General features: G+C 36.5%; 1 pseudogene; it reads right to left on the bottom strand.

Annotated features, from left to right (window-relative positions):
- Window positions 1-5063: 5063 nt before the first annotated feature.
- On the bottom strand, window positions 5064-19974 carry LOC114043818 (annotated as a pseudogene).
- Window positions 19975-72089: the final 52115 nt, after the last annotated feature.

The following is a 72089-nucleotide window of genomic DNA, read 5'->3' on the forward strand; positions in this document are numbered from 1 at the left end:
TTCCATAGCCTGGGAACAATTCACATTTTTTCTTGGAGGCTTTGGATATAGGAGCTCTGACTCTGTTAGCTTCTTCTAAATGTGTGTCTTGATCTGCCTTGTCACCATAATAACTTTCTATAGTTAGATTTTTTTCCTGTTGTTAGCTCATTTTTCCAGACTATTTCTTGACTTTTAACTCTTTGTTAAAGTAGAATTCTGCTTGCAGGGTGGCTTGCAGGGTGGAGTATGTACTGTTCCAGGCTTCAGGGTTTTTATGGAGCTGTTTTAAGAGATACTTCTATAGTCCTATAAGTTTTCAGTTCTTCCAAGTTTTTCCAAGCATATAAGGAAACAAGCTTATTACTCTCCTTGCCTATGCTTTGGTCTGTGAGTGACCACAAGAACTGCCCTGGAACTATGACTTGGGTCCCTGCTCCACTGAGTCTGCAAGTTTTGGTATGCTAGTGCTTCTCTTCACCCTGGAACTGCCACCCTGGAATGTGACCCAGATCTGAGTATAGGCATAGCAACAGAGTCCTGCCCCCAGTGCCAACAAAGAAATCCCTATAATCTCCTTCTGATCAATTTTTTGACACTCCCCCCCACCTTCTGTGAGCTGAGAACTCTGGAAGCAGCCACTATCATTGCGGATTCAGTGACTCCCAAGGCCTGCTCTTGGTTTGAAGACTTGGTCTGTGCTGTCGTGGCCTGCACTGGACTGCATTCCACTCTCACCCCAGTGTGACAGACCTTTCCTGGTGACCTTCTAAGTTGTCATTGGCTAGAAAATTATTTCACCCTGACCTTTTGTGGGTTCTACCACTCCAAGAATTGTTTCATGGCATTATTTAAAGGTGTTCAGAGGAGTACGGGGGAGAGTTCAGGTGACTCACTGCCTTTTCTCTACCATCTTGACTCTGATTCCCTAACATTTATATATTCTTTAAGGTATACAAAGTGTTTTACATATATTATCTCATTTGAAGCTCATGACATATCTTTTTGGGAGGATGGTTTACTACAAATACCATTATCACCATTTGACAACTCAGAGAAACTGAGCAACTTGCTCATAGTCATATAATTTGCCAGAGATGGGACACAGGTCTTCCTTATTCCCAGTCCAGCACTCCATCTCTAACTAAAGGTCACTCATTTTCAATCTTTTTTTATTCCTGTTTATAATCCATCATACTTGATTGTCTGAAAAAAATTAAACAAAACTTAAAATTAACTTAAAACTGAATTATTTAAATTCACCTATTTTCCCTTAAGCGATTTCCAAAAGTTGCTACCTTCCTATCTACTGTTATCTGCTACCAATCATCTACTTTTCCCTCTTTTACTTACCACAACTTGTCTATTTAGAAATACTAATGACTCATCCTTCACATGTTTTTCACTTCTGTACCTTTTCTTCTCAACAGTCAGAACCCTAGTCAGACTTTGAAAACTCATCGATACATCATTACAATATATTTCTTCTGTATATTCTTTAGTCTTTGGGCTTCCCTTCCTTTAGTCATTCTGACCTACACATAACAATGTAGATGATACCCATGAACCTCGTTTTGACCATGTCATCTCATTTCACAGAACCAAATGTTGGCCTCCAATTGCCTTTTGAATTAAAATGAAAAGTCTAAAAGAACTTGTAGATTTTCCTCAGGTGGTTCTCTTTTAGCTAAATGATTCACTACCCCTATTAACCAAGATCATACTTTCTAATATATTCAAATACATTTTGTGTTATCTTTAAACACAACATGCTTGCTTCTAGCGTAGTCTTCACATGCACCATTTCCCGAGCCAATACAAAAACCCTAGCAATCTTCCAATTCTTTTTTTTTAAACCAAATATTATGATTAGCTTGATATAGGATAGAATATGAGTTGGGAGGCTTATGTGGCAAATAGCAGTCAGTCTCCACTTGTCTTTCCTTTTCACATCAAAACCATCTTCATCACCTCTGTCTCCAGCTCTGGCTCCAATTCTGAATAGCATTTAGCATTAGCCTAGAAAAGAGAAGAGAATGAAGGAAGAAGAGAAAGGCTGATGTAATGTGAAGTGAAAAAAAGAAAATGAGAAGAGATAAGAGACATAAAAAATTAATATGAAATTAGTATATAGTACATACATACGATATATATTTGATATAGACAATATATATGTATGTATATGTATAAATACATATGTGCTATATATTTGTATACCTTTTATCCCCACCCTAGGCTCATTCCCTAAACATGTATCCACTAGGGTGTGTAGGTTCTTCTAAAGGGTGACTGCTACTACCCTCAGGGTTCTAGGGTAACCGTGTGGGTAACTCCTACTACTACTTTTATAGATCCTGAGCCCCCATTTAGCAAATCAACTAGCTGACTCCATTAGCTCTTAACAAAGGCATTTACTCAAGAAGACAAATTGAGACCAATAATTACATAATATTCTACCCATTATCCTGGGCATAACGCCCATAGGAATTGTACCTATGGGTACAAACTTAAAGTAGCAAGTGGTGGTTGATAATTGGAAGGCAGACATTCTTGAGAACAAACATAATATGAAATGTCAGGGATTATTTCCTTCTGTTTCTGTATCCCCAATGCCTGTCACTCAATAGGTACTTCATTTAAAAATGTTTATCGAATTAAATTTGTAACTAGACAGCAGTAGATATAAATACCTTTTAGTAAAAACATATTCATTATGTGTGTGTAGGTATCTAAATTGTCTCCAACTCTACGACAAAAGTATATTCCATTGCTAGGGTTTATGTTATACGTGGTAGGGAAGAGGCAAGATAATACTATGCTATGTTTGTGTGTGTGTGTGTGTGTGTGTGTGTGTGTGTGTATAATGTAAATATTCCTCTCTGTCTCTCACTGTATACACACACATACATATAGAGTGTTTAAACAAATGTATGTATGTATGTATATAAGTGTGCCATATAATGCCATAATAATAATAAAAGTGTATATGTATATTTGCATATATATGTGTATCCACACTAAATGTTTATATGCATTAAAATGTTCTGAAGTTATAACTCTGTTAAAAGAATTATATTGTAAATATGTTTATCTGTTACTTTGTGCATTGTAGTTGATACACATTCCCATGTATTACATTTTTATCATATTGTAAGCCTCTGAAGGCAGGAGACATGACTAGGACTTCTACTGAAGTCACAGTGTGTCATGGCATATTAAGTTCCAAATTTGAAGTCAGGAATTCCTAAGTTCAAACCTTGACTTTAACATGTACTAGCTGTTGGCCATGGACAAGTACTTTAACCTCTCTGATCCTCAATTTCCTTATCTGTAAATTGGGGATGATAATAACTAGATTGTTTAACTTAGAGTAGATGTAAGGCTAAGTAATATATGCATACATAATGCAATATGAATATACACACATGTAACATGCAAATGCACATGTGATACATATATGCACACACATATTTGTACTTAACAAATTTAAAGGTACTATGTTAATGTAATTATTGTTGTCTTCCACTTTCATCTCTCCATCCCTTCAAATATGTTTTCATGTTTTACATATAGTGGGTATTTAAGAAATATTCTTAAATACTATCAAATAAAATAATGACTTGTTTAATTCCAAAAACATTTTAAGTGACTTCTCTGTACCAGGCACTAAGATGGGCACTTGGAATAAAAAGGCAAAATTAAATAAGCCTCAGGAATAATAGAAAGGGTTGTTTGTTGACTGTGGAACAGAGGTTTTGGAGATTGTGAAGGAAGAATAGGAAATAATGGAAAAGGTCCATCGAAGGGATGGGATTGTCTGGCGTGAGAGATTAAGGAGTGGTGCTCCTATGAGATCAAAACTCCCTGTATAGAAATAATTCAGTCCTTGAGACCTGTTCAGAAACTACTACCCTGCATTCTTTATTATCCACGTCCATAGTGGTGATGTTATGGTTACAGTTGCATCCTAGTTAAAATTCTTCTTTTTAATCACTTCAAACACGTATCTCAAATTTCAGTTGGGATCGAAATACTATTTACTTATTGTTTAGACCAAAGGTGATTGTTTTTGGAAAATCTGAGCAAAACTGGTTTATCCATTTGAGAACTAGTATCTTTAACATCCCAAAGTCAAAATCCATTTCATTGTTTGAAAACACAATCTTCCCTGGGGAAAGATGGTCTTACTGTATTCACATCAGTAAGTCTGAAGGAATTCTCTTACTGATCCCAAAAGCAACCACAAAACTTTCACTAGGCAAAGAACTGCATACATCATACTCACCAAGAAGATTAGAGTCGTCATTCTTCAAACATGTTTTGGCTTCCACCAAGAGCAGAGGGCACGCATTATGCTCAGGCATACACATACATACACAAGCACATACTGAACACAACTTGAAGGATCACAGTGGAAACAGATACCATGGAAACTGAAATATAAACAAGGATTCCCTCTGTGGGAGTTCTGCTGGTGTGTGTAATGTAATTTAGGTAAGTGTTTGCAGGTTGTGGTTGACAGTTGCCATGGAGACTGACAGCGGTGCAAGGGAAATCCTCATCAATGACGTTGACAACGTCTGTTTACTTTTGGGACCTTGCACGCAAGGAGCTCTTTCACACCCTATGTGGGAGGGTGGTGCAGGTGGGCATTTTGATAAGCCAGTGAAACACAGGAGAAAGTCCATTTCTAAAAATACTCCTAATCATTACATTCCACTTCATTAGAGATAGGGTTTCGTTTGGTCATCGTTTGTTGGCACAGACCTTTTGGCCTAGATGAAATAAATACACATCAAGACATGGGCACAATAGTCATACCCTTCTTTCGCCCTCAGTAGAGAAATGTCTATGAGTATAAAGTTACTTCAACACTTGTTACAATTGCTATTATCCACTTCCCACACTTCTCAGATTTCTTAGCCCCTTTTTATGTTCCTTAATTAAAGCACATTCAAAGCATAGAATATGTGAGCTGGAAATGGCCTTTGAGATTTTACTCCAATCCCCTCACTTTACAGGTGAGAGAATCGAAATGGAAAGAAGGAACTTTCCCCAGGGTGAGTGATATTCTAAGTGCCAGATCAGAAACCAGAGCCCAGATCTTTAATCGCTGGTCCCTTGCTCTGTCCACTCCTGCACCACGCGCTCTTCAAGCCTTTCTGCCAACCAAATTCATATTGCTTCTTATGATTCATTAAATATCTGTACACTGAAAACCATAAAGAAAAGTCATTTATACTGACGGACTTAAAAGAGAGTCCTGTACAAAATTTTGGGCAATTCACACCTTTTCTCAGCCTCAGTTTAATTTCTTATCAGACATTGATGATCACAGGATCATTAACAACTTATCTCTCTGTCTCTCCAAATGTGAAATTAACATACCTGGGAGACACCTCTTTGGAGGTAAGACTTTAAAGCTGAATTTTGTTTTACTGAATCAAATTTTATTTATGATTAACATACAATAAACACCGTGGGGCCTTGTATTCTTTGCACCTTCAGTCAATTGTCTGAAAGATGTCATCTTCAGCAGAATATTGTATGTGAAAGCTTGCTTATTCCCTACTCATATTTTCCTCAAAGATACCCCTGGTACATGATGAGTTTATTCTTTTTTATTTTTAAAGAACAAGACTATTTTAATAAAATGTTAATCTAACTCTGGGTGTGGTTTCTAACCCTGCTTTCCTTCTGAGTGCTAGCAAACAGGGCTTCACATACTCAGACAAAACATCCCTGGGAGGTGGGATCTGGAGTCATAGAATAGAAATTAATTTTTAATCACTGGCCAGTCTTCTTCGGTGTTAGGATTTGGGCTAGGAAAGCCCAAAGAATGGTCATACCATACTGCTTAATCTTTTTCCTTCCTTCATTAATCAATGATTAACACATAACCAGATGTGACAACCTTCAAGGAAGGTGCATATCTAACATGCAGTTTCAATTTATCCACACTGAGCTTCGACTGCCTGTGACGCTGATAATCTAAAACTCTTAATCAGACTTCGGAATATACTTCTGTACCTAGGTTCATAGGGTTCTAGGTTAGTGATGGGTATTCTGGCCGAGAGCATCATTAATGCTAAAGAAATGTCTGACATTCCAGAATTCACATGCAGTGGAAAGAACTCAGAACTAGGAGCCATGAGATCCCAACAAGACAAACCACAGAACCTGAGTCTAAAATTGCTGAAGTAAATACAATTCAAACACAGAGAGAGCTATATCAGAAGGCTGTGTGTGTTGCAGGGCTTTGCTCATGAAGTTTTAAACAAATTATATACCCCAGGAACAATCCACTTTCAATAATTCCCAAGTCAGACTCTGTAAGGAAGAATAAGGGGCTGTTGTTTGCTAATAATTTCAGTGGCTAATTCATTGTTGATGTAAATTCTAGGAATGAAGGTCTTGAAGCCATCCTGGAGAAGTCTGGATTCAATTCCTTAGGATCTAACAATGCTACTTTATGTGAACTCACATATGCCATTATCCTTCATTAATGATGGTAGGAGCTATTTGTGTCAGTGATTTCTGGGTAATGGTGGAAGATGAATTGAAACAGTGGGGTCCAGCTAGGTAGTCACAATGGAACTATATGTTTATGGACATGGGGTATAAGACCTTTTTAGGAAGAGTAAGGACAGCCAGGTTTTCTTGGTGAAGTAAGGACTCAAACAAGAATTCAAGGCCCATGGACAGAAGGGTAAAGAAGGATGAAGACCTGGGCATTATTGTTTCTTGAGATGGTTTGGGAGGACTTGGGGGTACAAATGGATAAAGCATCAGAGTGGATATGACTAGATTGGAATAGACCCTAGTTATTCTCTACCACTTGGGCTTCTCACAGATGGACTGAGTGCTGTAGTAAGATAGTATTTGATCTACTTATTCCATATCATCTTCTCTAATTGAGCACAATCAAAACAAGGAATTAGCTTAGGCTTCATTGGTTTAAACTGTGGACTAATATATATGTGCATACACACTTACTTTTATCCTCCCATAATTTCATTTTCAAAAACCATTTTGTTCATCTTCATAATAAAATGAAATATTATCAATCAAAGCTTCCATGAATTACTGACAGCAGTCCTTGGTTCAATGAAATTTTGCCATCTCCTCTTTCTCCACCAGAATACTCATTGCCTTGTTTAATTTGCTAATATAAAACAGATATCATCAGGCCCAAACAGCATTCAACAAACCATTCCACATAAGAGGATGGTAACTGTCCAAGCACTGGCCAGTTACCTCAACTTAACCTCAAAGGTCAATATCTATGGGCTCATAGACTTGCCTCCTATAAGCCACATGAAAGGTGGGTGTGGCCATTCATATGGCCACACAGGAAAACCTGGGTGGGGGAAAAGGGTAGAATTTGAGCCTGAGTCCCATCAAAACAGTTGTCAGTTCCAAAGGGGTGTGTGTGATATAGTGCTCCTGCTCATTCCTGATGTGTTTGCCAAGGAACAGGTTCATCTGCTTCTGGGTATACTGGATATACAATCAAAGTTCTCTCTTACTTTCATAAAACACTCAAATGCCTCATGAAGGACATTTTTATAGAATAAAGTCTCATGGACTGCTCACTGATCCTTCCAGGAGGCAGGCATTGCTCTTGTCCCTTAGTATATGATGATGACGTCGGTAGGAAGAATTGTTGTGAGGTCTTAGTACTCAAGCTGGCACTAAAAGAACACTCTCTTCTGTGGTCCACGGTGTACTTGAATGACAACAAAGTGCACAGTGGGTTTCTCTGCAAGGGTCTGGCTAGGAAAACTAGCCAGAAAAGTGGATTTGGGGATAGGAGTACTGTACAAAATTCAGTGTGAAAAGTCACACTGAATTTGATCTGCCTGGTATTTCCTTCCAGAATATGCATTTAGGTGTTCATTTAGACTATACATGAAGTTTTGAAAATTAGTCTGCAAGTGCTTTGCAGCTATCTGTTCCAGGAGGATGACGACTGGAACTGAATGGTGATATATTGTAAGTGGTTTCTTGATGATAAGATCCACATAATAGGAATCCAAGATGTTTCCCTTAAAAGCAGTGTTGAAGCAGACTCAGACCGCTTTCGTGATCAGTTTGCCACTGAGCCCTGTTAAATGGAATGCCTGAAAGAAAGCTTTAGCTTTTTCCAACTTCATTTACAGATTTTTTTCACTGTTCAATGATTCACAGGGTTCTAGGTTAGTGATGGGTATTCTGGCCGAACGAATCATTAATGCTAAACAAATGTCAGGCATTCATAAAAGCTGTGTGGGAATGCTTCAGAATTATCAGACACACTGGCTTTATGTAGCCTCACTTTAGTCTTTAGTTCAACCTGAAGATGTCTTAACTTGAGGATATTCACTTCCAAGTCAGTTTCCCTGTTCTGCTGTCCTTGGTGCCCATCTTATCACCAGGCTGATCTCTGATCATGAGTCTCCAGTCTTTCCAGCTGATATAAAACACCATGTTTCTGGGAAGCTGCCATCAGCTCTCTGAACCCCAAAGATTTGTTTGTTTGTTTGTTTTTGAAGATACCTATAGCAGATTACAGTGAATGTTCCCCAAATTCCTTGCTTCAAGTGCCATATGCTACTATAACAGGTGTTGTTAATCCCGTCTTAGAAAGGAAGAGCAACAGGGATTCGCAAAGGTAACAAGACAGTCAGTAAGGGGCAGAAGTAGGTTTTGAAGCTAGATCTTTGTGACTCCACACATCCAAGACTAATCCCTTACATGTCACCTCTCAGGCTGATCTAGAAACACTGACGTTGAATCCATGTGGGTCTGGCTTCTCAGCCCATCGGCTAAGTCCTCCTCTCCTCGGCTCTCAGAACCGAATGAGACAGTATTCCCACCGAGAGAAGCTTCAAAACCATGAGTTCATTCTTATAAAGATTTTGTAGAAATGAGAAAGTTGATATGAGTTAGTATTTATTTATATTAAATGTTTTAAAATAATTACATATGTACATTCCTATACCTACACACATACATATATGTGTATGCATGTGTGTACGTGTATATGTGTGTATATTTGATGTTTGTCTACTCTACAAATTGAGGAGGTTGAAGTACATATCTCCAAGATGCCCTAGTATTATGTCTTTCTGCATTTATTTTTCAGAATTGCCATTAATAAGTACAAAAATGTGAAAGGTTAAGTTCTGAGCCATCAAGGTCTGAAGGGAGATAGTCATCAAAATAGCTTCCACAGGTCTGCAGTTTTCCTCCATTTTGCCCAGTTCTATGGTACCTCTCTTATTTCTTAATAATTCCTTAACGACAATAGGGTCTTGTGAAGTAGAGCTACAAAGGACCACCCTTCCATCCAACTCCCCATATTCAACTACTTTTTGAGCATCATAGAGTTAGTACAAGAGTCTGGAATGAAACTTATGCCCTCCAATTCCACTATACCACATTCTTGACAATGGCTTAGCCATCACATCCTCTAATGACTTTCTAAGGAAAGCCAGCTATGGGTTTCATCTTGCCAACAACATAGGACTTTCTTTTGTTTTTCATTTTCACTGTAAACCTCAGCCCATTCTAGATCTTGGTCTTCTTGACAATCACCTTTATAGGCTTGTGCCACTATAATTATTTTTTCCCCAGTTACCTGAATATGTTTAAATTCCTATACCTGTTAAAATCTGAGCTCTTTCATGAGTACTCCTATCCCCAAAATGTTGTTGTTGTTCAGTCATATCTGACTCTTTATGACCCCATTTGGGGTTTTCTTGGCAAAGATACTAGAGTGGTTTGATATTTTCTTTTCCAGCTTATTTCACAGATGAGGAAACTGAGGCAAACAAGGTTAAGCGATTTGCCCAGAGTCACATAGCTAATAAGTGTCTGGGGTCAGATTAGTACTCAGGTCTTCTTGACTCCAGGTTTGTTGCTCTATCTATTGTACCACTAAACTTCCCTGTAAATATTATTGCTACCACTTTATAGAAAAGGAAAATGAAGCTCAGAGAGAAGGGGATTCTTACCTATGGTTACAGAGGGAGATGTAGTAAGTGTCAAATCCAGGATTCACTACTAGCTTTTTTGACTTCTAATCTCATGTTCTTCTCATGCAGTTATGTTGCTTCTCCTCCACATGTAGTAGAAGACTTTCTTTTAATTTTTTTTACTTCAGTTTAATATGCATACCTACTCATGCTAAGTTATGGAAAAGCAAAGAATAAGTGGTTTCCATAGCTTGGGGATTTCCCCTTGCCAATGCAAAGCTTCTGTGATTTAACAGATAAATAATAGGGAGTTGCCTGGGACACATTAAGGTTAAGTGACTTGCTTAAGCTTACACAGCTAGTATCAGAAGTGGTGTTTGAATCTAAGTCTTACTGACTCCAAGCCCAGAATTCTATCCACTAGGCCTCTCTTCCTCTCCCTCTATGCCTGTAGATAATAATGTCAATATAAAAGATCCAGAGGCAAAGTCCTGTAATAATAATGTTACGATGGGTGGAGAAGCAAATACATACTCTATACAGCTATGGAGGAAAAATTGGCAGTGCATTCATGGACAGTCAGTTTGAACATTTTGACATAAATATTTGACTACTAACTTTGTATCTGACATAGTTGGAACATTAGGACCTACCGGTCTTGCTAATGAGAAATGTTAGTTACTGGTCTGGGTAGCCATTGTCCTTTTTCTGGCATAGTCTAGTCACTCATTCTCTTGGACCTGCTTGCTAAAGAAGTGCCTGAGTAAAGGCCTAAAGCATAGTTGCTCTTTCTACCCTACTCTGTCCATGTCAGGATAAGCTTCAGAAGTCCTAAATATATATTTTCTTTCTGATTTTGTAGTTTATATTACTTACTATATTGCTGCAAGTATTTCTATATACATTGCAGGAAGTTCATCAGGAGAGAAGGCATCTCTTTCCCTGGCACTTTGGGAGTCCTTTTACCTTAACAAAATCATGAATTCAAGAATTCTCAAATTTGCCGTTATACAGGGAATCTCCCCTTATTTATCTAGGAGGTAGAGTTCAAAAACTCGGGATCCAGGAACTCTCCTCTTCGGCCACAGTAATAAAAGCAAATTCATCTACTATGTGCTTCTGTCCCAAGGCAGCCTTTAATGGCTCCCCAGGGTGGAGGAGACTGTGTGAATGAAAAGATTGTACTCTTCTCCTGGAAGGAGTTCTGCTCTTACCTCTACTCTGTTCTTGTCCTCTGAAAAAGAAAAAAAAAAGTAAAAAAAAATCTAACTCTATAACTTATCCCCTTTTATGTATCCAGCAAAAATAGTGGCTTCTAGATAGCTAGATGCCATAGTAGATAGAGCCTAGAGTCAGGAAGACATGAATTCAAATCCAGCCTCAGATCCCTACTATCTATGGGACCTCTTTGGGCAAGTCATTTAATTTCTGTTTGCCTTAGTTTCCTCAAGTATAAAATGGCAATCATAATAGCACAGGGTTGTTATTGAGAATCAAATAAGATAGTATCTCTAAAGTACTTAGCACAGTGCCTGGCAAATAGTAGGCACTTAATAAATGTTTTTTTTTTCCTCCTCCTTCACACACAACACACAACAGTTCTTCTTCCAACACACAACTATTCCAGTTTTTCCCTAATTGATGAGATACAATCAAAGTCTTAAAGACTCACTAACCCCACAGTTTAGCAATTTGATCAGGGAAGTTTCCTCATAAACCCCTTCATGTGTACTTTAAATGAAAAGTTTTCTTTTATTAATCCTTTTCATGGATTTGTCAGAGTAAGTATTTTGTAAATGTACAACTGTGTGTTGTGTGTATGGATAAATAAAGATGTCATTATTTTTAAAAATAGACATTTAATTACTTGAATACTTCACAGATTGGTGATTTTTTAGTATAAAGACCCATTCCACTCCCATAAGTCATCCTCCCTCTACTCCCTCCTCCACTGTGAAAAGAATGGTTTAGTAAACAGTTTTCATGAGTATTTGTGACCTCAGTATTCATCCTCTGGTTGTCAGTCATCTGGTGATGGACCTCTCCAAACTTAGCTTCGCTGATCCTCAGATAATAGACTTCATTCACTTCATTTCTTGAAGTCTTTTGCAATCATATTGTGTCTACCTCCTGGAAATTGCTTTCTATTTATTTTTTTAAAATATTTAGTTTGTATATACTTGCCTTTTTTCATATTATTGGCATTCCTAAGTTATTGAACTCTGAAATTATGCCCACATGACAGGTCCCTTAGTTTAACTCCAGCTGTTCTCTTCTCCCCTATACCCAGAATAATAGGAATTCTCTCAAAGGAAATAATAGGAGAGGGAGAAAACCTAGCTTGAGATGCTAGATTACAGAGTTTTTTCTCTTCTATCTCATGTTTTCCTATCCCAGAGACCTTGCGCTCCAAGGTAGTAGGATTTCCTCTCTCTTCTTGCCCAGACTATCCATTCCCCTGAGACTCAATTAGGAAGAAAAAAATATAATTATTAGCAATACCCTGCCAGTCTCTTTTCTTCTTCAAAATATAGACCTGAGACTCAATTAGGAAGAAAAAAATATAATTATTAGCAATACCCTGCCACTCTCTTTTCTTCTTCAAAATATAGAAAGATAGGTTGATAGAATTCACTATTATCATCTCCAGTCTTCACCTAATAATAAATGCAGAACACATAACAGTACCACGTAATCATGAGTTACGTTGGTATTTTCTGCCCATTATATACATACTGCACATCACTGGGTGATGTTGGGTGTGAGGCACATATAGTAGGGTATGGGGCACCAGTCATAGAGTCAGGAGATCTGGACCCCTTTCTCAGTTCTCCCACTTATCAACTTTAGGATTTAGAGCAAATTGGTAGCCCCAGTTTCCACATAAAGATGTGTGGTTTTAACAGATCTTTACAATTCTATCATTCTATGACTTAATTTAGCGGATCCATAAATTAAGACATAGCACAATACTCTATATCTACATTTTTGAGAGGGTAAAGGGGAAGGAATCACTGAATCAATTTTCCCCTAATTCTGCTTATGTCATTCCCTTTGTAATGAATGTTCCCTGATCATGCCCAGTGTCGATGGTTTTGTGGGACATGGGGAGAGCCTGCTATGGGTTAAGCCAAGGCTTCCAATTCTGAAGTTCTGAAGATCATCTGTGGTTTTTATTTCTCATTTCCTCAGCACACCCGTCTTTCTACATTTAGTTGAAATGTTCTAACTCACAAGTCCTGACACCTAAGGGTATGTTTTCAAAAAATGTGCATGCCATATGCACACCTAACATAGTGCAGAGCACATGAGTAGCTCGATGGGCTACAGATCAGTGCAGGCCAGCTTTTCTTTCTGTTTTTTTTTTCATTCCTTAACATCTTGCATACAAATTACATCCCAAACACTTCACAGAGTTCAATAATCCCCAAATGCCTGTAGCTTATTTCATTATGCTTTATTTAGTGCTTAAAAGGCAGAGGATTCCATATGATGCCAGGAATAGTTTAGAAGCATCAGGCTTTATTAGGCTGAAGAGTTTTTCAAAGAAATAGATTTCTGCATTTACTTTGTTACAGGGTTCACATGTTTTGCTAAGAGCAATCTTAGGAGTGCCTTGCTAATACTTTTCCTCACCCATGATGAGACCTTTAGATATCACTTTGTTGGTATTTATTTAAAAAAAAACTGGTTTGGAATGTAATATGGTGTAAAGGAAAGAACAATACACTAAATGACAAAAGACCTGGGTTCTAGTCCCTTCTCTTATATTTATTAGCTATGTAATTTAGAGAAGAGGCAGCTAGGTGGCACAGTGGTTAGAGTGCTGGACCAGGAGTCACAAAGACTGTGTGACCCTGGGCAAGTCCCTTAACCCTGTTTGCCTCAGTTTACTCATCTGTGAAATGAACTGGAGAAAGAAGTGACAAACCACTCCAGTCTCTTTGCCTAGAAAACCCCAAATGGGATCATGGAAAGTGGGACATGACTGGAACTACTGAATAATCACAATCTAGAGAAAGTCATCTAACTACCCTGGGACTCATTTGGTTAATCTTAAAAATGGGGATTAAAATTCCCTACATAGCTAAGGTTAGAGTTTGGAGGAGATGATCTCTGAGGATTCCTTATGTTTTAAGACATAATTCTACAAATGATACCAGTAATGATCACAGCTATGTGTTATTGCTTCTCATAGTGAAAGGAGTCAAGGGATTACAATTCATGTTTATTTTCAGGATTTGTTGACCTGCCAAGAAGGAACACAGTGCAGTGGATAGGAAGCAAGATTCAGAATCTGGCTCAGTCACTCTTATTATGTGCTGGACACTTTGCTAAATATGGAGGAGGCAAGCAAAAAGCAAAAACAGCCCCCTAGTCTCAAAGAGCATGCATTCTAATGGGGGAGATATCTACACTCAAAGTTATAGACAAAAAGTGTAAAGAGTTGAAGAGCAGCCTAGAGAAGCAAGCACTAGCAGTTGGGTGGACTTTCATGTTCCAGGGGCAAGTAGCCCAGCATGATGGTTCTATAGAGTATGTGTAAGAGAGTAATCTGTGAGAAGACTGGAAAGACAGGAAGGCATCAGGTTCAGAAGAGCTTCAAATGCCAAAGAGAGGATTTTATATTTGATCTAAGATTTAATAAGGAGCAACAGGAATTTATTGTGTGGAGCAAAGGTCTGCACACTACAGTGGCAGGCTAAATTCTGCCCATTACCTGTTTTTGTATAATCTGTGAGCTAAGAAAAGTTTTTCTGTTTTTTATTTTTTTTTTACATTTTTAAATAAAGTAAAATTTTATTTAAAAATGTAAAAATCATTCTGAGCTCCCCACTGCACAAAAACAGGTCATTGGCTGGATTTCTACCTCAGGCCACACTTTGCCAACCCATGGAGTAGAGGTATGACATGGTTGGACCTGTATATTTGGAAAGTCATTACGATGGATGTAGGGAGGATGGATTAGAATTGTGAAAGGCACATGAGGCAGGGAGACTCATTAAGAGGTGGTTTTAGTTGTTGTCGATTTTTTTTAACTAGAATTTATATAGAACTTTAAGTTTTGCAAAGTTCTTTAAAAATATTGTATCATTTGATTCTCACAGCAACTATGGAGATAGTTGCTATTAGTATCCTCATTTTGCAGTTGAGGAAACTGAGGTAAATGGAGGTTAAGTGCCTTGTGTAGGGCCACACAATCTTGTAAATGTCTGAGTCTGGATTTGAACTCCGGGTCCTCCTGACTTCAGGCCCAGCGCTATAACCACTGCACTACCTAGATGCCAAACTAGCACAAACTGATGGGATCTGTGAATGTTTCAAATCCCCATTACACTAGTACCCCATCTTTTAATATTATCTAAGCAGTTTTTAAACAGTTATCAAAGAACTGAACGGCCAGTCTCTGGACATCATAAACAGGGGATCCAACACCAATCTTTATATTGATGGTATGGCCCTATTATCTCTGACTTAGACTGGTTTTAAAATGCAGCTGCAGCTGCTGGTAAGCTACTTCCAGAAGGATCAGGTTAGAGTTAGTTACATCCATACAAAGTCATTGAGTTTGGTGGATACTCACCAGAATTGGAGTGGTCTCTCCTAACTTCTTTCACTGAAGTGAGAGGGGAGAAGGAATAGCTGATAACACCTGACCTAAAATATTTTAGGTCAAAGCAATCTCCATATTGTATGACATAAAGCTTTGGGCTCCCAATCAATCATGAATATTGATGGACATTTAGGAAAATTCAAATCCTTCTCCTCCCACCTCCCAAATATTGGCTCTTCGTAAGGTAGTTCTGTTGCAATATTTATGGTATATTCTTTTATTCTCTGGTCCAGAATACAAAGTCACTTCTTAATGCTCAAAATTGGATCTCCTTTAAATCAAACCTCTAAATCTCATGACTCCTATGTTAATCCACAATATATACTATCTTTGGTACAAGTACATGCTAAAAGAATTTGATTATGAAACAAATAGGATGCAACGCCTCTCTCAGTTGGCTAAAAACTGGAGAAATATGTGGACATATTAGTAATTCATTCATTTGGAAGCTTTAAGTTCTATTCTTGCATTAAAACATCAGAAAACAAAGTACTTGAACCATATTGTCTAAGCCAATTGAAGAAATGTGAGGGTTTTTTTGAGTTATGATTCAGTGCTACGCCCTGTGTCTGTACAGAGAGCTGAGAATAGAAGCACCTATTTATTTTTGTATCTGTCATTGAAATTATTGTCTTCTCTGAAACTCAGCGTCCTTTAGAAAATCCTGCTTGAGTTTAGTGCCAGGAAAAAAAAAGTTTGTCTTTTTAGGATTCCTATTGTCAAAACGAACAACTATGTACCTCAACTTGTTTCCTTTGCTGCTTTAGCTGCCAGAAAATTTAGAATCAAATGTTTTGTCTAAGCATTGTAAACTTCAAAATCAGGAGAGCATCCTGAGAACATCACTTCCCTCTGCTCTTTTTCATGACATTATTACATTTTATCCTGAAATGTTTTATATAGGATTCACTTTTAATACATAAAGTTCCTCTAGACCTTTTAGGTGTAGTTGTATATGAACTTTGTTCAAAAGTACTGAATTGTCTACCTTTCTTTTCAAGTGAATTCAATTTTCTTATGCCTTCTCACTTTCTTAAAAAATAAAATACTTAATTTGTGATTGCCTGAGAGAGAAGCACTATCTTTTGTTCAGATACTTAAGACAGATAAGAAATCAACCTAACACTGCTTAATGCTAGGGGGTAAAGCATCAACCAACAAATTGAGTTATTTCAACCAATTGAGCTATTCATTGTATGCCTACCAATACTAAGCACAATCTCTGAGGAGACAGCTTATTAGCTGAAGTGGAACTCTAAGAACCTGACCTTCAGAATTAGGTTCCTAGACATGATAGTTTTTATTATCATAAATAGTCTTCTCCTTTCTTTTCTTCTCTCCTTCCCTCTCCTTTCCTTCCCTCTCTCTTCCCTTCCTCTCTCCTCTTTTCCCTTTTTCTCCTCTCCCCTGTCCTCTCCTTTTCTCTCAATCCCCATATCCAACCTGTTGCCAAATGCCTGTCAATTTTACCTTCATACTGTTTTCCACATATAACCTTTTCTATCCACTGACACTGCCACTAGCCTAGTGCAGATCCTCATTAGCTTTTAAATGATAATTCTCTAAATGCTTGAAGAATGCTATTCTATCCTCCTCACTTTCTCAGCTGTTTCTTTATTCAAGAGTTTCCTCAATTTCCTAATTCCTTCAATCATTCCTCATAGGCCATAAACTCATGGTTCTTCACCATCATAAATACCTTTCTTTAGATGTCTTCCAGCTTACAGATGTCTTTCCTCAAATGTAGCATTTGGAATTTAAAATGAATGAAATATAGAAGAACCTTCACCTCCCAAAGCCTGGACTCTGTTGTCTCTCATTCAGCCTAAGATTGCATTGATTTTTTTTTTCTTGGCTACCCTATCACACTCTTTACTCAATGAATTTATAATATATTAAAAACCCATGTCAGATGATCTTTCCTCTAGCCATGTCTCCCCCATCTTCTACTTATGAAAATGATTTTTTGAACATGAGCAGACTTTAGAATGATCCCTATCAAATTTCTTCCTATTTAATTTGATCCAATGTTCTAGCTTGTTAAGATTTTTTTTGGATCCTGACTATCATCCAAGCCAGTATATTAGTGATTTCTTACAGTTTGTGCAATTTAAATTTCGATAAGCATTGCATCAAATGCTTTTAGCTAAGTCATCGATTAAAAAAAGTACAGAGTTAAGCATAGCTCACTGTGACATTCTACTAGAGACTTCCTTCCAAGCTGATATCACACCAGTAATAAAAATAATGTCAATTTTAATAGCTTCTCTTGTAGAAGCTATAATGCTGCTACTATGTCTTTAAAACACTTTGAACCTTGAACAGTGAATGCTTAACTGCCATTCAGTAAAGAGACAGTGAGGGAGAATATGATTTCTAACTTCATTCTATGGAGAGTCTCGGGGATGGAGAGCACTAACTGGTCTTTATAGACAGATTGAGTTGTAACTGTCATCTGTGAAAAGACTATTTTACTCTTATAGTATGAGACCAAGAGGTTATGTTATGGTTAGAGGACAGAGAACCAGAAAATAAGCAGAATTTTTTTCTGAGAATTTATAATGTTTCAAAACATTATAAGAGAATTCTTGAGAGATAGACAACTGCACATGGGGAATAAATCCAATTTGTTAAATAAGTAATATTTAACTGAGAGGAGACTCAGAACTAATTGATTCATTGATGAGAGGTTATAACTTTAAAAATTAATAAGTACCTAAACAGACCCCCTTGATTACTCTAGAACTCAGCATGATGAGAACAAATATGGTAATGAGTCAAGTAATAAGCTGAGAAGCAACCACCCCATGTAGACTTCTGGTGAGTATGGTTAAGTTTCATCTCTAAGGAAAAAAAATACACTGCCATTCAAATGGTCTTAAATTCATTTACTTATAATGGACTAGCCACCATCTCCTCATCTTTTTCACAAATAGATGAAAGATTTTGTAAAATGTGTTCCTAAAATCTAGATAAACTATATTTATGGCATTCCCCCGATCAACCAGTTAGTAACACTGTCAAAAAAAAAGGTTACTCTGGCACGACCTGTTCTTGATTAAGCCATTCTGGCACCATGTCACACCTGTTTCCTTTACCAGGTGTTCTCTAACCAATTCTTCAATAATTCTGCAATTTTCCCAGGATTAGGAGTTAAGCATACTTGCCAATAATTCGCAGACTCTATTTTCTTCCCTTTGTGGAAAATAGGTATATTTGTCTGACTCTAGTCCTAAAATACATTCCTCATTCTCATAACATTTCAAAAAACACTAACAGTTACTCTATAATCACATCTGACAGTTCTTTCAGTATCCAAGGATACTATTTGTCTGACTTTAGTAACTTCAACTCATCAAGAGAAACAAGGGACTGTTTTACAATCTCCTAACTTATTTTGAGTATCAACTCTCTATTAGACATTAGGTACCATATTTTGCAATCCAACGATCACTCTCTTTGAGGGAAAAAAATTGAAGAAATGAAGAGTTCAGGAGGTCAACCCTTTCTCTGTCCTCAGATATAATTGCCTCATTCTCCACCCCCCCCCAAAGTGACTTTATGTTGTTTCCTCTGATTCTTCTTTTACACAATATGATAGAAGTCTTTGGGTTAGTCTTAGTTATCTTCTCCGGTTGTATCCCCTTCTTATTTTGACACCATTCTTAATTGTACAATGTCACATCATCTTATGACTTGTCTTTCTTTTATCTTCTGTCTATAGATGCCTTTATAAAAGTTGCTTGGTTAATTCTGAAATACTCTCATTTTGCCCATCAAGTAAAGTTTAAATTCCTTTTTCTTGTCATTCACAGACATCCAAAGGTTGGCGTTACTTTATCTTTTCTCACCACACTGATATCAAGCTCCTCTATTTATCTTAAGCTCTGAACAACAAGGTTACTCTTAACCCTTGACCAAGCTCTTCATTCTTCCACCCTTTTGTTCTGCCTCAGTTATAGCAGGTGTTTAATAAATGCTTAGTGATTGATTGAGGCTATTCTTGCAAGGTCCCCACTCCCTCTGTTTGCCTATGGAGCCCCTATTCATCTTTTAAACTTAGTTCAAATTCTTCCTCCTTTAACTTTCCTTGCCTTTTTTTAGTGACCTTTCTCTTCAGACCTCACACAAAGTTTTGTTTTGTAACTCTCTAACATATTTAACATGTGTATATTATAGATATCTGTGGTACTATCTCCTTCTACTAGCTTGTAAAATGAGAACAGGGAATGAATCAACTAAATTTTGCATTTTGCTAACCACTAAGAGTATCGTGTACCCAGTAGATGTTTAATATTTCTTCTAATGAAAATACCAGTGGCTATGGGTACAAAACATGTTTAGTTCTTGGTTCATTTCAAACTTCAAGTAACTTTGCTTGGGCTCTAATTCTTTCTTACTCACCAGCCCACAGAAGGACATGGTAGCCTGAAACATGGCAATCAGACAATCATTCGGCCTGTCCTGAAATACTGAAATGAAATGTCACCATTTCATAAAACATTTGGTCTTTGGATGACTTTCTCAGTACCTCTCTGTTTGTGTAGGTACTGCCAAAACTTATAACAAAAGAAAGTAATTGTCTATCATTTCTTATGTCATTGGTTTTGCTGAGAATATTCTGCCAACTAGGTTGAAAAGTAGCATACTACAGTATAAAGAATATTAGATCAGAAGCCAGAAAACCTGGGGTTTTGTTCCCATTCTGTTACTGACAATCTCTATGACTTATGGGTAAGTCACTCAACCTCTCTGATATTCAGCTTCCTCATCCATAAAAGGGGAATAATAATTCTAACACAATCTACTCCACAAAATAGTTGCATAAGCCATTGTATAAACATGAACTAATTCATTTAGAGAAGAATGTTTTCTTTGACTTATGTGTTTTCTTTTTCTTTTCTTTTCTTTTTTTCAGCCTGAACAATTCTATGGGATATCTTAGCTATCTGTTTCTTTGTCATGGATCCCTAGCTACCAATGGGTAAAATAGACATACACTGAGTCATATCAGGAAGGTAATACTCTAGAAAACAGTATAAGCCTGGGTTCTGTAAGGTGTGCGTGTGTGTGTGTGTGTAGGAGGGAGGGAAGGAAGGAGTGAGAGGAGGGAGAAAGAGAGAGAGGGAGAGACAGAGAGAGACAGAGAGACAGAGAGAGACAGAGAGACAGAGAGAGACAGATACAGAAAGAGACAGAGACAGAGACAGAGTTTTAGCAAGGACTTTAAGTGGAACTAGAACTTCAACTCATCAGAAAAAAAAAAACTTTCTTTAACTGGTTTATGACTTAATTGTTTCCTAGTTAATGATTTAATAATCATAGGTCACTTTGAGATCATAAATCACATACATTGTAAAACAAATAACAGCCAGTTCTGGCACTCTTCACAGTTGAGGAATATGAATTAAGAATGCCCTAGCTAGCTGGGCATCTGAATTGTAAAAGCCACAATCTTTCCTTTTTAAAAATGTGAAGCAAGTTGAGTTGGTAAATTATCATTTCTAGACTTCTAAGGAAAAGATACTATTGTCAAATATTTGTTATCTATATTGATAAAGAGCATTAGCCTTGGTGTCTGAAACCTGGATCATTCTACATTTATACATTGATATTGTCACCTGTGTGATGTGATTGGAAGGACCCTAGAATCATTCCTTTCTTTCAATTATCTCTTCAACTGATGACTGAAGTTTCATGATAATAAACACATTAATTTATGTTAAGCATTGTCCTAAGTGATAATATCCCATAGAGCACGTTGTCATTTACATTTTAGTTTACTTAAGTCATGGGAGCAATTTTATAACTGAAAAGGAGGAACGCTATGAATTTCCAAGTATCCCTGTTATTGTTTTCCACCCACCCACCCCTTCTCCTACCTAAGGAAGAAAAATAAATAAATTTAATTTAATTTAAAAAAGACCAGAAAGGAGGAGGGTGATAGGTGTGAGCCAAGACTCTTTGCAGTCTTCATAATTTTATTTTATAGAATCATATAATTACAGAGTTGGAAGGGTCCTGAGAAGTATTGAAGTTCAGTTCATATTTGAAAAACAACCTGCCTACAAATACCTGACAAGTAGTGATGCAAACTTTCCTTAAAGACCTAAAATTTGTGTGTGTGTGTGTGTGTGTGTGTGTGTGTGTTAGTAGAAGTGATGATAGTGGTTCTGGTACTACTTCTACTTCCAGAGGAAGCCCGTTCACTTTTTTTGGTAACTCTAATTTTTAGGAAGATTTTGCTTGTGTCAAACATCACTTTGACCCCTTAAAACATCTACCCACTGTTTCTAGTTCTATCCTTTGAGATCAAGCAGAATAGATCAAATCCTTTTTCTATCCACCCATGTCCCTCTCCCACTCAATAAACTCATATCTCCTTATTGCCTCTAGGATAAAATAAAAACTCCTCTGTTTAGTTTTTATGCCCTTTACAACCTGACCCCAACCTATTTTCCAGAATCATTATATCATTATTCTTCTTCCTGCTCTCTGCAATACAACCAAACTCATCTTTTCATTACAAACACCAGATACTTGATATCTCCTTTCTGTACCTTTGAACTGGCTGTTCTCATGCCTGAAATACACTCGCTCCTTGCATTTGTTTCAAAGAATACTTCTTTTCCTCCAAGATGCAATTCCAGCCCTACCTTCTATATAAGATATCTAAGTGTTCTAGGTAATGGGGTGTTGGACTTAGAATCAATAGGATCTCAGTTCATATCCTACCTCATATACCAAACTGTGTGACTATGGTCAAACCATTTACTGTCCTCAACAGTAAGATAATAAAAATCTACATCAAAGGATTTCTACAAGGATGAGGTTACACAACATATGTAAAATGCTTTGTGTAAGTCTGACCATGTCACCCCAAACACACACATACACATACACTCAATAGATTTCACTGGCTCCTCATTGCCTCCAGGATCAAATGTAAAATCCTATTTGCTCTTCAAAACCCTTCATACCCTCACACCCTTCTAACTTTCCCAGTCTTTTTATACCTTATGCCCTACTATGTACACTCTTTCAATCCAGTGACATTCAACTCCTCGATGTTCCACAAACAAGATACTCAATCTTGTGGCTCTGGGAATCTGAGTGACCCCATGCCTACAATGCTCTCCCTGCTCATCTCTACTTACTGGTTTCCCGGCTTCCTTAAGTCCCAACTAAAATCCCATCTTCACCAAAAAGCCTCTCCCAACACCTCTTGATTCTAGTGCCTCCCCCTTCTTGTTTATTTCCTATTTATCCTATACATAGCTCATCTGTACATATTTACCTGCTTGTTTCCTCCCCCATTTGATTGTGAACTTCTTGAGAGCAGGGATGGATTGTCTTTTACTTTTTTTGTATCCCCTGTGTCTGGCACATGGTGGGTAATTAATAAATGTTTATTAACTGACTTTGTAGATTATATATATGCATGTATATCACATATATTATATGCACGCATATATATGCATATGTATGTCTTTTATGCATATAGTTGTATGTACACATGTGTGTGCATATATATATATGTGTGTGTAGTGTTTTATAGATACTAGCTGCTATTATTATGAGGCCTTTCATGATCCTCTCAACTTCTAGTGCCTTCTATAACTATTTAATATTTAACTTCTTTACATTTATTCACTTTCTATTTATTCTATATATGCCTATTTATGTACTTGCCTCCCCCATTAGAAACTAAGCTCTTATGGGCAAGAAATATTTCATTCTCTGTATTTATAGTGTTTGTGTCTTTTAGTTTCTGGCACATAGTAGGCACTTAGTAGGTACTTGTTTGATTGATTCCTTTTTTTGCTTTTCAAATACTGTTTTAAAATGCTAGACTTTATCTTCTCCAGATTAAAAATCTTCAGCTCCTTCAACCCATCAGGCTAACCTTTACAAGTCTCATCCACTCAACAGATTAGTGAAATTAGGTAGCGACATGATCATTGAGTACAAATTTCCTCACATCTCCAAAGGGGAGGGGCAATAAAAGGTCATGGTAAGACAGAAAAGTTTGAAAAATGGGGAAATTACTACAAAGAAAAAAATAAAATATTTAATGGAATCCTTGTCATGTCCTACTCTTTGTGACACTGTTTGCAGTTTTCCTGGCAAAGATATTGGAATGTTTTGCCATTTGCTTCATCAGCTCATTTTACAGATAAAGAACTGAGATAAACAAGGTTAGTGACTTGCCAAGGGTCACACAGATAGTAAGTGTCAGAGGCTGGAATTGAGCTCAGGAAGATGAATCTTTCTGACTCTAGATCTGACACTCTACATACAGTGACACCTAGCTTAGATATTCAGTAAATATAACACAATTGGAGATAAAACAATTGCCAGTATGCCCCCCATGTCCCCTACCCCCTCGTAAGTCATTTTCATTTTTGACCACCTATTTTATATTCCCATCTATTGAGATACTCATTTTCTGTGCTTCTTGATCTTTTATAAGTGAAGTAAAGCAATATTTAACTTCACAGAAATTTCCTCATTCCATGAAAAAAAGGCTACTTCTGCAGAATGTAGAGAATATCTGGCTTTATAATTAATTCCTATGGAATAACAGCCAGAAAGATCCAATCTCCAGACTTCTCTCCTCATATACATTAAGGTAGAGTCATTTTTATTGATGTTCAGAATGTGGTGGAACATCTCTGTCAAATCAAACATCGACCTAAGACAGATGGAGCAACCCAATGAATTTCAGCAATACTTATTGCACCAGGAGACACCTTAGGGAGCTCAGAAGGGAGCTTCAATGGTACTTCCAAGTGAAAAAAAGTTATTCATTCATGAATTTAAATGGTCCACAAAGGCCAAGGAAAGTGAGAAACAGGAAATGAAGGGAATAGCTCTAAGCATAATACCAGGATTGCAAGAGATAGAATACAGATCCCAAGAACAGGTAAAAGGCTGATATTTTCCAGATATTTGGGTTTTTTTAGATTTTCAGGATATTAAAAACATCTTCATGTTCTAGCATGAAATCATACCTCTGTTTCATACAGCTGTCCTATTTTCATATGGGGTTTTGCAATAGTAATATGCTTAACATTCTTTATTATTCCACACTTGTAGATGTGCAGGGATTTATTCTGAAAGCATTGCACAAGGTAATTCCCTGCTTTTGGGTTGTCTTGATGCCTCTCATAATGGAAATGCAAATGTTTAATTGCACAGCGAGTTGATCATAAGCATGACTTATTAATGCAGGTATTAGGGCTAGAGTGGCATAAAGGTGCTCATTTGATTTGAATCAAAATGAGAGGGATTAAATTAGGAGGCAGCTCAGAAAACCTGGTATATGCTTTGGTTTGACAGCTGGGAGTTAGAGATAGGTCTGCTTGCTTTTTTATGGGGAGTACAAGCATGTGTCTGCTACTCAAATGATTCCCAGAGGGCTTAGCAGCCTCACCGAAGGAGGAAGGGTCAAAGCAATTGAAGGTGGCTGGCTGTTGAAGGGAATAGCTTCAAGGTCTGATATTCCATCTCCATTCTTGGGGCAGCAATACGTTTTATAGAAGCAGACCCCCTATCTTTGTAGATACACTAGCTCAGCCCAGAGAAGAGTTTTAGGACACAATCTCAGAGCAAAGCAGAAGTCTGAGTAACTTAAAGCTGACCTTACTCCCCTTTCCAGCTCAAAAATAGGAACTTGTGTCACTTTACATATCCAAGTGTCACTTCTCTTTGTCCTTGCTTTAAAAATAAAGAAACTACTATACTGGGTAAGAAGAGGCTATTCTTCAAGTAACTAGGAGTTCACCTAAAGAGAAGCTGTGAAGCACTGTTCAAGGAGTCAGGAGAACTGGGCTGTGGTCCTGGCTCTCCTATAAACTAATGAACTTGGGCAAATGACTTCACTTCCCTAGGGACTCAGCTTCCTCCCTGATAAAATGTGGCGGCTGATCACTGAATATCCTTCAGTTTCTAGCACCTATTGTCCAATAATCACCCAGGTCACTTTCAACTCTAGCATTCTATGATTTCACTTGTAAAGGAATTGATCAACATTGGCCATCTTACTGTTGATAAAATAAGGTACTTGAATCTCTTGACTTCATGCCTTTTCACTGCCTGTTCTCCATGCCTGGAATACTCTTCCACACCCCCTCTCCCTCTTGTGCTCCCTGGCTTTCTTCAAAACTCAGTTCAAATTCCACTTCCTAAAATAAGACTTTTCTAGTTGTCACCCTGTCTCCCCAACCACACACATATATGCACACTGCTAGTACTTTTACTCTGAGATTTCTTATTCTCCCCACCTCTCTCTGTCTCTCTCTGTCTTTCTGTCTCTCTCTCTCTCTCTCTCTCTCACTTAATGCCTGTCTCTCTATCTATATATGTATATTACATACATATGTGTGTATATATGTACATATATAACATCCATATATGCATACACGCATGTATATGGATATGTACACACATACATGTGTATGTATGCATATATGGATGTATGTATATATAATATATATAATATATGTGTGTATATATATGTGTGTGTATATATATATATAAAATCAATAGTTATTTGCATGTTTTCTCCCTCATTCATTGTGAGCTCTTTGAGGGCAGGAACTGTGTCTTTGCCTTTTTTGTGATATCCCCAGTAATTAACACAGTGCTTGGAGCACAGGGGATGCTTAATATTATGCTTGACTGACTGACTTGGTTGTCAGAAAATTCTTTTATAAAAAGGGGGGCACCCATAATTCTGATTAAGACTTTTTGTTTCTGGGAATGATGGACTAGAAGGGCTTCCCATTGAATGACTTTTTTGAGTATCTAGAATTTAACACAATTCCACTTTAAGGACACATTTTGGCAGTGCATATAACATGGTAGCAGAACACTTGCAATGCCATAAATGACATAGATACTTTTCTACTTCCCTATCTCTATCTTCTAAGAGTCTATAGGCCTAACCTTTGACAGCTAAAGGGCATAAACATGGATAAACAATTATTTCTTCTATGGATTTTTCAATTAGTTTTATTAGATTTTTGTTTTCCGTTTGATTCTGGTGAAAAGTTCCTGTAGGTACCCCACAACTTACAGAAAAACTAGATAGTATAGTAAAGACCATTGAATTTAGAGTCAGGAAAACCTGAGTATAAATCTGACCTCTGACATTAGCTGTTTTCTGGGCAAGCTACTTAACTACTCTATACCTCAGTTTCCTCACCTGTAAAATGGAGGTATTACTAGGACATACTTCCTAGGATTGTTGTGAGGTCAAAATGAGATATTATTTATAAAGTGTTTTGCATCCTTTAAAAAGCTACCTAAATGCTAGTTATTATTATTATTATTATTGTTATTATTATATGGAATTTCAGAAGAGTTTTGATGATGACCTAGAGAATTTAGGGATAATTATGAATACTTTTAGTGTTTCAGCCTATTATGAAGAATGGAACCTGCATGTTACTTGAATTATTTCTTGGGAATTCAACTATTTCAGTAGAAATAGTCATAGTATCACACATAATTTCTGAGGTGGTAAGGACTCAAGGAGCCATTTAGTACAATTTGTACCTGAAAAAGGATCCTTACTATGCCTTCCCTGCTAATGCATCATTCACCTTTTTCTTGAAAATCTGTTATGAGGAGGAACCCACTACTTCTAGAGCATTCTATTCCACATCTGCATAGCTATAATTTTTAGGAAGTTTTCTCTATTTGGACGTTAAGTCTATATTTTTACCTCTTAGAGGCATTCACGCATCGTTTCCAGTTCTGCCCAATAGACCCAAGCAGAGCAATTCTTCTTTCTCTTCCATCTAAAAGCTCAAAATGCTTGAAGGCATTTATCATGCCATTCTTCTTTCCACCCCCTAGTCTTTTCTAATCTAACCTAGTCCCTTCAAGTGGCATAATGTGGCAGTATGGTACAGCAAAAAGAGAGTTGGATGTGTAGTCAAAGGAAATGGGTTTGAAATCTGCCTCTGACAGTTACTTACATGACCCTGGACAAGTCACTTCATATGTCTGTGCCTCAGTTTCCTCACGTGAAAAGTGAAAGAGTTGTATTAGGTTACCTCTAAGATTCCTTCTAGCTCTAAAGCTAAGATCTGTGAACTTGAGGTTTTTCACCATCCTGGTTGACTTCCTCTGGACACTCTCTAGATTATCAATGTCCTTTATCAAATGAGATGACCATAACTAAAAATAATAAGCATGTTTTCTTTTAAGGAATAATCTAATGGACATTTAGGTCTTTAGAACTAGTTCTAGGCCTGTCTGATCTTGAACAGATTACTTAATTTATCTTTGCCTCAATATTCCCTTCTATAAAAACAACAACAACAACAACAACAACAAAAACCCAGAGATGACGAGACCCACTCCTTTATACCATATGGGAATGTTTCAAAGTAAAATGAAGGAGTGAAAGACAGTTTGATTTCTTTAGGAGGAACAGTGCTAAGAACCAAAATTTCAACCTTCCTTGACTCATAAATACCCAATTCATAGCTGTTCTGTGTTTGTAAGGGGAAAGAGGTGGTAGCACATCCCACAGAGCCCCAGAGAGGGAAAAGTGTACATTGAGTCCCTGAATTATTGTACTTCTTTCTCACTGAACTCCTGGCTAGGCCATGGAAGAGGTGCGTCTAGGGCTGTGAGGGCACTCTGTTCTCTGACAGCCACACCATGTACCCGTCTTTCTTCATACCATGAATTGAATTTTCCTTTTTTTGTTTCCATAGAAAACAATGCTACAAATAGTGGTTAGGGCTTATTTACAAAAAAAAAAAAAAACCAAAAACCTGTTTAACTCCTAATATAGTTGAGATATCATAAGTAGCAGAACAAGGAAGACAAGAACAAAACAAAACAAACAAACAAAAAACTTCTTAGGCCTGGGATCAGACAAGAGTCAACTCAACAGGAAGTCTAAATAAACATAAATTTATGGCTTAAGCCTGTTTTTGTGACCTGGCCTAAAAACCTAACCACTATTTAAAACATTATATTTTGTTGTTGTTGTTGTTGTTGTTTATGGGAAAATGTGTTCTGAGCTCCAAATTACCAATTTTTTTAAACTGGATTAGTGATTTCATTTTTATAAAGAAATTGAAGAGGGAAATCCCTCTGTCAATATCCACTTTGCAGTTTTAGAGGTTAAACAATTTGCCTAGAGTCACAGAGCTTGATTGGGTCTTAGGTCTTGCTGACTCCCTACCATTCTACCATGCTGTCTCTCCAAATCTCCATCAACAGTTTTGCCCTTTCTCTGAGCTCCAGAGATACTTGCTCAGTTGGACCCATGCCATCTCCACAGAGATGTCTCACCAGCACCTCAAATTCAATATGTCAAGAACACAGCCCATCATCTCTCATCCAAAAATTGCTTGTCCTTCTGATTTTTTAAATTATTCTTGATGGGGAAACAATCATCTCTGATTTTCAGAAACTTGGGACAATCTTTTAATCTTTCTTCTCTCCTACTTCTTACAGTCAATTAGTTACTATATTTTATCAGTTGTACCTAATATCTTCTTCCTCCTCTGCTATAGTTCTAACATCAACCCTGATTTCCACCTGCTGGACCATTGCAATAGATTCCTAACAGGTCTATCCACTGACATCTCCTCACCCTTTATTACTGCCACCAAACTAATGTTCACTGAACATGACTCTGTTCCTTATATTTCTCTATTAAAAAGTGGATCTCTATTCTCTGTTTGGTTAACTTCAAATTTATTCGCTTACTATTCAAGATGCTGTTATCAACTTAATATCCCATTCCCTTGTTTACTTAATATTAGAGCCAAACTAGATTATTCTCTATCTCCCCAAAATATCTTGTGCTTTCCCGCTTCAGGGCCTTTGCTCATGCTGTTTCTAAGTATCATAGAAATAATAATAGCCACTAGCATTTATATACTGCCTTATACTTCATAAAAGCCTTAACTTACAACAAACTTGACCTGTGATTTGATTGCATAAGTTCTATTATCCCCATTTTACAGGTGAGTGGACTGAGGCTCAGCAAGGTTAAATGATTTTTCCACATTCACACAGCTAATAAGGGTCAGAACCAGTCTTTGAATTTACTTATCATGGCTGAACTCTGTTCAATATACTTCCTGGTTTCCCTATTTTTGCCTTTTGAAATCCTGACTTTGCTTTAAAATTCATCCCAAATACTACCTCTCCCATGAAGCCTTCCCTGATTTCCTTTCTTAAAAACCTATCCCCTTGGACCCTGCAATGTACTTTGTTTTGCAACTCACTAATTACTCATCACGCGACATTGCAAAATATAGTCATGTGCTTTTTACATTTACTCTCTCTGCTAGATGTTGAGCTCCATAAGGGTAGGGTCTATGACTTTTCTAAATTCTCCAGCCCTCTTAATCACAGAACTCACTATTCAGTGAGGGTATAATAAATGCTTTTGGAATTTAGTTGAATTTACAGATTAACTTTTAGCATAGAGTGTTCTAACATAGAGCAAATTTAAATTCTGTGAAGTCAGGGTTAATTTCAAGCCTCTGTGTGGTTTTGGAGGATAACTAGAATGGAGGCCAAATGGTTATGTTTTAATAGCTATTAAAAAACACATATTTATTGACATAATTGGGAGAATTTTTCCATCTCATGAATAAATTTCTCTTTCACAGTGAAAAAGCAGAGAAGTGCAAATAAAATATAAATTAATCCCAATTTTATTTTTTCCTCTGAAATTTAGTTGGATATCAAATAGAATATGATTTCAACAAGATGTAGCAACAAAGATTAAAAAAAATAGCTCCCTGAAACCAAGATCAATTTTTACATGACAGTCATTCAAATGAAGTTTGCCAAATAAATTATAGGAATGATGTAGTATTCTAGTTTTTTTGGCATTACATTGTTTAAACAAAATATCATTAGATACATTAGAATCCTGTAAAGGAGTAATTGTAACAGCTTCTAATTAAGTGTGCCACTAATTTGAAAGAACAATTTTCCTTGACAAATGGTTCCAAGATGAAGTACCTGATGATTTAATTTTGAAATTAAAAAATATTCTTACTACAGATATTTATCATCTTTTTTTAAATACAAGAAGAGTTAATAAAGTTTATTTAAGTGATTTGACCTCAGGAATTTTGTTTTCCCTCCCTAGACCTCAGTATCCTCATTTGTAAACTGATGGTTCTGAATTGAACAATCTAGTTTCCTTTCTGTTCTACAGCTAATAAGAAGTAAGGGAAAAGCACAAGGATATTAGGAGAAATGGAGGAGTCAAATAATTTGCCCAGAGAATACTGTACTTAGACAGCAGAGTTATATCTAGCAATTTTTGCACCTGGGACAAGTAGCATAAAATTCATTCTTTTTTTTTTTTGGCAATTGGGGTTAAGTGGTTTGCCCAGGGTCACACAGCTAGTAAGTGTTGAGTGTTTGGTCGGAGGCCGAATTTGAAGAAGGTCCTCCTGACTTCAGGGCCAGTGCTTTATCCACTGCACCACCTAGCTGCCCCCATAAAATTAATTCTTAAACATTGTCAAGAAAGGCATGCAAAGAGGGGGATTGGACTAGTACATTGGGGGAGAAGTTTACCTTGGGTATGGTTCATTTTCTGGTAGCTTTCCATTTCCATTAATAATTCTTATTAACTAGGTGCTAAACTCAGTTGTTTCCAGCTGCTGAAGAAATACAAGTGCTGTCAGGGCTTTTTAAATTCTTGCATCTTGGGGCAAAACTCTGGTCAACCTTCTCAAGTTTGACCAGCATTGAAAAGCTGGACCCAGACGATGATGCATATTTGCATCTGTTAGGAGAAAAGTAGCACTAAATTGTTATTTAGACATCCTTGATTAGCACACATCCATTTCTTTTAAAACTAGGAAATTCATTTGCTTACAACCCCTGTATTTTTAACTGACTTTTAGGCCTGAGGATGACAGGGTAAACTGTTGGTCTTTTGCACTCTGTACAGCAAATAACTGTGCTTTGTGGTTGTGTGGTACCAAGCATGACTGAAAATTAGAACTGCTCCTGAGCTTTATCATTTGCCTTGATGGGTAACACTATGAAAATGCTAATTGTTACCAGATGAGGGTTAATGTGAGCTTTTGAAATTCCCACTTGAACAACATGATGTAAATACAAAGCATTTCTCTTAATGACAATCCTTTTTATATGAAAAAGCTCTTTGAGTTTGAATGCAGAGATCCTTACCAGTACCATACAAAACCAGCAAAAGACAGGGGAAGTGGAAAAATATCCCATTCTCTCTAGAAATACTGTATGGAGTTAAATATGCATGTCTCTCAAAACTCATAATGGAAGAACAGGTTCTTGACACGCATCCAGTAAATATGACAAAGTCTAGCCGCTCTCCTTAAGAAGATTAATGAATAGTGACTTAAAGGAAGGGATGGGTGAACTGTGTACTAACAAGTAAGAACCAGCTAAAAACTCAGCCCTATTTCAGAAACAAATCAGAATCTTGAAAGTTTAGCTTGGCTTGGCTCAATTAATCCTCCCCCTCTTCCTCCCTTCCCCACTCCCACACCCACTCTTGCCTCTCACTCATTTCTTTTAACCATGAGTCATGATCCCAGCACACCTTCATTCTCTCTACTGGGTCTCAAGCACCTTTCTCTTTCCAATCTTTTAAGTACAGTGGGGAGTGGAGGTGGAGGGTGAGTCTTAAAAAAATAAACCATTTTTAGGCTTTCAGAGAGAATGCAGTTCTAAGTGGGTCCCATGATTCATCATTGATGGAAAATGTGTAGCAGGAAGGAGGAACAGACTTATTGGAGATGAGAGGAAGAATGAAAGGAGATAGGCCTTATTATGAGTAAAAAGGAGAAAGGATAATTGGACAGAAATAAAAATTGTAAAGTTTGGGGTCAGTAAGGTAAAGTACTTGAGAGAGAATGGAAATTAGCAAGTTCAGTTTTGTGAACAAGAAGACACGTATACACACACAGACACACACACACATATTCAGAATAAGTTTTTGTGAATAGATTTTTGCCTGTATGGTACCAGGTCTTTTGCCTTCATAAACACCTATTGTTTTTGCTTTCTTTTGTATCCATTTATATTTTGTTAAAGTGATTCATTTTTGCAAAATTCCTCAACAGGTCAAATAAGAAAAGGCATGAATTTTGTGACCGAAACAGAAACAAAGGAGTCAAGAGTCTTGAGTTCTAATTCCATCGTAGTTTATCACCTCAGCAAGTTTGGCTTTTCACATTCAATGCAGGGATTAATGAGCTAGGTTGGATGTTTCCCATTCATCTACTTCAGTAACACGTGGAAGTTCATACTAGAACAAATAATCAAGAATATATATATATATACATATACATATGTCTTGCAAGGCTCTGTGTCTGGAGACAGAAGGACAAGAGGGTTCCCTTTACAGAGCCCCAAGGTGCAGGCCTTGGAACCCCAGAGAGCAATAGCTATCAGTGACAAGTGACTGGCAACGAGAATGACATGGTATGGTCCTGCAGTACTGAGACCTGGGCAGCCAAAAGTCCAAGAGTTCAGAGGCCTCTAATAAATATCCCGAGATGACAGAGATGATGCTGAATATCCATTCAGTGCTTTGAAATTTGCCGATGCAGGAATACTGAGCTCTGGGAGGTAGAGCTCAGCATAAGATCCCAGGCTACCCAGCGCCAAACCAATCAGGGCCCACTATTTCACCTGAAAGCACAGCAGGGAGTAGAGAGTGACCTTGGCACAAAGTCCTATTTCAATCTGGAAAATGGATAAACCAAAGAAAATACTATTTAGTGTTAAATTATTGCAGATCTCACTTGATAACAACTAAAAGCAATGTCTCAAAGAAAACAGTGGATTTTCCAGGAATACTAGAGGAAATGAAGCAAAGAAGAAAAATGAAATAAAATCTCATTTTAATTGTCAGACTAAGTGACACCCCCACCATGAGTAGATCAGTGTGCCTCTCTTCCTTCCCATGGCCTCTTCATGATTATGTTTTTAAGACTAAGTTCTATCCCTTAAGAAGACAGCAATCTCTTGAGACCAATAAGTTTTGATAGGAGAAGGAAAAGAGATTCCCAGAACTTGGGGCATTGTCTAGGAGAGAAGGCCCATACTATTGGGGTAGGAAGGTCCCTAGGAAAACAGAAGTCACCATGAAAGCAAAGTATCAGATGCCAGAGGGGCAGAGTTACTGAAAAGAGGGAGAAGGGAGCCAAAAACGGAAAAGGAATTGCATCCAACAGAAATTCCCTTACTTTGCAATTTTACCTAGATTTGGCCCTTTTACTTGCCAGCTGTCAGCAAGATATTAGCAAGAAGCTATTGTTTTAAACATTGGTAATAATTTGTAGAAGAACCTACACTGTTACCGGATCATAACACAGATTTGTAAGCTAGATGTTTGTGGTCAAGGTTACAGTCTGTGTTTAAAGAATAGGACTAAACATTGAGAAATGAGGGATTTGAACCCCTTACCTCAGAATCATTAACACCACACTCTAAATTATTATCTAACACCTTCTTATTACATATCTTGTTCTATACTTTTTTAGACCCCCTCCCACCTTTTTACCTCTCTTTGAATGTCATCTTCCCCCATTAAAATGGAAGCTCCTGGAAGGCAGGAACTATTTTTCTTTTTCCTTGCATTGGCATCCCTAGCACTTAACACAGTATCTGACACATAGTAAGTGCTTAATAAAAGTTTCTTGTCTTAATTTGCCACCATAATATACTGAGACACATAAGCAAACACATGGGGGGAAGGGAGAGAAGAAAAGATTCTTTACTCCACACCTCTTTTCCAGGCCAGTCTATCATAATTCTTACCTCAACCACATATACTATCCCCTCAGTAATTCACTTAACCATTCTGAGACTTCCATTCCCTGTCTGTGAAATGAAAGCATTGGACTAGATGACTTGTAATTCTCCATTCATCTTGAAATACTGTGATTCTATGATGATCTGACCCCGCGCACACATTCTATCCTCCTTATCCTTCTACTTTCCACCACCTGATAAAAGAGCAGTGATGAGAGTAAGGTTGCTGGTCATGATGTATCAGTGTATCATGATGCTTTGATTAGGAAATTGTACCTTACTAACCAAATTAATTAGTTACCTAGAGGATACAGTAAATCTATGGGGTCAGATTCACTCTATGATAGAAATCCCATAGGGATTCATTTTAACCCTGTACTCTACTAGAAGAGAGAAAACTGGAAGTCCAACTGACTGTGTGACATTTTGCAAGTAACTGCTCCTCAGTCCCCATCTGTAAAATGAGAATGCTGCATTCTCTTGATGACTTAAATTTCTTTGGTTCTAGTCTTACTCAGGACTTTAAATATAGAGAACATAAGAAGTTGCTTAATCAGTCTATCAAAGCAAACCAGCTGAGCACACTTGGAATTAAGTATAAGAAGAGGAGGTGGCATAGTTTGATTTAAAGGCATTTGGAAGGGCCCTTTTGCTAAAAATGACCCTTCTGTCTTCTCAAAGATCAATCTGCTTCCTTTTCTTCATGTGCAATGTGAAAGGTGTGTACTAGGTGACTACATGGATCTCCCTCCTTCAAAGGATTGTTAGGAGAAGGACTATGAGCTGAAAGCTGGTTCTGATCAGGTAGAATGAAGAGAATTTGAAGACACTAGGGAAAGATATAGCCAACATAATATAATCAATATGTATTACACATCTACTACATATAAATAGCTATGCTAGACAATAAGGAGATATTTTGATAGGTTGATCTGGGCTCTCATCACTGTGATTCCCTGACCAGGGCAGAGCACTATCCTTACATACCTTTTTATTCTCTATAATTCTTTTAATGTATTTCCCTAAATTATATATAAAGAATCTGTCCCAAACACTAGATATCTAATATGTATATACTTTGTATTTATTGGTGTATATGCTATACCGCTCCAATAAAACATAAGCTCTTTGAAGGCAAAGACTGCTTTATTTCTGCCTTTGTATCTCTAGCACCTACCTCACTGCTCACTACATAATAGGTACTTAAAAATGTTGCTTGGTTTGAAATTAAAGGGATGGAATTCTTCGGAAATCTTTTGATATTATTATTGCAACACTCAAGTTGTCCACTCTTGATCCTTCCCTCTTGATACATGACCAGTTTAACTACTTTTCTGATCATGGATGCCCCTGTTGATGACCTTTATACTATTTCTTCTGCATATGTTACAGATGATAATATGTGACTGCCTACTTGTATCCACTATACATCTCCTCCAGTCATTGCCCTTTGGGTCACATGTAATTTTGATTTTTTTTTTGAGGCCATGAGGTTTCATGATTCACACCTATGTAGAATCTCTAGGAGAATATTATTTTTTAAAATGAGTTTTGGCAACTGGGACTGGCCTAAGATCAATGAAAGCATTGTTTCCCAAATGTGATTCAACCCACTCTCATCCTCCTATTAAGTTATGAAACTTAGCTGATTGTCCAGCTGCAGGGCCTGTCAAAAATATGTTCATTCTTTTCTTGGTTCTATGCCATTTAACATTTTTAAAAGACATAAGTGACATGCTTGTTATATTTGAAGGTGACACAAACCTAGGAGAGGGATAAGTGGATGACAGAATTCAAAATTACATGGATGGACTGAAGTTTGGACAAACTCTAATAAGTTGAATTTTGATAGGGATAAAACAAAGTATTATACTTGGGTTCAAAAAATCAACTTCACACATACAATAGGAGAGGGATGGCAACACAGCGGTAAATAGGTCATAGCTGGCATCAAACTATATATGAGTAATATGACAGCCAAGTAAAATGATGCAATCATGGACAATTTTTTCAATCATTTTTCAGTTGTGTCTAACTCTTTGTGACCTAATTTGGGGTTTTCTTGGCAAGGGTTTGGAGTGGTTTGTCATTTTTTCTCTAGCTCATTTTATAGATGAGGAAACTGAGGCAAACAGGGTTAAGGGACTTGCCCAGGGTCATATAGCTAGTAAGTGTCTGAAGCCAAATTTGATCTCAGGAAGATCAGTCTTTCTGACTCCAGACCTAGTGCTCTTTTCACTGTGCCACATAGCTGCCCCAATTATTGGCTACATAGAGACATACAAGAGAAATATGGAATCCAAGAGTAGGGAGGTAATGTTGTGTGCTGTCCTGTTTAGACTACATCTGGAATATGGGTTCAATTGTGATTGCCACATTTAAAAAGATATATTGGTACCTTGAAAATATCCAAAGAAGGGAAACCAAGTCAGGAAAGGGCCTTGAAATCATGTCATATGAAGACTGGTTGAAGGAACTTTGGGATGGTGAGTCTGAAGAAGGATCATAACAGTCTCTTCTAATATTTAAATAGATGTCACCACAAAAGATGATTAAATTTATTTTTACAGAACCAGAAGCAGAATTCAGAAGCTACAGAAGGAAAAATAGGCCTGCTATCAGGACATTCAACAAAGATAAATGTAAAGTCTCATGCTTGATTTAAAACAAATCAACTTCATGTGTACAAGATGGCAAACAAATAGACACACTGAACTTTGTAAAAATTGAATGAGGTGATTTTAGAAGTAGTGGGGTCTCCCTTCCTGAAAGTCTTCAAGCACAGCCTGAATGACTAATTCTTAAGTATTTTGTAGAGGGAATTTCTATTCATATGTAGATTTGAACTAGATGGTCACTAAGGTCCATTCCGCCTATGAGATCCTTTGATTCTGCTCAATACCAGCTAATCTTCCCATCTTCATTTTATTCATTCCCCTTTATATCACCATATTTATCATATCAGATACTGAAGTCCTCAAGTCTACAGGTGGTTCCATTGTCAGCACTGAAAAGACTAAATCATTCTATAAATGTTGGGCAAGTAGACACATTAAATAAAACATTTTTCCTTCCTTCATAATCTAGTACCCAAAAAAGGTGAGTTTAGAATAATTGAGGACGCACTTCATCTACTTAACAATTTTTGGATTGTCAACATAGCTAAGGATATTTTTCTTAAAGATTTCTTCTCTTTACTCCTAAAGGGATGGAGAAGAACCTGTGGCAACCTGTACTGATCCTCTGGAGGCAGGGAAAAGAGATCACCCCTCTTCCTTTAATATGACAACTGACTTCTGACCAGTCTACACAGATTTTTGAGAGCAGGCTGACATGTTTCAGTAGCATCAAATGGTCATTTAATCCAGCTTAAGAGGTCAAAGGATTTCTTCAAAGATATTTGTTTTTTTTTTTGTTGTTGTTGTTGTTTGTTTCGTTTTTGTTTTTGTTTTGGCTAGGCAATGGGGTTAAGTGACTTGCCCAGGGTCACACAGCTAGTAAGTGTTATGTGTCTGAGGCCGGATTTGATCTCAGGTCCTCCTGAATCCAGGGCCAGTGCGCTATCCACTGTACCACCTAGCTGTCCCCAATATTTGGTTTTTAAGGGCCCAAATCATGACCTAGTTTTTAGTCTTTGGCCATGCTTCAGGATGTACACCGCCTTAAAATAACATGTGGTGAAAAGTCTCCTGTTCCAGCTACTACTCACTGTTGAATATGAAATCAGCAGAAAGAGACACTTGGAAGGCTCTTTCTCTTACCCAGGGGCTTGTAATCTGAGATTGAATCTTGGATGACATCAATTCCTTTTGAAGTCTGGTATCTTTAGAGGGTGAACTTGCCTTATCATTGATTTAAATATCCATTTCACAACCTGAAGAATGGATTTGTTGTTGCCAAATTAAAACCATAGGCATTATGTGATTATGAAATCAGATAACAACATGCTAGAAACTCCCTTGCTCTATCCACAAATCTTTAGTAGGAAAACAAAACAATTGTTGGTAAGAAGGTCATAACTCTAATCTATGAAAGACCTAGGTTTTGTTTTGTTTGGTTTTTTTTTGCTCATTGAAGAAGTGTATACTGTATTAAACTAATCATACCTGGGATCACTATAACCTTCTGTTGTAATATGTGAGTTCTTCTAAGATATTCTTTATGAATGATTAAGATAGAGGCAAAAATGGCCCAATTATCAGATCTGCAAGTAGTATCTAACAGGAAAGGAAAGATACTGTATTAGATGTTAGAATTGGGAGCTATAAGAAGCTCAGTAGGCTAAAAATATGGGTGAAATCTAATAAGACGAAATTTAATAGGCATAAATAACAAGTCCTACACTTGAGTTGAAAAAAAATATCAACTGAAGGACTGGAGAGGCATGGCTAGACAAAGTATGCATGAAATATATCTGGGAGTTTTAGTGAACAGCAAGTTAAATATGAGTTGAGTGTGATATAGTTGCCAGAAAAGCTAATCTGATATTAGGACCTGATAACAGAAACATAATGTTCAGAATGAAGGAAAGAATAGTTGTCCTGTGTCCTGCCCTGGTCAGATCACATTTAGAGCATTACCTTTGAGATAAAACATTTTTTTTAAGGATATCAATAAGCTGGAACATGTCCAAAGTAGGACATGTCTCCTTCGTTAGAATTGGACCTCTCTGAGGGCTTAAACCGTTTTTGTTTTTTTTTTTTTTGCTTTATTTGTGTGTGTGTGTGTACATATATGTATTTTCACACAGACACACAAATATACATATATACATATATTCATACATACCTACATATATACACATACGCACACACATAAGACACACACATATAGGGAGTGGCCAGCTAGGTTGCTCAATGGATAGAGTGCTGGGTCAGATCTGAGTTCAAATCCAGCCTCAGACACTTACTAGCTGTGTGACACTGAACAAGTCACTTAACTTTTCTTTGCCTCAATTCACTGGAAAAGGAAATAGCAAACCACTCCAGTATCTTTGCCAAGAAAACCCACAGGGTCACAAAAAGTTGGATATGATTGAATGACTGAACAGCAACAACTGAGAGAGAGAGAGAGAGAGAGAGAGAGTAAGAGAGAGAAATGAATGGATGGATAGATAGATAGGTAGATAGATAGATAGATAGATAGACAGATAGATAGATTGCTATTGGGTACATTGGAGGTAATCTCAGAGGAAAACCATTAGCATTGGGGAGGATTCAAAAAGGTGTCTTGTACAAAGTGCTGAGACTTGAAGGAAGCCAGGAAAGCCAGGAGATGGAGACAAAGAGGCAAAATATTCCAGACATCAAAGACAAATAGACAGTGAAAATTCATAGTCAGGAGATGGAGTGTTTTGGTTTTTTTTTTTTTTTCTTTTTGTGAGGAATAAGAAGGAGGGCAATACCATTGGATCATGGACTATGTTGGGGGGAGAAAAATGCAAGAAGACTAGAAAGGCAGGAAGGGGCTGGGTTATGAAGGACATTAAAAGCCAAATGGAAGATTTTATATGTGACTCAGGAGGCTTCACTCCTGACTCTGGAATTTCTCTATAATGCTCCCCCCCTTACCTAAAGGATATCTTCATCTCCCAATTCCCACTTTTCAGTTTCATTTTATATGTTATCTTCCCCCATTAGAATGTAAGCTCCCTAAGGACAAAAACTATCTTTTTCCTTGTATTTATATTTACAGAACTTAGCAGCATCTGGGCCGTGGTTAGCACTTAATAAATGTTTGTTGCCTTTATTTCATCTTAGATTCAGTTCAGTGTTCAAGCATTTCAGTTTTCTTTTGGATCCCAGGTGTCTCATTCATTGTGTTAACTATCCTCGTACTTTTGTATCATCTGATGAATGTACCATCTATGCCTTTATCTAAGTTGCCGATAAAAAAAAATGCTAAACAGCACAAGGCCACGCATAGATCACCATAGTACTCAACTAGAAGCCATCCTGTGATGTAGAAATCCCTATTTGCTCTGGCAGCCTAAGACATTTTTAGATAGCTGTAAGAATTATTGTTGCTGTTGTTGTTGTTAATTCCTTTATTTTGAGCCAAAATCATCCGTCTTTTTTAGATAGAAATTTAACTGCACATCCTGGGGTTGCAGTGGACTGCTAGTTCTATATGAGTCAAAAATGTAATATGGAAGCTAAGGAAATTGAACTGATTTTAGGCTCTATTGAGAGGTATAATAACTAAGAATAATTAGGTGACAGTCCCACTGTACTCTACTTTCATCAGAACACAACTAGGTAATATGCCCAGACCTAGGTGCCATATAGATAGATAGATATAGATATAGATACAGAGATCTTATTTTTTACAAACTCTGGAAAATGTGCAGAGAAAGGAAATTAGGATACATTGAAGGCATTTGGGATGTTTAACCTAGAGAAGAAAGGTGTGGAGGGAAATGGAGGTTGATAGCTATTTTCAAATATTCAAAGAGCTTCAATGGGGAAGATAGATTATACATTTTCTTGGCTATAGAGGGCATAACTAGAAATAATGGATAAAAATTACAGAGAAGTAAGTTTAGTCTTAATGCAAGGATAAACTTCCTAACAATTAGAATTATCCAAACATGGAATGAGCTGCCATGGGAGGGAGTGTGTTTTCCCTCAATTGAGAGCTTCAACCAAAGAATGGATAACTTTCTGCATTATGTGTTGCAAAAGAAATTCATTTTTAGGTACTACTTGGACTAGGTGATCACTGAAGTATCTCTCACCTCTTAAATTCAGGGATTCTGTGATCTTGTTTTCAACTTTAGCTCACTCCTACTTTTGTCTTTTGTGGCCAAACACAACAAATGCAATAACTCTTCCATAAACCAGGACTTCAAATTCTCTTCTTCAAGTTAGACACCTTCACTTCCTTATACTAAACTTCATGTGATGTGGTTTTCATACCTCTCAACATCCTGGTTACCTTTTTCTGCTCACTTAACCTGTGGTTTCCAAAATGGTGCACACTATTCTATACGTATTTGGAGCAATCAGGTCAACATATAGTGGGACTTTTACTTCCTTCATTCTGATCACCATCTCTCAATGCAAACCAAGATTACATTGGCTTTGTTGATTATTATGCCACACTGTTGACTAATGTTGAATTCAAAATTTCTGAAAAGAAAAAAAAAAGACTATTGGAGGACATTGCATGGAATCACATCAATCCCAACCAAATCTGTTTAAATAAGTTGTTGATTCTGAAAATTGGGAAATGGATAAAGGTAAACACATTAACTATCACTATAGCTTAGGTAATTTTAACAGATGAGAAATAGTCACCACAGTGAAAAGATGGAAAAATACCAGCAACTGTCTCAGCTAACAAATACTTAGTCTCCTTGCCAAACACAAAGAAATGGCAGCCAAGGGCAACAGCAGTTTAGAGTACCAGTTGATTTGCAAAACATTATGAAGGAGGATGACAGAAGATCACAGTGTTACCTAGCACAACAATGAAAAGCATTTGGAAAGAAAATGAATTTCAGAAAGCTTGGCATGATACCCAGATAAACCATATTACTCTAATACAATTTGGAGGGAAAGCCAAAAGGAGGAAGACAAAAAGGAATGAAACAGACTAGGTCAGCTTTTTTTTTCTAATATTAATCTATTCTTACTGTCATCACTAATAGAACCACCACATTTATGTAGTCATCTCAGTATCTATTTGTGATAAAGTGCTAATGACTCTTAGTGATGATGACAAGAAAAATAGCTCAGCTAAGTACTTACAGGAGAAATCTTTATGCATGGCAATATCATTTTAAAAGCAATTAGAGATTTTTCCTAGAAATACATCAAAGGCTGAAGACTCTAAAAAATGGGGAAAAAACAAACAGAAATGGTTTTACCAAAAACAAAAATGAAGGATTGAAGAAACATAAACACCTACTGATTTACTTGCTTTCTTTCCCATCTCTATTAAATCTTCATGAGACCTGTCTGTTCAAATACTGCATCTCAAATGAAAACATGATAAGGAAATAGGTAGGCCTTTGTCATTTCACAGCAAATGACATCTTCACAGCCAAAGAAGTGAATGAGAGTTATGTGAAATACAAGATCTTACTGTTAATTGTTTGTTAAGTTATGAAACATTTGACTCCATAATTCAAAATGCAACCTTGAAGGCTGTACTCAAACAAAGTGGCTCTCACTTAGACACTGAAATTATACAAGGCTTTATGAAGATGGGATTACAAGAGTTGCTTTGTTCCACTTTCTGCTAAGTGTTGACATGAAATAATGTGTAAAGAGAGCTAAATATTTTTTCACAGATATCCTTCAGTCTGAAGACATGAGATATTTCTTCTTTTAAGTTTTAACAAAAGAAGGATTACTTATTAGGAATGAGTTTCTCCAAACTTCTTATTTCCAGATGACATTGTATTGGGGCTCAGAATATTATTAAGACCTCATAAGTTAAATCCAGAGGAATTAAAATTTAATTCAGTCTGAACATCCATCCACACTGGAAAAATAAAGTGGATAATCAATGCTTATTTCTCAGACTATTAAATGCAATTGGATAGACAGTTATTGACATTCACCCATCGATTTGTATTTTTTGTGCAAGTACGATAAATCGATAATGGGTTTGGAATTGAGTAAAAAAGCAGATCAGATTGGAATGTATTTGGGGGAATTTGGTAGTGTTATTGACAATTCCAATTTCGACAGTGTTTGTTGCTGAACAAACTCTCTTCTTCAATGACAATATTCTTTCAGGTGGTGCTATAAGGCCATGTAACACAGAACATAGTGTGAAGAAAAAGAAGAAGAAGAAGAGGAAGAAGAAGAGGAAGAAGAGGAAGAAGAAGAAGAAGAAGAAGAAGAGGAAGAAGAAACATTAATATAGCACCTACTATGTGCCAGGGCTTTTTTTTTTTTAGAAATAATATTTCATTTGTTCTTCACAACAACTTAGGAAGGTAGGTGCCATTATTATTTCCATTTTACAGTTGGTGAAACTGAGGCAAACAGAGGTTAAGTGATCTACCCAGGGTTAAATAGCTCATAAGTGTCTGAGGCAAAGTTTGAATTCAGATCTTCCTGATTCCAGTCCCATAGCAATTATATATAAACAAGAGAGTAGAAAGAAGACACTTTGTGAGCATAAGCAGTTTGGAATATGTTGCCAACAACAACTTGTACATACAAAAGAGTAAAAAAGACTTTATATGTCTACTTTATCCTGATAACCATTAAAACAATTCACTTCAATTCTATTCTGCTCACTTTATTTCAACAATTATTAAATGCCTACTACAAGTAAGCCAACATACTAAGCACAAAGACAAAAATGAAACAGTTTCTAACATCAAGGAGCTTATATTCTACCAAGGAGATAAACATATATACCCATGAGTGAATGCAAAATACATTCAAGTATGCAAAATAATTATAATAATTAATTGGTGGATCAAAAAAGATATCCTAGAAAAGTCAGTTCCTGAGTTTGAAGAAAGCTAGGGATCATACCAGGAAAAATTGAGGAGGAATTGCATTCTATGCATAAGTAGCAATTTATTCTGAGGTGTATTCTAAGGTGAGAAGTCGGAAATCATTTGTGGAGAAGAGCTAGTAGGTTAGATTGGCTAGAATAAAAAAATGTGAACAGGGAAGTAGTAAGAAATCAGAGTTGAAACATAAGTGGAAGACAGAATGGGTAGGGTAGAATGGGGAAGACAGAATGGAAATGCCAGGCTGAGAAACGAATATTTTCTCCATACTTAATGGAGAAAGATAAGTCTAGTAAAGGGGACTGAAAAGGACTGATCAGAAAAAATAGGATGAGAATGAATAAAGAACAATGACATGGAAATGAAAAGAGCAAATAGTACCCAGGAGAAGAAGGTTGGGGGTGGGGATTCCATATTATTAAAAGGTGCAGAGAAGCTAAATGGAATTAAGACTCAGAAAAGACCATAAGATGTAATAGTTAAGAGGTTGTCAGTAACCTTGCAGAAAGAAATTTGAGTAAAGAAGAGAGTGCAAGGATCCAGATTGCAACTATTTGACTGATATTAAAAAAAAATTTGGTATGTTCACAAGCTGCATGAAGATTTACCTTAGTGCTTGAATTTTGATTTTAATCTGCTATTTTAAGTAATAAGCTGAGTTTAAATGAATATTACTGTAACTTTAATGTATTAAGACTTGGTTCCCAGTTAGAGTTTAAAGAGATTTGTTTTATGTCACGGTGAGTGAAATCTACAATTTCTCAGATCCACTAAGTTATCAATCTGTTTTAAAAAGTACATAGAAAAGTGCTTATGGATATTTGGAAGACATTCTAAAACTCCCATTTGTAATAGCCTGATTTATTATAAGTTATTTATATAAATTATTTCTACATATGCATAGAGTAGTCTCTGAGTGTGTTTAAGGAGACTTGAGAATTTTGTTTTATTAATGTTTATAATCTAGTCATGTGTACATTTTGAATCCTGGCAATTTAAAAATAATTTTGTTTTCTTTTTCAAATCTTTTATTAGTTCCTTTCCAAAATTAGCTATAAATTCTGAAAGTTATTATTTTTTCTTTTTTGCATTGATATGTGGCATTGGGTGGCCATAGATTATTTATTTGGTTTTCTTCCCCTGGTGAGAGTCCTGTGGAGCAAAACTTCACTGGAGATGATATGGCATTGGAGAATTGGAACTAGTAAAGGATACCTGGATTCAAATCTTGCTCAGGAGCTCACTAGCTGTGACACAACTTCTCTCACTCATTTTCTTTACCTATAAAATTAGAATATTAACACATATAATACTTGTCTCAAGGGATTACAGTAAGGCTGAAATGAGATAATGTATATAGAAAGAATTAGTAAAATATCTTTATTATATTTAGATGGTATAGAATGGTTTTCTAAAAAGTCTATGTAGGAACCTTATACTTGAAGACTTCCTTTGAATTAGATGGTCTTTTTGAAGGTATACAGAGCTGTCATCACTGACAGGTATGTTTGTTGTTATGTTGTTAAGTTGTGTCTGACTCTTTGTGACCCCATTTGGGGTTTTCTTGGCAAAGATACTGGAAGGGTTTGCCATTTCTTTCTCCAGCTCATTTTACAGAGGAGGAAACTGAAGCAAACCGGGTTAAGGGGCTTGCCCAGAGTCACACAGCTGATAAGTGGCTAAGACCAGGTTTAAACTCAGGAAGATGAGTCTTCGTAACACAAGGCATGCCACTCTGTCCACTATGCCACCTAGAGATACATACGTTAAAAGTGATTAATCCTGTGCTCAGGTACATAGTACTGTACATTCTTGGTACAGGTATCTACTAAAATAAAAAAAAAAAAGAAATTGGAATGTGTGACTTCAGCAGAGTTTAAGATAATTTACTTGGCTATTTGTTCTTTTTAAAGAGTAGGCTTCTTTTTTATTTTAAAATTTTATTATTTTTTCCAATTACATGTAAAAACAAATTTTAATGTTCATTTTGAGTTCTCAATACTTTTCCTCCCCTCCCCCCTCCTTAAGATGGCAAACCATTTGATGTGGATTAGATGTGTGGTCATACATATTAGCCGTGTTGCAAAGAAACCACACTGTACATAGATATATATATATGTATATATACATACACACACACACACACACACATACCCAATCTGCATTTAGCTTCATTAGTTCTTTGTCTGGGGATGTATAGCATTTTTCATCATAAATCCTTTGAATTGTCTTAGGTTGTTGTATTGTTGAGAATAGCTAAATCATTCACAGTTGATCATTGTACAGCATTGGTGTTACTGTGTAAAATGTTCTGGTTCTGCTCATTTCACTTTGCATCAGTTTATACAATTGTTCCCAGGTTTTTTTCTGAAAGCATCCTGCTCATTTCTTATATCACAATAGCATTTCATCACAATCACATACCATAACATACACAATTGATAAGTATCCCCTCAATTTCCAATTCTTTGCCACCACAAAGAAAGGTGCTATAAACATTTTTGTACATATAGGTCCTTTTCTTTTTACTCTGGTCTCTTTGGGATACAAACCTAGTCATGTTTATGCTGGATTAAATAGTATATATAGTTTTATAACCCTTTGGGCAGTTTCAAATTGCCCTCCAGAAAGACTAGATCAGTTCACAACTCCACCAACAGGGCATTAGTATTCCAATTTTTCCACATTCCCTCCAACATTTGTCATTTTTCCTTTCTGTCATGTTAGCCAATTTGATAGGTGTGAAGTAGTACCTCAGAGTTATTTTAATTTGCATTTAAATAGTGACTTAGAACATTTGTTTTCATAAGACCATAGATAGTTTTGATTGCTTCTTTTGAAAACTGCCTGCTCATATTCTTTGACTAGTTATCATTTGAGGAAAGGCTCATATTCTAATAAATTTGACCCAATTCTCAATATATTTGATAAATGTGGTTTTTATCAGAGAAATTTCCTGTAAATTCCACCATCCTCTTCAGTTTTCTGCTTTCTTTTTAACCTTGGCTGCATTGATTTTATTATACAATTTTTTTTAGTTTAATGTATTCAAAATTATCCATTTTACATCCTGTAATGTTCTCTATCTCTCGTTTGATCATAAATTCTTCTCTTATCCATATATATGACAGCTAAAATAATTCATGCTTCCCTAATTTGCTTATAATGCCAACCTTTATGTCTAAATCATGTACTCACTTTGATCTTATCTTGGTAGTCAGTGTGAGATATTAGTCTATACCTAGTTTCTGCCAAGCTGCTTTCCAGTAATTTTTGTCAAATAGTGAGTTTTTTTTTTAAAAGCTTGGATCTTTGGGTTTATCAAACACTAGATTACTATGATCATTCATTATGGTTGTGTACCAAAACTATTCTGCTAAGCCACCATTCTATTTCTCACCCAGTATTAGATTGTTTTGATGATTACCACTTTGCAATACAGTTTGACACCTGGTAGACCTGAATCTGGTAAACTACTACACCACCTTCTTTCATCTTTTTTTTTTCCCATTGATTCCATTGATATTCTTGACTTTTTGTTCTTCAGGATGAATTTTGTTATTTTTTTCTATCTCTATAAATATTTTTGGTAGTTTGGTTAATATTAGGCTTCTTCTAAACCCAGGACAGGATCATTTGCTCATTTACATTTGACTCAGTTAATGAGTCATCTTGATGCGGAAGTGTTAATTGTCTTTAAAAGTGAGCAAAGGGCCCACTGCCTGCTGTGGCTTGGATATGGTGGAAATCTCAAAAATATGCTGAATAATGAACTGACTTGAAATAAATGGACATTATCTAAATTATCAGATATTGTTGCCTGCAAAATTCTGAGTCAGTTCTAGTGACACATCAGGGTTTTCCCTTTCCACAAATATTTGAAGGTTGGTGTCAGAGCCCAACCTAAGCTCACACTATTTGTCAGAGGGGAGTGTGCAGAAGCATTGCTGAAAGCTTTCCATCTTATCAAGTGGATCATTTATTTGACCCAACATTACAGTGTCAGAGGTATTAAAGTTTCCCCAGTGCCCAGTTTTATTCAGCATCCGTGCTTTTACTATTATTACTTCCGGGATTCTTAAGATATTTTTTTTTTTGGTAACACTTGCTGACAATGATTGAGAATCAGGCAAATCTCTTCTTGGTCTAAATCCAAACCTACCAGGATTTGGCAAGTCCAAGCAATCCACACAGAACTGTATCCTTCTATCAAAGTGTCCTGATCTATTACCTCTAGCTATGCACAATCCCAGGGACTAGCTATTTTAGGGTTGTTTTTTTTTTGTTTGTTTGTTTTTTTGTCTTGTTTGTAACCGGTTTGTGCTTTCAGTGGAATTTGCTTCTCACTATTTGCACAGTCTTATAGAGTACATTTCAGCCTAGACAAAAGTGCTTCATTTCTTCAAGCAAGTTTCTAGACCTTGCAAGTAAGTGTAATGGAAATGGCATAGTTCTTGTCAACGTTTTAATGTCAGCCACACCTCATGTAACTGAACGTTCAACAGGGAATTTTGAGGTTTGGACTTTGCCACTGACTAACCAAGTGAACTTGGGCAAGTCCCTATGCCTCAATTCTCTCATTAACAAAATGAGAAAATAATACTTGACCCCAACACTGAGCTGATATAAAATGAATGGAATGTTTGTCTTCCTTAATTCTGCTTGTCGAAATCCTTTTCTTCCTTCAAGACCACCTAGATCAAGTGTCACATCTCCATGAAGTCTTCCCAGGTTCCCCAAATTGAAAATTATCTCTCCCTCCTGTTTTTCTTTCCTAGAAAATTGTGTATCTCTTCTCTATTCCTATGATATTCTACTTTGTCTTATAGTCATTTGTATAAATGACACAATATACTACCATCCCACTCCACCCAGGAAATGGAAGTTCCATGACATGAGGAACTGTGATATACCCATACAGGTGTATTTATATGATGGCTCCAAACCTACCAAAGCTTGGAGTTGACCCAGAGAAGATACATACACACACACACATATATATACTATATATACACATATATACATGTATGTGTAAGTATGGAAGTATGGAAGTATGCATATATGTATATGTGTATATTTATATATATATATATATGTGTGTGTGTGTGTGTGTGTGTGTGTGTGTGTATGAAAGCCTCTATAACACCCCATTGAAAATACAACAGATTCATCAGATTCTAAGGAGCCCATAAACAGATAAAGAAATAAAGACAATAAATAGTTCATCTGAATGTGAGGATGCCATCAAGACAATCTGTGATATTCTGATGAGTTCTTCTTTTCCATAGAGTTCTTCACAATATCCATATACACACACTCATCATACCTCTCCATGGTTTTGATTCCTCCCCCCACCCCTGCGAAGTTTGGTGACCCCTCAATAAGGGAACAATAGGCATGTCAAACTTTTGTATGGGGAAGAATCCTAGGCAAATATTGATTAGATGTAAAGAAAAATTTTCCAACAATTAGATCTATGCCAAAGTAGAATGGGATGCTTCAATGGGCAGTGAGTCCCCCTTGATTTCACTGGAAGCTAGATGATCACAGATTGGGATGCTCTAGATAGTGGTTTATTCAGAAGGAGATTAGAGTAGATCACTCTAAGATCCTTTACAATTATAAGACTGTCATTTTGCAATGATTAGCACAATTAGTGCTAATCAGAGCTTGTTGATTGACTGTGATTCTATACTTCAGGTATCTGTGATTTCATCAGCAGAAGCACTGACCCCACTGAGACACATTCATTATCACAGTCCTTCTATGTCTCAGAACATGGTTTTCACTAGTTGCCTAGACTTCAAAGAATGAAACTTCTGGTGGATGCCCCACATCTTTGTATATGTCCAGTGCAAGACTAATAAGTGTCTGAGGCAGGATTTTCACTCAGCACTTCTCAACTGCAACTCTAGTACTCTGTCCAAAATGTTCTTTGAGTTTGGAAGAACCTGTCTAATCACATTTTCCATTGACATAGCCTTTAGTCGATGAATGACGTATTTGTTAAGCATTTACTACAAAACAACTAGGTGGCACAGAGGATAGTGTCAGGCCTGGATTTAGGAAGACTCATCTTTGTGTTTTTGATTCCAGCCTCACACATGAACCTTTTGTGTGACCCTGGACAAGTCACTTAGCCTTGTTTGCCTCAGTTTCCTCATCTGTAAAATGAACTAGAGAAGGAAATGGCAAACTAGTCTAGAGTCTTTGCAAAGAAAACCCCAAATGGGATCAGGAAGAGTTGGACAGGACTGAAAAATGTCTGAACAACAAAATCGTGTGGAAGATACTATAAAAAACACATGGTTTCTGCTGTTAAGGAGCTTACATTCTATCAAGAATTCAGGGTCATTTCCAGAAAGCAATGAGGCTAATGTCAAAAGATATCATTTTCAACTGAATACACTCTTAATAAACCTTTCCATCTCAAGGCCATAATTACTATCTACATTCATATTCTTGAAGACATATTTACAATATTTATATAGCACTTTGTCAAGAGGGATAGAATGTTTTCTTCTTTGTCCTTATAGGTACATTGGATTCAGAGAATTTTCTTCTCTGAGTCAATCTTAAGAGAAACAGAATGTTCTCAGGACGATGCAGTAGGTTAAAACAAAGTGGGTGTTAATACCCATGGGTAAGTTAAAAAGCACAAAACCTGGCACAAAGTCGCTATTTAATAAATGTTTGTTGATTGACCAAAGAAAGTAAAGAGATAGAAATCACCTCTGAGTTATCTCCTTCTGAATCATTGTTAATAAATATGAATAAAAGTGTATTTTGAACATAGTAGGTGTTCAATCCATGTCTGTTAACCTGAATTTAGTTTTTACAATGAAATGTTTTCAATAGTTAATTAGTTTGATGGGTTGTAGTAATTCAGATGTAATGACTCAGCTTAAGTGTGTGGGGAGGGTAGCAGAGGTAAGACTAATTTAAATTTTGAAAATCCTGATCAAGAGTTGGCAAATTACAGCCTGCAGGCCAAATCTGGTCCACTTCCTATTTTTGTACAGCCCCTGAGCTAAGAAGGTTTTTTTTTTTACATTTGTATATAGTTTTATTGCTTTCATCTTGACTCTACATAATAGAAATTTTAAAGGAATTAAGTTTGTTTTCTTTTAAGTTATGCCAGTATTCACATGTGGCACATGAGCTGAAGGTGATAAAAGATATAAAAAGATAAAAGAGATGGATTTTGTTGGCACAGCAGAGAATTTTTGAATTAGACAGGACTTGGGAGGACTATAAGTCCAACCCAAACCTGACCAAAAATGCCTTCAACAGTATCAGCAACAAATGGTTTCTCAACTTTGCCTGGAGAATTCCATTTAGAGTGATGCTCCCTGACTTCTGAGAAAGTTTTCCTCTATTTGGTTAGCTTTAAATGTTAGGGCATTTGTCCATACATTGAGCCTAAATTTGCCTTTAACCATCATTGCTAATAGAACAAGGTCATATGCATTGATATGGTTGGGGAGGAGAACCTGTTTTTTTCTCCTTATTTGTAATTACTTATACAAAGGAATGGTCCACGTCCTCCCAAGGTAACCATCATGTCCAATTCAAAAATCAGTTCCCCCTTGTGGCTAAGAACTAGATATAGGCCAGTTGTTTTCCTTGATCTTTTCTTCATATTTTGTCAAATGAAGTCACATATTCACAGAATCATAGAACCACAAAATCTTAGAGTTAGAAGGCTCAGAGGCCATCAAAACTTAAACAAGAATATTTACATATAATTTTATATTAAATATAGCAATAAATATAAATAATTAAATTTTACACACATATACACGCACACACATATTATATGGGTGACTAGGTGGTCAGAGTTCAAGGCCTAGAGTCAGTAAGACCTGTGTTCAAATCCGGCCTCAGACATTTACTAGAAGTGTTATCCTGGGCAAGTCATTTAACTCTGTTTGCCTTAGTTTCCTCATCTATAAAATGAGCTGGCAAAGGAAATGGCAGACTATTCCAGTATCTGTGCCAAGAAAATCTCAAATTGGGTCACAAAGAGTTGGACAAGACTTAATAACTGAATATATATGTGTATGAAGATATACATATAATATTTAAATATATATATATGAACTTTTTCTCTCTGCAACTTTACTTATCAATACTTTAATTAACTTTTAGAAAAAATTCATTATATGTCCAAAAAACAGGTTTATCATCTATTTCCTTGACTATTCATCTCTTTACACTTTCTCTCCAGATAATGAGTTTTCATGATAGTTTTCCATCAGTTTCTTCATCCATTGATCTTTGGCCAGATGTGATCTACTTTGCTCATTTACTCTCTGTTGATATCTTCACTCTTTTTAATATCACCATCTTATTCCATTCATGCTTCCATGTATTCTATTCTTTTTGAATAAAGCTTCATTTTCCATAGCCATATCCCAATAATAAGTAACTGTTCAACCAAGGTACCTCTGACCAGATCACATTTGGTATACAGTATTCAGCTGGGTTTGTTTCTGTACTAAGCTTCCTTCATTACTCATACTTTGTGCATGTGTTTATAGATCATACACATTGTTATCTGTGCTTCATTTTGAAGATGACCAATGACATCATAGGGTGATGTCTTGACTTGCACGTGATTTGGATTTAAGTGAGGCAGAGTTGTGCAAACTCATCAGCCTCACTCTCTTCCAGAGTCATGTGAAGTATAGGGGCAAGACAAAAGTCAGGACAGCTGACAATGGCTTGGGATACAGAGGATAACCTTGGTATCTTCACCATCTGACCAAGCTCTAAGTACTCCACAATTCCTGTTTCAGCCCCCTTCATGGCTGTTGGAACAAATTGTTCTCATCCACCCATTCTACCTGGGGAAGTCTTCATGTACTTGGAGTAGACATCCCTCTAACTCACCAATGGGTTTGAGGCCTGTCGGTTACTCTCAATCTGGTTTAGTCCATCTGCTGAGGTAGTTTTACCAGGGTGTGTCCACTGTGGATGCTGCAGCTTCTTACAGCCACAGGTGAGAGTTGGTTGAAAAGTGGACCCCAAAAGTGGATGAACAGCATTGAAAAGGGCTTGACAAGCCCTCACACCAGAGGTGCTAGTCCTTCCTGAACATCCCAAAGTCGAGAAGGAAAGCTCCTTGTTCAAATTTAAACGCAACCTGTAAATAACCCATAGAGTTGGTCCACCCATCCAGATAACTTGAACAGAGATTATGGATGAATAATGAACTAAACCTAGAATTTAATAGGATAAGAACAAGCAGATTTTCACTGGGAAGTTATGTGAGTTCTTAATGTTCCCAAGATTCTCCCTGAAAAAAAAAATGAAGTAAACCAGTCTAATTTTTTTTAGTGAGATGGAATCCAGTTCATCTGGTTTGCTACTCATACTCTTTACATTTGTGTACAAGCCATTTGTAATGGCAAAAACTTATCTATAACTCACAACAAAACTAAATTAAAGATACAGGTGGGAGCTGGGGAATTAAAAAAGATCCATTTGAGGATTAAACATGAATTCAATTCTTCCTTAATTTATCAAACTTTTTCACCTTATCTACCTTATCTAGCGGAGACGTGATCACCAAGGGCAGCATAACCTGTAATTTTCTTATCAAATGGCATCTTTAAAACTGATCCCTATCTCTGATTTCTTTGCCTATGTTTTAAGAATTCCCTGATGCAAATCACATATAGGCCAGAAGCCAGATCAAATAATTAGTCATTGTTACCAGGGCTCCCAAAATCATGTCATTGGTTTGCTGATAGCAACTTCACATTTCACATGAAAGAGAAGATTGTGTAGTATGAACTGACAATGCCTGTATATAACCAAAATGGCTCCCTAGTAGGATGTTAGATCTCTGCAGTTATTTCAAGAAAGAGCTAAGAACTCCTCAATGAGGATTAATTCGTGTCATTGATATGGTGGCTGAGTGTGGAGATATGCCATGAGGAGGACCAGGAGCTAAAGGAAAAAAATATTTATAGTGGAGTAAGCTTTAAGGATGGAGACATGGAGAAAACTTAGGTGGAGGTAACTAACTTTTCAATAAATGTTTTATTAATAAATATATTACTGTTTTATTGTTGTTATTGTTGTTGTTGTTACGATAAATCATTGGAAAAAAATCCTATAATATTATTAGAACCATCCTCTCCTTGCCGTACCCTGCACCTCTTATAGAATACATCTGAGCTCCTAGAGGAATGATATGAAATATACCAGCTAAAGAAATGTCTGAACTTTGAATGCATTATTACTAGTATATGGTCATACTTCAAAAGGTCTGCTGCCTAAGACCCTCATCTTTTTCTTCTCCTTCTCCTCTTGCTTTCTCCTCTTCCTCCTCCTCCTTTTCCTCCTTCTCCTTTCCCCTTCATCCTTCTTCTCTTCACCTGACCATTTGTCAGAGTTGATGTAGAGGGGATTATTGGCCAGGTATTATTTAGACCAGGTAACTTCTTAGGTAGGCCCCTTTGAACTCTGAAATTTTAATAATCTAAGAAAAAAAATCTTTCCAAGCAGCCAGGGCTATCAGAATCTATTATCATTAAAGTTATGCAAATAAATTGCCTATAGATTTGATCTTTCCTTAATTTATGTAAATATATAGGCATGTTTATTTGTGACTTGTACTTACTCACTTGCTTTACATCAGAGATTTATGCTTTTGATAAAGCTGTGGGTTTTATATGATAAGAAAATCAAAGAAAACTGAGATAAGAGCTAAGACAGTAGCTATCTGGTCAGGGTGTAGTCTCGCTATTATCTGATATTCATTATCCTGTGAATATCATCAGTCAGGATGTAAGATTTCTATTTTAATTATGTATCTAAGTAATAAAATAGATATGTATGTATGTATATGTGTGTACACATATATGTATACACAAAATGCAACTATAAGAGAATCATAATGAAATAATTTTTAAAGATAAATAGAATTTTATAGGTCACATTGTACAACATCTCACCTAATATAAGACCTCTTCTAGAGCATCCCTGACAGATAAATATCTATGAGATCCCAGTGAGTATTTATTGGAACACTTTGAATGATGGGAGGCTCATTGGCTCACAAGACAATGCATCACATTAAAAAAAAATAAAAAAACCCTCTAATTATTAGCAAGAAATTGCTTCTCTTATGCCAAAAAAAAAATACTGTTTGATATGGCAAGCTTTGTTTTTCAGAAAGCCAGAATAATGTATGTGTGTGTGTGTGTGTGTGTGTGTGTGTGTGTGTGTGTGTGTGTACAGATACATTTAGGAAGTATTCTAAGTCAGAGAAGAAATGAAGATCTAAGTTTAGTGGAAATTCTATCTGAATCATTTAATCCTGCTAGTAAATTATTTGAATATTGATAGGAATGGGATATATTAGATGGGAAATCCTCATCCCCTGTTTCTTCAAAATAAGGAATAACTCTCCAGAGTTGGGAAATCTATAGGGATACGTCAATTCAACAACCATGTATTAATCACCTAAAAGATTATAATAAGTTTATATTAAAACCAGTTTTTTTGACATCTCTTAAATAACCACTCAAATGCAATCATTTATAATAACTTTTATTTACTTATGTCACCTTTCTCCTAAAGGAGGTTAAAGCTCTTAATCATTTCATTATACTAATACCTCTTAATCCTCACTGGGAAACGAGACTTAAAAACCTTTGTATTTTCATTTTAGTGATGAAGACATTGGATCAGGCAGAAGTAAAATTTTTTTTAACCTAGTAATGCAAAAAAAAAGTAAGGCATAGTTGTGGTTAGGTATTATTTGTACCAGGTAACCAGCTGGTTTTTAATATAAACTTATTATAATTCGTCAACAGTATTTATTAAGTACTTACTATGTGCCAGGCACTGTGCTAAGCACTAGAGATACAAAGAAAGGTAAAAGTCCCTGTTCTCAAGAAGCTTACAATGTAATGGGGAAAACAACATGTTAATTGTCAACCCCATATAGGTCTCTGAGTCAGAGAAAGAGAGAGAGCTATCAATATCTATTTATTTATATCTATATAGATATAGATGGATAGATAGAGATACACAGATGTAAACACAGTTTCCATTTGTATTTGCTAGAAATTAGGTTTTAGGAGACATTTGCAGACTAATAATTATATTTTGAATTAAGGAGAAGGTTTAGAATACACTAAAAATAATAGAGGAATTTAAATTTTGCCATGTGTTATGTACTTAGATACTGAACAATATTGTTCTTGAATGTGTTAACATTATGAAACAGTATTTAATTCAACTGAAGAAACCTTTATTAAATGCCTACTATGTATAAGATGCTGTTAAACAATAAACATAACCTTATGATAACTACTAAGAATACAAGGACAAAAACAAGAGAGTCTCTCCTTCAAGAGCTTACATGGGGGGAGAGGGGAGATATAAAAAAGTACTTAGATAACTAAATGGAAAATATATATGCAGTAATACAAAGTAATCTTCAGAACAAGAAAGCCCTAACAATGAGGTATATGAGGGGAACAGGAGGGAGAGAGGCCTTGTCTAGGAGCTGGCCCTGGGCTCTCCTTTGGAGTTCGGTATTCAGTGAGAAGGAGGTGAAGAAGGAACATACTTCAGATGCCCAACATAGATGGCCCCCTGAGCCAAGGTACTGAGGTAGAAGGTGGAATGTTGCTATGGAGAATGGCCATTTTGACTACAAGGGAGAAAGCAAGAAGAAAAATGACATGAAACAAATTGAAAAGGTGGGCAGGAACCAGGTTGTGGAAATCATCAAATACTAAAATGAGAATTTGAAGATATTCTTTAGTTGGAGGGTTACATGATCTAGTCTGTGCTTTCAGAATATCATTTTGGCAGCTATGCAGTTGTTGATGAATGAGAGGAGGAATTGTGTGGAAACAGCAAGATAATTTAGGAAGCTATTGTGGTCGTCTGATTGAGAAATAACAAGACTCTGAAGAGTAGGGGGCCTCTCTGAATGCCAATGAGAAGTGATAGTCACTCAAAGTAAGACATATTTGAAAGTTGATAAGGTTGAATTCCCACTTTGACTCATATTGCTTTTAGAAACATTCCTTTGATCTTTCAATTTCTCCATGTATAAGTTGAAGATGATAGCTCCTTCTTGGAGACCTAGTGCAATTAATATTTATAGCAACCTTGAAGATAAATAGGTGCAAATTATTATGTAAATTAGTTATAATATTTAATCCAAATAACCCTGCCCAGACCTGTGAGTCTCTTACTTTAATCTAACCACTGTTTTTTGATAAAATGGTTTCCTTCCAATTAAGCTTTCCATATATGTTAGTTTTGGAAGTACAAAGCAGTTCAGTCATGAGATGAGCCATTCCTGTTTTTAAATACCTGAAAGAAAATCCTCACTTTTGCTCTTCCTGTAAAATCCTGGTAACCTTAATTCTATTGGCATATCAAAAGTGTACTTGTTAATTTAGGGTAGTCTTACATTGTAACTTAGGGTCATTTTAACCAATAGGGCCTTTGCTTGGGGCATAAAACAAACAAACAAACAAAACAACCATAAAAGAAGAGGGGGAGGATGGGACAAGTGTGGGATCAGGGAATTAGGGGAGGAAAAGAATTAACACTTCTATTTTTAAATTCATATACTATATACTATAAACTGCGATACAAACTTCTTGAATATACATATACAAATACACACATTTGTACATATATGTATATTATACAGAGATAATAATAGAGTTATTTCATTAGCATGGGACCTTTTAGTGTGGAAACTCCCTCTATCAATTTAGGGAGGCACCTTGAAACTTGCCTACCTTAGAAAATTGCCAAGAGCATTCACTGTGAGGTTAAGGGACTTTCTCAGAGTCATAAAACTAGCATAAATATGGGAGGTAGGGGCTTGAATCTAGGTCTTCCTGGCTTTAAGGCTGGTTCTCTATCTTCGATGCTATACATGTATATGTGTATGTATATTGCGCATGCAATATATTACATGTACATGTGTCTATGTATATGTGTCTGGGTGTCTGTACATGTATGTGTATATGCATTGTATTTGTGTGTATTTATACACATATCCTCCTTGAAGCCATGAAGACCTGGGTTTGAGTAATAGAAATTTAGACTGAAAATGGGTATGCATAATCACATATTGATTGAGACAAACAGAGAGACAGAGACACACAGAAAGACAGAAACAGATACAGAGACAGATACACACACACACAGAAGACAGACAAGCTGGCAAAGATGGCTTTCAATCAAGGCACAAGAGCAAGTACAACTTTTGGAATTTTTTTCACTGCAAAATCAGAATACCCTGGAAACAAACAAGCCTAAAGTTTAAGAGAATTTTATGGTTTCATGGTTCCTTCACTGAATCTTGTCTTTTGAAAAAGTCACTTCTTCCTTTAAAAATGTTAATGTGTTCCTTTTTAATTAAAAAAACATAAAATTGAGGGTGACAGGTCAAAGATTTTTGAAACTCATTTCTCAAACAGAAATTCAGTTATGCCAGAAAACTAGATTAGTATTGGTAGAATTTGGTTCACAAAATTATGTAGAGTAGTGAAAAAAGCTAAGTAGTACTTGGAAACTGAAAATTTCTATTTTTAAAGAGTTGCTTAGACACTTACACTTCTCTAGAGTACAAATGTTATGTCTCTAGTGATTTCAGACTAGGTGTCTCATAGGAATCTTTAACTTAACATAGCCAAAAATGTTTTGGAACTCATCTTTATTTAATAAACTTATCCTTCATCCTAACCTCTCTATTTCTATTAAAAGAATCATCATTCTTCCAGTTACCCAGGTTCACAACTTTGGGATCATCCTCAACCCTTCACTTTCCTTTACTCCTTTACATATAAAATCAGTTGCCAAGTTTTGTCTCTTCTACCTGTACAACATCTCTTATTTCCATTTAATTCTCTCATTTCATACTCCCAGATCTACCATCTAAGTCAGGCCTTCATCATCTTTTTGATTGTCTGATCTCCTATGTTAACCTCCTAATGGCCTTAGTATTCTTGTTCTCTCTCTCTCTGTCTCTCTGTCTCAGTCTCTCTGTCTCTCTGTCTGTCTCTCTCTCTCCTCTTCATCCATCATCCCCAAAGTTGCTAAATGTGATCATGTCCATTCCGTTAAAGAAGTTTTAGTTGCTGCCTATAGTTTCTAGGATAAAATATAAATCCTTCCCTTTGACATTAAAGTCTTTCCCAATCTGCCTGTCCTTTTTCTTTCCAAAATGGTTTCACATGCTTCCTCTTCTTCCACTCCCTCAGCTTACCTGAAGGAAGCTAAGGACTCTAGGAGGTATAGATGAGAAAGAAGAGCACAGGCAATCCCCCATAATTGGAATTTTCTATCACCTCATCTACATTTCCTAGAATCCTTCACTTCCTATAAGACTCAATCTAAGTTCCACCTCCTACAAAAGATCTTTCCTGATTTCCTCTTTTTTTAATATCTAACTCCTTCAGAAATGACTTTGTTTGTATTTTGTGTTAACTTACTTATGTTCATGTTGTTTTCTAAAGGTAGCTACTTGAAGGCAGGGGATCTTTTGTTAGTGACTTTGTGTCAATAACAGTACAGTGTTTAGCACATAGTAAGCACTGAGGATCTTAGATTCATATCTAGAAGGCACCACAGAGGCAATCTATCCTACCTTCTCATTTTTCAGATGAAGAAACTGACAACAAGAGAGATTAAGTGACTTGCCCAAGGTAACCCAAGAAGAAAGTGACAGATGGTTGATTTAAATCCATGACTTCTGACTCTAAATCCATTTTTCTTTCTACATCACCATATTCCCTCCCAAGAAATTTTATCAATGTTTGTTGGGTTAATGAGCCTCACAATATTAATACCTCACTGAGTGTAACGACCGAGTCTTTTGAAACACAGAATGGATAGTTATTATGGTGCCACAATACTTGTCTGACACATTAAGGATGGAGTCTCATAGCTACTAGGAAAGAAGGGGAAGTTGAGAGAAGAAAAGATGCAAGATAATAGAAGGATCAAAATAAGTATTTCTAAGTTGATTATTATTCTTTGGTCAACAGTTGACCTTTAATTGTTTGAACTAATGATGGAGTTTTCCGTAACTAAAAACTCTTTCTACTGCTATATTATACTATCTGCCGCATATTTCCCCTGAAGACGTGAAGTTGTCCAATGACAAGTAAAATATGATGTAGTGGCAAGAACTTAAGTATGAACCAAGAAATTTGGGTTCAAGTTTTGTTCTGTGATGGATGAAAATCATTTCTCATGATGAACAGGCTGACTTCAGAAAAACCTGGAAAGACTTGTATGGTCTTATGCTGAGTGAAGTGAGCAGAACCAAGAGAACATTTACACAGTAACAGCCACGTTGTGTGATGACTAATATTGATAAAGTTAACCCTTCCTGGTAATACAAGGATCTAAGACATCTCCAGAGGCCTTGTGATAGAAAATGCTATCCACATCTAAAGAAAGAACTATGGAAGTTGAATTGCTATTTTTTTCTCTTCTGTTGAGTTTCGTTTCTTCTTTCTGATGGTTCCTCCTATTGGTTTTAATTTTTACTTACAACATCACTAATGTGAAAATATGTTTAATATGAATGTAAATGTATAGCCTATATCAGATTGTGCACCATCTTGGGGAGGGTGGTGGGGAGGAAGGGAGAGAAAAATTTTAAACTCAAAAGCACATGGAAGTGATTATTGATAAAAATTTAAAAAACACCTTAACTTGACTAGTAACATACATACCAAACATCCATTTAAAAATTCTTGATATTATCATCTATGGATATATATACATATACATATACATGCACTTACACAATTTAAAAATATTTTTTTCTAATTACATGTAAAATTTTTTAACTTTTTTTTTTTAATTTTGAGTTTCATTTTCTCTCCCTCCCTTCTTTTTCCCCTTATTGAGAAGATAAGAAATTTTATATAGGTTATACATATGCAATCATGCAAAACTTATATCCATATTAGTCATGTTGTAAAAGAAAACACAAAGCAAAAAAAAAAGAAAAAGATTTTAAAAAGTATGTTTTAATCTTCATTCAGTCTCTTTCTCTGAATTCTTTCTCTGAAAGTAGATAATAAGGTAGACTTGGATCATTGTATTCCTGAGAATAGCTAAGTCATTCACGGTTGATAATCATACAATATTACTGTTTCTCTTGGTTCTGCTCACTTCACTTTGCATTGGTTTATATGTCTTTCTAGGCTTTGCTGAAAGCATCCTGCTCATCATTTCTTACAGCACAATTGTATTTCATCAAAATCATATACTACAATTTGATTAATACAATTTTAATGGAAACCTGGCAGTAATATCTTTAGAAAAGAACTTCTATTATCAGGGAAAAAAACATACAAAGTAAAAGAATCACAGAATTAGAATGGACCTTTGAAGTCATACAACACCATCTTCTACCCAATTTAGAAATCCCCTCCATGAAGATTCTGAAAGATGACCATTAAGACTCTTCTTGGTAACTACTATTAACTAGAATAAACTAACTCCTGTCTCTGTTTCCTCCTCCTCCTCCTCCTCCTGCTTTCTCTCTCTCTCACATGCACAACCATTTTTCAACTTTGAATAACTCTAATCATTGTCAAGTTCTTTCTTCTATTGAACTTAAACCTGTCTGCTTGTAACATTTATCACTTGTTCTTCTACATCTTCACAGACTAAGTATACTCATGCTTCCACAACATAGACCTTCTTGAAGGCAGTGACCATCTCCCCTAAAAGCCTTTGTTTGTGCCAATTAAGTATTGTCCAGTGCATTTAACTGTTCAACTGTATGATATTTAGAAAACTTCTAACCTTTTTTATTTATCTGACATAGTTCACCACTAGTGCCACCCTCTCCACCCTGACAGTTACTAAGTCCAAAGGTCAAACCCTATTTCCCCTTGGCAAGAATCTTGTGTTCCATATCCAAAATAAACACACCCTTGGCTGGAGAATGCATGTTAACAGAATTGGGTGGCACCTTCATTTTATGCCTTATTTCACATAATGTTCTGTATGTGAAAGCTTTAAAGTTCAAGCTCTCACTCTACTTGAAAACTCAAAAGGGATCTGGACACTTCACTTCCCTAACACCCTTTACACTCTAAACCTGGACTCTGCTCATGTCCGTCTTACCTCCTCAAATACTTTCAATTAACATTGACAAGTAGTCACCAGATACCTACTATGTACTGGGTTAGGTGTGGTGACAGATACCAATGAATGAATGGGACAACTTTACAATCTATTATATTGATAGAGATTTAAGTCTTACATTCATCAGCCAGTAAAACAATACAGGAAAAGGATATGATTCAGTGCTATATCATATAGAGCTACAAAATCTAACAATATACTGTAGAGTTTAAGAATTATAGGAGGTGAGAAATAAACACGTGCTGCATTTATCATGGAAACCTTCATGAGGGTAGAGACCATTGAGGAATGAAAGGAGAGAATTTGGATTGGAGAAGAGGAATCATGAGGATATTTCAGGAAAGTGAAAATAACATAAAGAAACATCTGATCAAAGGTGTTGCAATGCTTGAGAACCTTTCAGTGACTCAACTCCTTAGTCCAGCAGTGAAGACACTACAAAATGTAGCTCAAATTTATCTTTCTAGACCTATCTCACAGTCACACATGCTTCACCCCAGTCAAATTCCACTATTTGCTGTATTCCAAGCATGCCTTTGCTTGTCCATTCCAATGCACTAACTCAAGCTGTTTCTGAATCCTAAAATCTCCCCTACAAACACATATACACTTGTGACCTTATTTTATTCTTTGCATTATATTTATCTGTGTGCATACCTCATCAACCCAATCTTATTCTGAGCTCATCAAGGACAAAGATTATGTTTTATTCATCTTTGTATTCCTCCAGAACCACCATAGTAGGTATATGGTCTGCCTTTCTCAAGGCTCTTTTCACTTCAATACGGTATAGTTTGACATGCCTACTGTTCATATAACTGAGAAGATGAGTTGTCCATTTTCAAGAGGTCAGACAGTCAGCAACTATCCTGCTATGACTGACATTGGTAAAATGAGGGTGACACCTCCTGCCCTGTCATTTTTTTATTAAGTCATATTTGTATTTATGCTAATTTATTTTTATTTTTTATTTATTTTGATTTATCAACAATCACTTCCATAAGCCATTGAGTTATAAATTTTTCTCTCCCTCCTTCTCCACTTCCTTTCCCAAGATGACACACAATCTGATACAGGCTATACATATACATTCCTATTAAACATATTTTCACATTAGTCATATTGTAAAGAAGAATTAGAACCAATAGAGGGAACCACAAGAAAGAGGAAACAAAACAGAACAGAAGGAAAAACAAAGGGGACACAGAGCCAAGATGGCAGAGTGAAAGCAGTGACCTGCTTGATCTCTTCCCCAAACCCCTCCAAATACCTGTTAAAAAATGGCTCCAAACAAATTCTAAAGCAGCAGAAACCACAAAAAGAAAGAGTGAAACAAATCTCCAGCCAAAGACACCCTGGATGATTGATCAGAAAGGTATATTGCACCGAGCAGGGAGAGGAGCGCAATTGGCCGTGGGCGCACAGGCCACAGCAAGCCTGGAGCAGGCCTCAGAGGACTGAATCGCAGGCAGCTGTGGTGGTTTCCAGACTTCTCAACCCATGAACACCAAAGACAACTTAAAACGTCAGTGGGAAAAGTCTGTGACTGAGGTGAGAGGAGCTAGGTCTCAGCTGCCCCTAGGGTCCTGACTGTTTTCTGAGCTAGTGGCCCACAGACTGAGGGGGAATTGAGCAGCTGATCAGAGGGAGATTGCAGGGATCTCTTTGCCAGTGCTGAGGCAGGAATCTTTTGCTTTACTGGTGCTTGGATCTGGGTCACAGTTCTGAGGGGTGGTCCTGGGGCGAGGAGGAATGCTGGTGTAGTGAAGCTTGTTGTGGCGCTGGAGAGAAAACACCTCGCCCCTTATCATAGCAACTTGGAAGAACTGAAAATTTACAGGTCCCTAGAAGTACCTCTGAAAACAGCTGTACAAACCCCTGAAGCTTGGGACAGTACATTCTCCACATTGGAAGGAGACTTTTACCTTAACAAAGAGTTTAAAACTCAAGTAACTGGCCAGGATCATGAATAAGCAGCATGAAAAGAGTCAGACTATATTAGCTTACTTTGGTGACAAAGAAGATCAAAACATAAAACCAGAAAAAGACAACAAAGCCAAAGCTCCTACATCCAAAGCCTCCAAGAAGAATATGAATCAATCCCAGGCCTTGGAAGAGCTCAAAAGGGATTTTGAGAAGTAAGTAAGAGAAGTAGAGGAAAAACTGAGAGCTTTGCAAGAAAATCATGAAAACCAAGTCAACAGCTTGCTAAAGGAGACCCCAAAAAATACTGAAGAAAATAACACCTTAAAACATAACTTAATTCAAATGGCAAAAAAGGTCCAAAAAGTCAATGAGAAGAAGAATGCCCTAAAAAACAAAATTGGCCAAATGGAAAAGGAAGTCCAAAAGATTACTGAAGAAAATACTTCCTTAAAAATGAGAATAGAGCAATTGGAAGCTAGTGACTTTATGAGAAATCAAGACACTGAAAACAAATCCAAAAGAATGAAAAATTAGAAAACAATGTGAAATATCTCATTGGAAAAACAACTGACCTGGAAAATAGATCCAGGAGAGAGAACTTAAAAATTATTGGACTATCTGAAAGCCATGATCAAAAAAAGAGCCTAGATATCATCTTTCAAGAAATTATCCAGGAAAACTGTCCTGATATTTTAGAACCAGAGGGCAAAATAGAAATTAAAAGAATCCACCTATCACCGCCTGAAAGAGATTCCCAAAGGAAAACTCGTAGGAATATTGTAGCCAAATTCCAGAGTTCCCAGGTCAAGGAGAAAATATTGAAAGCAGCCAGAAAGAAATAATTCAAGTATTGTGGAAACACAATCAGGATAACACAAGGTTTAGCTGCTTCTACATTAAGGGACTGCAGGGCATGGAATATAATATTCCAGAGGGCAAAAGAGATAGGATTACAACCAAGAATCACCTACCCAGCAAAACTAAGTATAATCCTGCAGGGGAAAAAAATGGTCATTCAGTGAAATAGAGGATTTTCAGGAATTCTTGATGTAAAGACCAGAGCTGAATAGAAAATTTGATTTTCAAATACAAGACTCAAACCGAACATGAAGAGGTAAACAGAAAAGAGAAAATCATAAGAGACTTATTATGGTTGAACTGTTTACATTCCTGCATGGAAAGATGGTATTTGTAACTCATGAGACCTTTGTCAGTATTAGAGTAGTTGGAGGGGAAAAAATTATGCGTACATATATATAGAGATAGATAAATAGATAGATAGATTGATAGATAGATAGATAGATAGATAGATAGATAGATAGATAGATAGATAGATAGATAGATAGATAGATAGATAGATAGATGGCACAGGGTGAGTTGAAGATGAAGGGTTCATATCTGGAGAATAAAATTAAGGGATGAGAGAGGATTATATTACGAAGAGAAAGGGAGAGGTAGAACGGGGTAAATTATCTCACAAAAAAAACAGAAAAGAAAAGGCTTTTACAGTGGAGGGGAAATGGGGGAAAGTGAGAGGGAATGAATGAATCTTATTCTGATAGGATTTGACTTAAGGAGGGAATAACATACACACTCAATTGGGTGTGGAAATCTGTCTTACCCTACAGGAAAATGGAGGGGGGAAGGGGACAAGAGAGTAGGGGGATGATAGAGAGGAGGGAAGATTGGGAAAAGGGGTAATCAGAAGCAAGTACTTCTGAGGAGGGTCAGAGTCAAAAGAAAGAATAGAATAAATGGGGGGGGTGGGATAGGATTAAGGGAAATAGAGTTAATTTTTCACAACATGTCTACTATGGAAGTGTTTTGCATAACTGCACATATATAACCTATATTTAGTTGCTTGCCTTATCAATGAGGGTGGGTGGGGAGAGAAGAAGGGAGAAAATTTGGAACCCAAAGTTTTAAAAATACATGTTTAAAAAAATATTTTCACATGCAACTGGGAAATAAGAAATACAGGAAACGGGGTACAAGAATATTAAATTAAATGTTTGCAGGCAAAGATTGTAGTCAGAAAGTCTATCTGTTCAGATCTCCTTGACAATATCATAAATATGAACTATTGAATTTCTTAGGATAGGGATAGGATAGAATAATTTTCTCCTCTCTCATTCTGGTTCAGTCATAACAACAGGTCTCAGCAAAAATTCACATGACTAGACTGAGGAATTGGTTTTCTATTGTTAAGAAATTTAAGTGTCTTTGATTAAAAATTGAGTTGTCCAGAAGTCAATAAAATAAAAACAAATTAAAAAGAAAAAATAAAAACAAAGAGCAAATAATATGCTTCAATCTGCATTAAAATTCCACAGTTCTTTCTTTGGATGTGGATGGCATTTTGTATCATGGGACTTTTGGAGATGTCTTAGATCCTTGCATTGCTGAGAAGGGTTAAGTCTATCAAAGTTATTCAGCGCACAACATGGTTGTTACTGTGTACAACGTTCTCCTGGTTCTGCTCACTTCACTCAGCATCAGTTCATAAAAGTCAATCCAGGTTTTTCTGAAGTCCACCTGCTCATCATTTCTTACAGCACAATATTATTTCATTACATTCATATACCACAACTTGTTCAGCCATTCCCCAATTGTTGGGCATCCTTTCAATTTCCAATTCTTTGCCACTACAAAAAGAGCTGCTATAAATATTTGTGTACATGTGAGTCCTTTTCCCATTTGTATGATCTTTTTGGGATACAGCCCTAGAAGTGTTATTCGCTGGGTCAAAAGTTATGTACATATTTATAGCCCTTTAGGCAAAGTTCCAAATTGCTCTCCAAAATGGTTGGATCATTTCACAACTCCACCAACATTGCATTAGTGTTCTAATTTTCCCATATCTTCTCCAACATTTATCATTTCCCTGTTTTCTCATGTTGGTCAATCTGATAGGTGTGATGTGGTACCTCAGAGTTGTTTTGGTTTGCATTTTTCTAATCACTGGTGATTTAGAGCATTTTTCCATACGACTATAGATGGCTTTAATTTCTTCATCTGAGAACTGCCTGTTCATATCTTTTGACTCCCCCTTCATTTTAGGCCAGCTTTTCTACACATACTCTTAATACCTGTCTACCTCATCTTCCTCAGAATATTGTCTCTCCAGTCATCTACACTTCTCTATTCTCTTTTATTTATTAGTTATTTCTTTTGTCCCTATAATATGCTACTCACTTACATTATTTAAAAGAAAGAAAAAGAAAAAACACCTTCATTAGAATCTGCCATCATCTCAAGTTATTATCCTGGCTTTCTCTTCCCTCTCTGAGCCAATTTTCTAGGAAAAACCAAAAACAAACAAACAAAAAAAAACTGTCTATACTTGTTCCTATCACTGCCTCTCCTCATTCACTTATCAATCCTTTATAACCTACTTTTTGACCTCATCACTCATTTGAAACTGCTCTCTGCAAACTTACCAATGATATTTTAATTTCAAAATCTGATGGCTTTTCCTCAGTCTTCATCCTTTTTTACCTCTTTCCACAGTTTCCCTATTAACCAGACTCTCCTCCTACCTATCCTGTCTTCTCTGGGTTTATATGATACTACTCTTTCCTGCTTCTTCTGCCTCTCTGCACACTTTCCAGTTTCCTTTGATGCATCATGATGCATATCATACTCTATAAGGGTGTATCTTGATGCTCTGTCCCAGACTCTCTTCCCTTCTCTTTTTATTTATTCTCATTCAATGACCTCATCTGTCTCATGAGTTCAATATCTCTATGCAGAATATGCAGATACATATATGTGCATAGATGTGTATGTATGTGCATACACTTGCATTGATATGTGTGTACATATGTGCACATACATGCATATAAGTATATGTGTATATACATGTGTTCATAAACATCTACATGAAAACCATATATATGAATGCATGCACACACATATGGTTTTCATGTCAAGGCCAAATGTGCCCACTTATTGGTAGCTGATAAGCAACTAGGTGGTAAAATGGATAGAGGATTGGATGAGGAGTTAGGAGGTCCTGAGTTCAAAACCTAGTCTCAGACATTTATTAGCTGTGAAACCATCGGTAAATTAAATTAACATCTCTGTGCCTCAGTTTCCTCAACTATAAAATGGGAATAATAATATTATCTATACCTCAGGCTTGTTATGGAGATTATATGGAATAATAATTACTAAAAACTATGCAAACCTTAAAGGTCCATATAAATAATAACTATTATTATTGTGTTGCAGAAAGAATTATTTTTTTTAGGGATTCCTCAGGCTATTTTTTTAAAACATATTTCCACATTAGTTATGTTGTAAAGAAGAATTAGAACCAAAGGGAAAAACCACAAAAAAGAAGAAGCAAACAAAACAAAAAGAAAGAGAAAATAGTATTCTTCAATCTGCATTTAGATTCCATAGCTTTTTCTGGATAGCATTTTCCATCATGAATCTTTGAAATTTTCTAAGATCCTTGTACTACTGAAAAGAGTTAAATCTATAAAAGTTGGTCATCACACAATGTGATGTTACTGTATACAATGTGCTGTTACTGTATACAATGTTTTCCTGGTTCTGCTCATTCTACTCTGCATCAATTCATAAAAATCTTTCCAAGTTTTTCTGAAGTCCACCTGCTCATCATTTCTTATGTAACAACAGCATTCCATTACATTCATATATCACAAATTATTCAGCCGTTCCCCAATTGATTGGCATCCACTCAATTTCAGTTCTCGGCAAACACAAAATGAGCTGCTATAAATATTTTTGCACATGTGAATTCTTTTCCCATTTTTATGATCTCTTTAGGATATAGCCCTAGAAGTGCTATTGCTGGATCAAATGGTATGCACATTTTTATAGCTCTTTGGGCATAGTTCTAAATTGCTCTCCAAAATGGTTGGATCATTTCACAACTCCACTAACAATGCATTAGTGTTCCAATTTTCCCACATCTTCTCCAACATTTATCATTTTCCTGTTTTGTCATGTTAGCCAATCTAATAGGTGTGATGTGATACCTCAGAGTTGTTTTGATATGCATTTCTCTAATCAATAGTGATTTAGAGCATTTTTTATATGACTATAGATAGCTTTAGTTTCTTCATCTGAAAACTGCCTGTTCATATCCTTGGACCATTTATCAATTAGGGAATGACTTGTATTCTTATAAATTTTCTCAGTTCTCTATTTGTTTTAGAAACTAGGCCTTTATTAGAGTGATTGACTATAAAATTTGTTTCCTAATACTCTGCTCTTCTTCTAATGTTGGTGCATTGGCTTTGTTTGTGCAAAAATGTTTTAATTGAATGTACTCAAAATTATCCATTTTGCACTTCATCATGTTCTCTATCTCTTGTTTGTTCATAAATTCTTCCATTCTCCATAGATCTGATAGGTAAACTATTCCTTGTTATCCTCAATTGCTTATAATCTCACCTTTTATGTCTAAATCATGTACCCATTTTGACCTTACCTTGGTATACTGTGTTAGTTCTATGCCTAGTTGCAGAAAGAATTCTTGGAAAATATGGGTGGGACTAGGTGGTGTCTGTAACCTATAAAATTCTGAGATTCTTTGCCAAAAATTAAGAACTTGGGAAAGGGCCATTAATGGAGTTAGTATTTATGCATGCTGAATTGATGCAACTGTGGGAGCTTCAAGAGTACTAACTACTTCTCAAGACAGTTGAAAATACTGATCTAGTTCTTGTGGGCCTCCCTTCCCTGTCACTGGCAGGGCTTGTGGGTGTTTTTTTCTGAAGCTTAGAGCATTGATGGAGACATCTCCAAAGAGGTGAGAGATAACATAGGAATTATATGAACAATAGCAAACAACAAGAAGATACAATTCCTTCAAGCTTTCACATCTGTCAATTGTTTTCCCTACACTTTCACTGAGATAGGCACCATTCCTGCTTCATCCAAAGCAATAACTCATTCCAGGAATATCCCTCACCAGCTTACTTTGTCTCAGTATTTAAGCAACTCTTGAAGTCCTACTTCCTCCACAAATATTTTTGTATGTATTATCTATGGTTACTCTCCTTAATATTCCTTAACCAGGTTCCACAATCCTAAAATGTTCTTTTCATGTTTGTTAGTTTACTTCACTTCAAACTCAACTTTGTTCAATTCCACAATCAAGCTTTGCATGCCTATGATGTACAAGGCACTCTTCCAGGCACTGATCTCTGGGGATACAACCTCTGGTCTAGTCATATGCAGTCTTAACGTTTTTATTTTTCTTTGTTCCCTTTTTATTTATATGCATTGATTGCCTTGAGACTATAAAGCCTCAAAGAAAAAATGCTGTGAACCTAGCAATATCATGCACAATTCAAATTAATTAATATTAAGTACTGCTATGATTATACTAGAAGGGCACAGCATGTATATGAGTAAGTAAATGCAAATTATATACAAACAATATTGAGAGAGAAAGAAGAGGAGTGGTAGGGAGAGAGAGAGAGAGAGAGAGAGAGAGAGAGAGCCAGAACACAGAGGCAGAGACACACAGAGAGAAATACACAAGAGAGGCACAGAGAGAGTTCACTAATAGCTAGATGAGATGAATGCATGAATGAATGAATGAATGGCACTTATTATGTGCAAAACACTGTGCTAACTCTAGGGATATGAAAAGGAGATAGTTCTTACTTTTAAGGAGATCACATTCTATCATGGAAGACACATATAGGAGGTTTTGGTTGCAATTCACATGGAAAGGTTCCACAGACTTCAGAGAGTAGTAGAAAAATATATGGTGTTGAATCTCCTTTAATGATATTTTCACTGAAAAAAATCATATCTTTTTTTTTCTGATGTTGAACCACTGAACAGTGGCAAGGACTTTGGTGTCAAAGACATACATTTCTGGGACTTCAGTAGGTATGGTTGTTGATGAGGTGGTGGTTTTAGAACATGAAAAAGCAATTACTAAATAGCATCTCCAAAGAGGTTGGTTCTTTGGTGATGTCTTCATCAACTGAGGTGGAAGCTGTACTGGTGGTCTTGGGCAGGGGGGAGGCACTATCATTTCTGGAAGTCTTGGGAGCATTTACACAGTAATTGTTTTTGAGGGTGGTGAGGAAAATAAGGCCTTCTCCAAAGGTGTTGCTCCCCTCAGTCATGGTAAAGAGGGTCATACTCAAAGCATAGTTGATGGTCTGGGGTGTGAGGGTACTGGTTTTCTGTGGGCTCTTGGGTTTAGGGTTTTAGGTTGTTTCTATGAGAATCTGAAGGGAATTGGTAGTCAAGGTGGCAGTGGTTGGACTTGTCTCAAACATGCCTCCTCCTGTCTCTCCCTCTGGGTGTCTTATTGCTTTAGACATCAGGAAAGACTCATGTGGGAGTTGAAAATGGTAACTTCTTTTAAAGCTTCTAATAGACATTAGTGAGAAGTGAACGTGTTCTAGACTTAGGGAAGAGATGGCACAAAGACATTAAACTAGAAATGAAATGTTTGTATGGGGTACAGAGAGCAGACCAGTTAAACTAGAAGGGAGAATAAGTAAAGGGGAGCAATAAAAATAACACAAAAGCCTATGGAAATAATATTGTGGGGAGCTTTAAATGACTGGACTAGGAGTTTTAATTCATCCTAGAGGCAATAGGGAGCCACTGAAGAGTTTTTGGTAGGAAAGACATGATCATATTTGGTTTTAGGAATATCCATTTGACACTTGTGTAGAGAATAGATTAGAGAAGAGAAAATATGTAAGCAGGAGATCAGAGAGGGAGATATTATAATGATTTAGATGAGAGATAATAAGTACCTAGATACTTAGATGAGAGTAATGGATTGTGAAGAAACAGGAGAGATGATATGGAGGTAGACTTGGCAACTGATAAGAGGGATGAGGAAAGAAAAAAAAAAGTAAAGATAACTCCAAAATTGAAAACCTCAGAAATTGTAGTGTTGTTGGTGCCATCAACAGAAAACAAAAAACAAACCTTTGTACAAGAGATGGATTTGGAAGGAATTACAATGAATTGAGTTTTAAACATATTGAGAGATCATCATGTCCCAAATGCTCTTTTTATGATGAAAAAACTAAAGCCCTGAGATAGGAAGTGATTGTTCAAGTCATCCAGCACATACGTTGTAGAGGCTAGGGTTCAATTCTAGATCCTCTGACTCCAAATACAGATTCTTCAATGA

This window comes from Vombatus ursinus, unplaced genomic scaffold (assembly GCF_900497805.2).
Source record: "Vombatus ursinus unplaced genomic scaffold, bare-nosed wombat genome assembly UNPS02014770.1, whole genome shotgun sequence".
Lineage (NCBI taxonomy): Eukaryota > Metazoa > Chordata > Mammalia > Diprotodontia > Vombatidae > Vombatus > Vombatus ursinus.